Source organism: Castor canadensis, chromosome 3 (assembly GCF_047511655.1).
Source record: "Castor canadensis chromosome 3, mCasCan1.hap1v2, whole genome shotgun sequence".
Lineage (NCBI taxonomy): Eukaryota > Metazoa > Chordata > Mammalia > Rodentia > Castoridae > Castor > Castor canadensis.
Genome location: NC_133388.1, coordinates 198,298,182 through 198,367,357, shown reverse-complemented (window position 1 = coordinate 198,367,357; position 69,176 = coordinate 198,298,182). Strand labels below are relative to the sequence as shown.

General features: G+C 50.9%; 4 protein-coding genes across 5 annotated transcripts; 1 reads left to right on the top strand and 3 right to left on the bottom strand.

Annotated features, from left to right (window-relative positions):
- Window positions 1-2,346: 2,346 nt before the first annotated feature.
- On the bottom strand, window positions 2,347-5,184 carry Ly6l (lymphocyte antigen 6 family member L). The gene is made up of 3 exons (XM_020170418.2): window positions 5,121-5,184; window positions 4,931-5,047; window positions 2,347-3,021 (listed from the first exon to the last, which is right to left on the bottom strand). The coding sequence occupies exons 1-3, from the start codon at window positions 5,182-5,184 to the stop codon at window positions 2,795-2,797; spliced, it is 408 nt and encodes a 135-aa protein (XP_020026007.1). The 3' UTR covers window positions 2,347-2,794.
- A 2,753-nt stretch (window positions 5,185-7,937) lies between these two features.
- On the bottom strand, window positions 7,938-8,934 carry LOC109690828 (ubiquitin-conjugating enzyme E2 R2). The gene has a single exon (XM_020170403.2). The coding sequence runs from the start codon at window positions 8,920-8,922 to the stop codon at window positions 8,206-8,208; it is 717 nt and encodes a 238-aa protein (XP_020025992.1). The 5' UTR covers window positions 8,923-8,934; the 3' UTR covers window positions 7,938-8,205.
- Window positions 8,935-23,110: 14,176 nt separating this feature from the next.
- LOC109690843 (lymphocyte antigen 6F-like) lies at window positions 23,111-25,782 on the top strand. The gene is made up of 3 exons (XM_020170419.1): window positions 23,111-23,180; window positions 24,561-24,677; window positions 25,466-25,782. Exons 1-3 carry the CDS (start codon window positions 23,111-23,113, stop codon window positions 25,780-25,782), a joined length of 504 nt encoding a protein of 167 aa, XP_020026008.1.
- Window positions 25,783-36,293: 10,511 nt separating this feature from the next.
- On the bottom strand, window positions 36,294-39,411 carry LOC109690830 (lymphocyte antigen 6E). Of its 2 annotated transcripts, none has more exons than XM_020170406.2 (4): window positions 39,262-39,411; window positions 37,845-37,969; window positions 37,363-37,482; window positions 36,294-37,216 (listed from the first exon to the last, which is right to left on the bottom strand). In XM_020170406.2, exons 2-4 carry the CDS (start codon window positions 37,894-37,896, stop codon window positions 36,999-37,001), a joined length of 390 nt encoding a protein of 129 aa, XP_020025995.1. In that variant the 5' UTR covers window positions 37,897-37,969; window positions 39,262-39,411; the 3' UTR covers window positions 36,294-36,998. The 2 variants fall into 2 exon arrangements, with proteins under 2 accessions (XP_020025995.1, XP_020025994.1); XM_020170405.2 differs by having other exon boundaries at window positions 37,845-37,966; window positions 39,262-39,393.
- Between the last annotated feature and the right edge of the window lie 29,765 nt (window positions 39,412-69,176).

The window sequence follows — 69,176 nt, the reverse complement described above, 5'->3', positions numbered from 1 at the left end:
GGGTCTTCCTCGGGGAACTGGGCCTGAGCGTATGCTTGGCCTTTAGGGTGCCCTCAGGAGCATGATCTTCTAACCACTTTAGAGCTGCCAGTGTTACATGGCGTCGCTCTTCGGTATTAAACAGAGTCAGAAGAAGCTGCCAGCAGTCTGTCCAGGTGGGTTTGTGAGTCTGGATGATAGACTGCATCAAATCAATCAGGGCCTGGGGCTTTTCCATAAAGGAGGGGATGTGATGTTTCCAGTTGAGGAGGTCTGTGGTGATAAAGGGCTGATAGACAAATACCTGTCATCCTTGTATTTGACCATCCTGGTCATAATACATGGGGCTCTGGGCTTCCCTCAGGGGATCTGCAGGGCAGCGGGAGTCTGAGGAGAGGAGGGGTCCTCACAGAGACTGGTTAGATGTTCCCGATTGAATGGGGGGTGTGGGCAGACTCGAAATGGATATGAAGTCCGTAGCACTTGGGGTTTAGAGGAGTCGAGGTTCTCAAGGCTTCCAAGTCAGATTTTACAGGTGTGACTGTCCCTTGAGTTTCCCCATCCAATGTTGGAAGCGGGGGTGCCGAACTGGATGCTGATGGCGAAGGTGGAAAAAGTAGCACGTAGGGCGGTGGTGCTTCCTCAGGCTCCCTGGCAAGTATAGGCTCCTTTGTTTTCTCTCTACACATGGAAGTTGCAGCCACCTTAGCTACCATAATTCTACAGGCCTCTTCCAGGTAAGGCCTTAGCCATGTGAGCCAGCTGAGGACGGCATCCTGCCAGCAGTCAGTATAGGGAAATTGTTCTGGGGGTCCAGGCTTCCCTACAATTCTGTAAGCTTCATTAACCAAAGTTTTATCTAGTGACTCTTCCAGGGGCCATCCTACACCAAGAGCAGACCAGTCTACTTTACAAAGGAACTTAAGCTTGTTAGGAGTTAACTTAACTCCATAATCTCCATTAAATCCCCTTTTAAAGTTTTTAACCATACACTCCAAGGGGGTGTTCTTCCTCTGGCCTCCGCCCATCTCCTCCTGTTGCCCATCTCCTCCTGTTACCCGCCTGCCAGACACACACAGAGGGGGAGGGGTTTTGGAAAAGCAGCCACTTTGTCGTCTCCTGCCACTCCCCTCCCAGAGATTTAGGCATTTCTCTGGTGGTAGTGCATCTGTATAAACCCCAGACCCTGCCCCATTGGGGTTCACCCTTGACCCTATGAGCTCGCCACGGAAATGAGGATCAGGACTCCCTGAGTTTCACCCCCAAAAATGTGGTTACTAGCTTGTCTCATTGGAGATGATCACGCTCCCCTTCTGCCTCCTGGGGCAGGCCTGAACTCGATCCTGGGTTCTTACCGGTCTGATGAATGGTGCTCCCTTCCCCTCCGCTGGTTCCTGTGCCTCACTGGGTCCATTGTGCATCCAAGGTCCCCACCCAGACTCGCAGGGAGGATGAATCCCTTCTCCAGATCCAGCTGTCAGTTGACGCCTGGTGGAATCTCCTCCCAGAGGTCTGGGAGGATGCACCCTGGTGACAAGGGAGGTGATAACTCACCGTGTCTCCACAATCCCAGACAACGAGCCCCCAAGAAATGTTGTGGGAGGCTTTTAGCTGAGATTCGGGACACTGAGGCAGTTTAGCAGGAAGCAACATTTATTGTGCCAGCACAGACTCAGTGGACTCGTGTCCAAAGGCTGAGCCCCGAGAACAAAGGGGTCTCACCTTATATATCCTTGCAAGCAAGTATCAGAGGCAATAAAATTAAAAAACAACAAAGTTTAACCCATATATGGTTACATGCAATTCTATATGCTTCTTCACCCTAGTGATTTTTGTGCCCCCTACCCCTAAAGCTATGTGACCTTCTTCACCTTTGAATTCCTTAGATTTTATCTTTTTGCTATGCCATCCCTTCCCCCCTGCTACCTTATCAGAACTCAGGCCTGTTTGTTTTCTGATTCTCCTCCCTGCTACACCTCCTCCTCACCTGTGCCCTCACCTGGGTCCCTTCTGCTCAGGGTTCCCGGCTGTGTCATCAGGCCTCATTCCCTGCAACAAAACTGCTACCAAACACACATTCTTGGGCAGTCCCAACTCTCTCTCCCACCCTTTGTGGCACTTTTGCCCCTCCCCTTCCCTCCTCAGTGTCCAGCACCCCTCCTAGGAGCCCAGACCTGAGTGTGGCACATCCTGTTCACCCAGGGCTGTGTCCTGGGCTACCGGGACAGTCCTATATTCAGTATGGCTGCAGCCCAGCAGGATGGTCCTCTCCAGATCTTTGTCACTCCACCCAGAGCTGGGAGCTGAGGAGGGACAGGTCTGTGGGGCAGGGGCCAGTAAAGGAGCAGGAGCCAGCCAGCCCATGGGACAAGGAGAGTTTATTGTCTGTGAGGAGTGAGGGGTGTGGTCCCAGCGGGAAACTCACAGGATTCCTCCGACTGTGCCCCTTGGGATGTGAGATGGGGGAAGGTGGAGTAGGATCAGTGTCTGGTCACAGCTCCAACCTCACCAGGCCCTTCCTGCCTTTCACAGGGCCCTGGGCAGACTGTTTAGGGCAAGGACCTGTCTATAGGGAGCCATTACCCCAAACTGGAGACACCCCTTCTCCATGAGGAGCAGGCCTGCATTCCTACTCTCTGAGCAAAAGTTCTGGCCAGGGAGGCTGAGGATCTAGGGTGAAGGCAACAATGGGCTCCCTGCCACCCCAGGGAGGGAGTGTCCCTTAGGCGTCCTGGAAGGGATGGATGTAGGGAAGCGGCTGAAGGTGGAGGACAGGATATGCTAGTGGGGTTGAGGAGATGCAGGAGGAGGACTCTCACATCAGGATCCTAAGGAGACCCAGGCCCACTGGCAGCAGAAGCCCCCCTGGCAGGGCCCAGAGCCCCTCCTGTGAGGTGGGTGCCATGTTGCAGAGATTCCTGGAGCAGCACTGCCTGATGATCTTGCCCTTCATCCTGAAGACTGGTGACCACTCAAACAAACTGTTGGAGTTGGGACACCGGGTAGCACATTTCTTGCTGATTAGAACTTTGACTTTTGGTTCTGCAGAAGAGAGGAGATGGCAGGTGGCTCCACAGTCCCAGGTCAGAGGGGAGAGGAGGGAGGGGCTTTTTTGTGGGCCACAGGATCTGGTCCTGCAAGGGGCACTGGAGACCACCATCAGCTGTCCCTTCACAGGTGAGGCCCTGAAGAGCAGTGGGCATAGGGCTGCAGAAGGTCCCCATCTACCTGGGGCACAGGAAAGAGGTGGGGGAGTCTCCATGCAGCCAGATGAGCTTGGAATAATTCTGCCAGTGCAGGGTATGCTGGTGAGAGAGACTGGTCACCACAGAGAAACTACTGGGTGCCCAGCTGGGCTCAGATGTCTCAACTGTTCATCCAAAGATGCCACAGAGACTTCTGCGGAGCTCTGACTTCAAATAACCATTAAGCCATTGAAGGCGAGCCACTATCACAACCCAACTAGAAAAAAGGCCATTTGGGGTGGAATAAACCCGCGACATCATATCATGCCCTATTTGGTGTGTTGTGTTAGAATTTGTTATGTTATGTTGATCATTATCTTAATGGCATGGCAGTTAAGTTATGTTGTTTTATATTACTCTGCAACATACTGTTATATCACATTATACTGCAGTTATAAACATATTAAGATATATTGTGTTATAACACATTGCAACGTAGTAGATTATATTGTACTACATTGTGTGACAGAAGGTCATGGGCCACAGAGAACAGTGACACAGGACTCAGGTCAACCTGAGGGAAGACCCCAGCAGAGAGCACGGACCTGTGACCTCCTGGGAAGCCCTGACTTCCAGCAGCCCCTGAGTAGCCCCTGCCTCCACCCCGTGCTAGTAGCTTGGATCTCAAAGGTCAAGTGGAGAGCTTCCTTGCACAGGTGGCCCCTGAAGACAGCCCTCCAACTCCACTCTCCCTGCAGAGGGGGTCCTTGTTATGTTATCTTCCAGACCAAGAGAAATTGAACAAAAAGCTTGGGTGGAGCCAAAGCGTTTTGGGGGGAAAGGTACAAAAACCATTAAGCCAAAGTTTCAACGTTGTTACCACAGGCAAATTCCTTTACTTTATGGAGAAGAGAAGTGGGTGGGGCTGTTACTATAGGGAAAAGGGGGCTCCCCTGGGAGAATCCCACCTGACATGTGCCTTTAACCTGCTCCAATGGCAAAGGAGGAGAACAGTGATGTCCCTCATTCGTGGTTCCAGTGGCCACCTGTACCTCATAGGACACTCTCACAAAGGACAATCCTGTCAGAAGCCTGCTGCCCAGTGAGAGCAGAAGGTAGAAAGGCCTCTGCCTTATTTATTCCACAACTCCACTTTAAAGAGACACCCACAGAAGGCCCACTGGCAATGTGCTTTTCCTTGGGTTATTCCCAGGGAACCAGGAAACAGAATTCCTGAGGTTCATGAGAGGAGTCCCAGTAAATCAATTACACTGCTGCAGGGTCCCTGGGTCTTGAAGCCTCAGAGAGGAGGCAGCTCTGCTGGGTTGACCCCAGGGAGCTAGATCCACCCAGCAAGAACCAGCACCCTGTGTGCTCAGAGCAGGCGCATCCACCCGCCTTTATGAGTTTCCATGGGGCTAGGAAACCATATTTCTTAGCACTCTCTAGAGCTCCTTCTTAAAACGAGGTCTTAATTGCCTGTTAAGCCATGGTGCATCACATGAGTGGGTGGCCTTGGTGAGCGACCACTGCCTGGAACTGCAAGATGGTGCCACATCCTGTTGACCCTCCTTTTGCGATCCTGCTCTTTTGTGAATTTTTGCCACACTGTCCTGGTGGCAGTTTAAGAGTTGGTGTTAAGGGGGGTGGGGAAGGAGGGAGGGAGGGAGAGGAAGGAAGAGCGGCCACAACTGGGACCGTGCAGTCCAGCGGGCAGAGACCTGCGGGTGTCGGGACCCCTGCCAGTGGCCGGGGAGGGGACTCACTGGCGTAGAGGACCACCTCGTGGGAGATGCAGACTCGCTCGCTGGCGTGGCACGCGATGGGCAGACACTGGGTCGCGCGTTTGACCTTGAAGCAGTAGAAGCAGCTCAGGTTCCCAACTGTGGGCAGCAACGCGCGTCGGTGGGCGGCCGGCTCGCGGGCCCGGCCCGGGTCCTCCCGCCCAGCCCTTACCTGGCATCTTGGCCAGCTCCGCGGACACCAGGGACGCCCAGAGCGCAAGAATGATCCCCGCCATGGCACCGGGGTCACCAGCGCCCGGGGCCCGCCGCCCCCGCCCTGCGCCGCCCACCGCGGCCCGCGCGCACAGCTGCCCGCACCCTGGCTCCGAGCGCACGGAAGTCCGCGGGCCGGGCGGGGTCTGCCCGCCACTCCCGACGGCCGCCCGCTCACCCTCGTCCCTGGAGGCGGGGCCGCAGGGCCACCTGTCCTGCCGGTCTCCCCGGCCTGCGCCCGACACCTTTTCTTCAGGGGACAGACCCCACCGGGCAGGGCACCCGCTCCACACTGTGGGCCACACGGGCCCAGATCTGGTTCCAGGCTCAGGGCCCAGCATGGCTTAGGGGGGACCCAGCAATCCCCGAGCCCCTAAAAGGGCGGGGCAGAGAGGTCCTTTCCCTGAGGAGGCGGGGAGTGGTCAGCACCTGGGGGCAGAGGGACATTGGGGGCTTCTGGGGGAGGGGAGAAGCGGGGAGGAGAGGAAGAGGCACCGTTGGAGACATGAGAGTTTGGAGCAGTCACAGAGGAACTGGAGGGCCGGCCGAGAAGTGTGGGAAAGTTTGGGGGTTGGACGTGCTTGGAGCGACTTCCCTCTGGGAGGAGTGGTCTCGGTAGCAAAGAGAAGGAAGGAGGGGCAGAAAGGTCTCCCGCGCCAGGCCTTAAAAACGGATGGGCCCGAGGACCACAGGTCCCATAGCTCCGGTGGGAGCTGGAGCTGCTTTGGGGAGTGGGCTGTGTCGCCTCCAGGACTCTGGACTGGCTTGAGCTCTGGGCCTTATGGAAACCGAGGCCCTCGGGTCACAGCTGCTTTTCAGGGTGCTTCCCAAGGCCTCTAGCGGGCCCCTCGGGTTGGGGCCTGACCGGGTGGAAGGGGGTGTTTAAGTGTTCCGTGACTCCGCGAGGGATACCGCTCAAGTTTCTTTCCCACATCCCATTGCAGATCCTGGGTGCAGTGAAGACAGCAGTCCTTTCCATCACCTTGGGGACCTGGACCGCTTCCCCTCAAACGGTAATTCGAAATCATCTCCCATGGCCCTATGGAAATGCTGCCTCAGTTTGAACCCTTCTCTGGGGCCCCTGTCACCCAAGGTCACCCTCAGGGGTGGCTCCCATGCTCATGAGCCATGGCAGGTTCATTCTCATATTCAAATTTTCTCCCTCCTTCTTTCTCTCTCTCCCCATTTTCCCTCTACTGCACCAGTCAGCAAGACTGTCCCTGTGTTGCCTGGTACATGCCTAAGAAGGCCCCAGCCTGGCCATGCTCCTGGTCCCTTCATCCTGTACTGGTCTAGGCCTCCTTGCCATCCCGCTTCAGCCAGCGGAAGCACCTTCTTGGGGTGGGGTGTGGGTGGGGCAAGAGGGATGGGGGAGGGGCCGTTGCCCTAATTCACTTCTTACATTATTGTTTGCTCATTTGCAAATCAAGCTGCAATTGCCTTGAATGTAAATTTGTACTGAAATCCATAGGAAAAAAATCCAAAGATCACTGGCTGTGCAGACAGGAGTGATGATGGAGAGACTGGGTGGGGGCCAGAGGTCAGGAGGATATCTGCCCATCTTGCAGGCCTGTCCGGTGCCTGGCACGGATGGCAATGTCTGGGCATCCTTTCCTTCAGAATTACCCAGGTAACAGGTAGAAGGGCCAAAGTCACTTCCACCTGGTCAGGCTAAGAGCCTGGCGTCTGCCTGACCCGCTGAGCCTGGAGGGTGCCTGAAGAACTCTGCCTAGAGAGCCCCAGGGTCGCCACACCCATCTGGTGAAAATGGCACTGCCATTGTGGCAGAAAAGCAGAAAATAGCAAATATCAGAATATAGAAGTACAATTAGCATGTTTTTTAATGAAAAAGTTTGAATGTAAATGTATGTTCTGAGATATATGTGTATGTTTTAAATATGCAAGTATTTAATGGGTTATAAGTATTTTTTAATACTTTTATCTTATTTTATATTTACTGTTTATGTTTTAGATAATAATTCGTCATTTGTGTGTAAATTTTTGTGTATGTTTAAATTGTGCACACATGGATATATGTTTATACACACATATATATATTTTTTTGCAGCACTGAGGATTGAACTTGGGGTCTTGGCTTGCTAGGCAGGTACTCCACCACTTCAGCCACATCCCCCAGTCCTTTTGGCTTTAGTTTGTTTTTCAAATATGGTCTCCTGCTTTTGTCCGAGCTGGACTGGGACCATGGCCCTCCCGTCTCCGCCTCCTGGGTACTGGATTACAGATGTGCGCTGCCACACCTGCCCCTCACATGTATTTCTTTTTTTTTTTTTTTATGTAAAGTATGAATATTTATTTTAGGCTTTAGATCCCAATCGATTTCAAAAAACAAAATCTGATCTCTCCTCAGAGTAGCTGAGGCCTCCATGTTAGATGATTTCAAAGAGGCAGAAGAAGCACACTTTATCAAGCTTAGCATGAAGTCAGTCCCTGATGCCCACCGATTCCCAGCCTTAGGAAGGGAAAGAAACAAAAGTCACCACCATGGGTCTGAACAAATGCACACATACTAATGTGAATAAGCAGCTAAACCTTGGCAATTTTTTTGTGGGTTTGTGGGTTTTTTTGGTTTTTTTCCCCCCATTTCCTTTTGCTACCCAATATATGCAGCACTTGTGAACTCCCTACAGGTTCCCAGCTTTAAACACATTAAATGTCTTGACTATTTAATTCTTTAGGAATCTAAAAACAGACCAAATGTGTTTTGCTGTGAACATTCTGTAGAGATGAAGTGAGGCAGGAGTTTGGGTGATGGTGGTTTTTGAAGAAAAAAAAAAAATCAATACAGTGATGGAAGGGTAAAGAATGCAAGAATTCAGACATTCTGTGGAGGATTACTTTCTCTCCATTAAAGGTCCATAAAAAGGAGCAAACTGAGATCCATAAGGGGAGCCAGCAGGAGCTGTGTTTGTTTTCCCCACCCCCTGTGAATAAGTTTTTGCTGAGGGGCCACTGCTAGGTCCCCACTTGCTCCCCTCCCTTTGGCCTGAGACGGCAGGGCAGTACAGGGGCAGTAAAGGAGCCCGTCACGACTCCTCATTCCCAGAATCATCATCATCATAACAGTCGGCATCTTCTTCCTCCTCATCTTCATCATCAATATCGTCGTCGTACAAGTCGTCATAAAGCAAATCTGAGCTGTTGTCATTGGAAGGCACTTTAGTTTTGATGCAGTATTCCGCCAGGGTAGTGGGGACCTTTACTCCATCTTTTTCTGCTTCGGCCTTAGTGGCTGAAACCTGTTTCCTAATGATTTCAGCATATTCTTTGTCTTTTCCTTTGCTGTCCCTCCATTTCCTAAACATAACCGAAGCATCCACATTGGCTGGGGAGAAGGTGTTGGGCTCATTAAGCAGTGAGATTACACTTAACAGGATAGTCCTCACATTCTGAGTAGGGTTCCACCTTTCTGAGGGCAGTTCTCCACTCTGTGGGTCATCTACAGGTGGATGAAGAATCGAAATGCATACATCTCCATTCTCATAAATGTTGGGGTGCCACATTTTGGTCAAGAATCTGAAGGTAGGTGGTGAATATGGGTAGTCAATAGGAAATTTAATATGTGCCTTGAAGTAGCCGCCTTCGTAGAGCGTGTTGGGGGGTCCGAAGATGGCTACCTCCCAGTTGTAGAGGTCGGACTCATCCACCAGGGTGATCCGGAAGCCCTCCACCGGCTCCTCCTGCAGGGATTTCAGCTCGAGCATCAGGGCCTTCTGCGAGCTGGTCATCTGCTGCTGGGCCATCGCGACGGCGGCTGCCGTCACATGTATTTCTTGAGATTATTTTGACTGCTTATCTCCATCCCTGAAAGCTCAGATTTTTGGTGTTTAAGGAAAGTGGATGACCTTCACCCCTTCACTCTTCCTGTTGCCCTCACTCCAGGCAGCTGGGTATGGGATTCACCTATAGGTTCTGCCCCCAATCTAGCAGAGCTCTGCACAGAAGCCCTCTGTGGAGTCTTTCCAGTGAAGTGGGTCTTGGTGTGATGTCCCCAGGTCTCCTCCAAGGGTGTCCTGATGTCAGCCCACATTCTCCATCACTGAGTTCTTGCTATGGGATGCCAGGCTAATTTGTTTGTTTTGTGGTACTGGGGTTTGAACTCAGGATCTTAGCAGAGCTCAACCACGTGAGCCACTCACCAGGCTGAGCTTTTAATATTAACGATCCTTGTGATCCTGCTAAGCTTATACTTCTGCCGTTGCTTCCTTTCACCTTGGCTGCTAGGAAGCCTAGCTCCTAACAGCTTGCCCCAGGCCCTGTGTGAGGCCTGTCAGGTTCCCCATTGCCTCTTCTGGTTCTGTTCTGGTTGGATCTTATTTGCCTCCTTCCTCCCCTCCTGTTGTAGGGTCCTGTGAGTATCTGGTTCTTCCATTCTGTGGTTCTTTTTGCGCTTTAGCCATGGGTCCGTGACTCAGTTTCCTCCTCCTGTTCCTGGCTCTGACCTGTGACTTGTGCTCAACACTCTGTAGGAGTACGTCCTGCCCTTGTACTGCAGGAGTCCGGGACCTCTGACAAGGCTCCTGGAGGGAAGGGGTGCACCCAGAGAGGCACAGGGCGCGTACCAGGGCAGTGGTGCAGCACCACCGTCCTCATACCCTGAGCGGCCAATCCAGCGCTCTCATTTTTTAGGACTGGCAGGAGACACGATTGTGTTCCAGTTTTAATTTTAGGTTTAGTGACTTGGGATGGCTGGTGGTCTCCTCAGGCTATCAGCCCTCCTCCTGCACTTTGCAGTCACACAGACACACCAAGACAGACCAGCACTTTCCTTTGTTCTCACCACCATCCAGATTGCTACTGTTTTCCATCTGGTGTATTTACCACAATGATGGTGCTGTCTGACCAGGTGGGAGTTCATCACAAAAAGCACAAATGACACAGTGACACGTGAAAGCACTGAAACCCATTATTCTGATAAACCATGGCTGCAGAGTTCATGTTGGAAATTAAAGTACCAGAAATGAATTAAATGAAGATCCTAACTGTCAGACATTGGGCTGAAACAAAGGCTGCCCCTGAAAGAAGCCCATCCGTGCGCACTGGCTTTAATTAGCGCAGAGGAGAGGTGAGTGGTTTCGACTCAGTCTGAAGGTTCTTAGGTGCAGAGTGAAACTTGCTTGGTGGGTGGGGGAGAACTTTCCTTTCCACGGGAGAGTGATGCTGAAGTTATCACGGGAGGGGTGATCATGTTACCAGAAAAGGGAAGGGAAGGGAAGGGAAGGGTCAGAATAAGGGGGTCGAGTTTCCACACGGTTCCCAGGAACTTGAGATTCACGATCATGAGCATTTTGAGGGTCTCACAGGAGCATCTCACAAGATAAAAGTTTGCCAAGGATTTATTATAAAACAGGAGAAATGAGCTGGGCTTCGGTGGCTTACACTTGTAATCCTCGCTACTCAGGAGGCAGAGATCAGGAGGATCACAGTTCAAAGCCAGCCCAGGAAAATTGTTCACAAGACCCTATCTTGAAAAAACCCATCACAAAAAAGAGCTGGTGGAGTGGCTCAAGGTGTAGGCCCTGAGTTCAAGCCCCAGTACTGCAAAAACAAACAAACCAGGAGACATGGGAAAGGGAGGGAGAGACATTTCCTGTATTTCACACATAAGAAATCAGGAGTGAGGAAGACTGAATGGTGGTTCTTATCTGGTGGTTCTGAGCTGGGGGACTACACTTGGCCATGTCATCTAGCAACCCAAAATCATTAGGGACAACGGGCTTCAGGTTGGTCTGTTACCCAAAACATGGCTGAGATGGGGCTCACTATTACTCTAAAACATGAAGATAAGTAAAGTAGGCCTACCCAAAACACGGGGACACTCGGTGTGGTTTCAGGACTTCCATTTGCCAGACCTGCCCTCCAGTTTCTTGTCTCTCCATCAGCTGAAAAGAATTTTCAGCTTCTTAACATCCAAAAGAAGGCAGGTATGACAGCCCCTTTATTGCTCCCTCTTCTCACGGCTTAACATCTGAAAGGAGCAGATGGAAGACAGCTTGCTGCTTTGATCTGGTTTTACTCTCTGGTTCTGTCTTAAATGTTCAATCTAAGCATTTTGAAACAGAATAAACACAACTAGCAGGCCGCAGTGTTGTCACTTAGAGCGTCAGGGTGGGGTGACTTTGGGGACTTGGGCTGGCTTTCCTGTTGCTGCCTCAGCAGCCAGCACTCCTGAGGAACCCCGGACCCTCTGTGCCTGGGAAGCCCGGGCAGCTTTGACTTGGAACGGGGCATGAGGCAGAGCCTTCCCTTTCGGGGCACATGCAGGTGGGCCACACCGTGGGGTCTCCCTGCTGCTCCTGGGACGCTGTGCAGAGCAGATGGAGCCAGACCTCCAGCGGCTCCTGGGACAGGGTTTTCATTTGTTTATATACTTACTGATGTACTTTAGATATTTTTTAGACTAGCTTTAGATTTCCAGAAAACAGTAGATGGTCCAGGGAGTTCCTACATGTCCCCTCCTGTCAGTTTCCGCCCACCTATTAACTCTTCCCATCACTGTGGTACATCTGTTATGCTTGATGAGCCAGTGTCTTCACTCGGTTATTCACATGTAAGTCCCTGGCTTGCAGAAGGACTCTTGTTCTGTGTTGTATGATCTAAGGGCTTTGACAAATGCACAGGGTCAGGTATCCACCATTACAGCATCACAAAACATTGTCATTGCCCTAAAAGTCCCCTGGGCTTTCCAGTTCAGCCCTCCTTTCCATCCCCCAAGCCGCAGTAACTGTTGCCAGGACAACACTTGGGACCGTTGGTGCTTCTCTCAGGCTGACATGGTCACTGCCAGGTCTCCTTGCTGCAGGGTGACTTTCCTGCATCCATACTTCAGGCTCTTCCAGCCAAGTGACCCCTAAGTCTGCGTCAGACTTTTTATTCCACAATACTCAGAAAATAAGAGACCTTCCTGTCCCCACAAACTGAATCAACACAGTATCTATAGTCTTCTTGGAACTCAGCCAGTCTTGCTAGCCGATTTTGTGAACACCATATCTGTTAATTTCCAACACGATCCTTATTTAAAATGAGGTAGCCAGGCGTGGCGGTGTACACCTGTAATCCCAGTGAGAGATTATGAGTCAGGAAAAAGTTAAGGAAAGGACCCAATAACTATGTGAGAGGCACACAATAGAATAACGGCATAAAGTTAGTTACGGAATGTTTTTCATTCCTGTTTCACCATAAGCAAAAGTTCCAGAACAGGCAGCAAAACAGGAGGACCTGACGATCACCTGCGCAGAAGAGGAGGTGAGGAGGCTGGGCGGTGGAGGAGAAGCAGTTTGAGGACTATTCTTGAAATTTGAGGAGCACCCCACTCCAAACCCTGTTCACTCAGGAGCCAATAAAGCTGCGTTAGTTCAGCACGCACTTACGAATTTGGGTAACACTCTGGTAAGTGTCATTGACAACCTGCTCAGTTCCCCTCCCTTCCCAAGGGAGCTTTCATTCTTTCTCTGAAACTTTCCCGCCTCCATGCTCTCCCTTGTCTGAGAAGTCCCGGAAGACAGAACCAGGAAGGTTGAGTCGGGGTTTGTGGTTCTGCACAAATCTCTCGTTTCACCAGCACTCAGGAGGCTAAGGCAGGAGGACCACCAGGTCCAGGCCAGCCTGGGTTACGCAGTGAGACCCTACGTCGTCTCGGTGAGGTACACATCAAACAAAAGCAACCAGAAGCTCACAGCCAGTCCATTGCTGGACTTTTTAGAGGTTGGCTGTCTTCCTCAGGCCTGTGGTTTTTCTTTAGCCTTTTTCTCTTGGCTATGGAAGAAGAAACGGGAGGTCTCAAAATCTAGAGGCCTTTCTCCTGCCCCACGGAGCGCACTTGGAGCCAACTCAGCAGGGGGACCTGACCCTTTCCTCTGCCTACTGATTTGGAGGCAGAGGGAGCCCAGAAGGGTAAGGTGCCCCCTTCACTTCCAGCTCAAAAGATCTTTGTGCTACCCCTTGTGCAAGCATCTCTCCCTGGGAAACAAGAAACACAGCTCAAACTCATCATGGCAGGATCTAAAAAATCCTGGGTGGCGGCCCAAGGAGTTTAGATTCATTCCAGGTACAGTAGTTTTCTAGGAAATTATCAGTCAGGTGCCCTTTGTTGGCACAAATTAACAAAATGGCCAGTATAAAACAGATTATTACAGTTCTCCAGGGAAGTAAATGACTAGGAGCTTTCTGACTTGGGCATAGCTCGTGGGAGAGTCCCCTCTGCCCCATCTCAGATGAAAGCCACTTCAGATATGGACAGCCGGAAGGGGGAAACCCCGTGAAGGGCTGTAGGAACTGCCTGTGCTCTGAACCACGCCTCCGCGCACCTTCACGGAACCATGAGGCAGGGGACTGGCATCTGCCCCAGACTGCCACGCCAGACCCGGGAAAGAACTGCCACCAAGGTATTAGGTACTCCATTACCACACGGTGTAGACAGACAAAGCAGCGCTTTGGCAGAACCTCGCCACTTGGTGGCTATAAAGTTTCCATTTCACTGCGCATTTTAAAAGAACCAAAAAAAAGTCACTTTTCAAAATCACCTAGGAAGTCGTCTCCACACCAAAGGCCGTTGAGTTTTGTCACTGGGGTGAGGGTCTCAAGGAAGTTCCCTAAAGGAGAGGAGGGAACCTCAATTTTTGGCCCATAGGTTCTCCAAAGAAGAATTTCAGGATGAGCTGCAGGGTAAGAGACTGACGGGTTTATTCAGCAAGTGAAGCAGAAAGCATGGACACAGCTCATAGGCGAGGCACTGGCGGACAGGAAGGACGAAGACAGCTGTTTGAGCAGGGGTGTAAATGCTGGGAGCACAGGGCAGGGGGCCTGAGGATACAGGAGAAGCTGTCCTGTTGTTCTGGGCACCTGGTGCCCCCTTGTTTCTGCAGCTGTCATGCTTTGATGGTATCAATTCAGCCCAGCGACATTATGTAACCGAGTCATTGTGACATGAATTTCTGCTTCTTGTGATCACCCTCCAGATCAAGGGAGGGGGGTGACCACACAGCCTTTTTTCCAAAAGTGTGCGTGCGTACCAGGGCGCAGTAATCACGTGAAGCCAGATCAACGGTGGGGAAAGGGTCATTTTTATTTTTACTTTTTTTGCTGCTTTCTACACTCAGTGAATGAGCGTGAAGCCTAAAGAAAAGAAAGTAGTGTTTGTGTTAATGGCAATGGTGTGGTCTGTGATCAGCAGACTTCCAAATTCTTTGTGTCCCTTGGGGAAGAATCCATGGCAGGACACGTGGGTGAAATGGAGTTTATTTAAAGTTAGGAAGGGAAATACAAAGGGAGCATGGCACTGCAGGTGGAATCTGGAGGCAGTGAGAATGCGCTTCTGCTCTTCAGTGCTTTAAAAACCTGTGATGACATATGGAAAGGGAGGGACCAGGTGGTTTCCATCCAATTATCAATGAGTGGAGAGGGGCACTGGTGGTCCCCAGGCCAGGTGAGGGCGGTCCCTGAGCCAGGCGTGGTCAACCTACACACACCTGTAGCTGAATAGAAGGCTCAGAGAAGACAGGAGTGTTCATTCTGAAATGCAATGTTAAGTCATGCATTTTCTGTGAGCCCAGAACTTCCCCTAACCCTGGCCTGCCTCATCTGTGCCCTTCTCAATCAGGTTATTCACAAATACACTTTTCATCTCTGAATCCCTGGTTTCTGCTTCTCATGGTCTATCCTGCCTCAGTTTCCTTCTGTGTTATCTTCAGTTGTCTTTCTCCAGGGTTTTGCTATTTTCATTTTATATTCATGTCTGTGATCCACCTGAGTGAATTTTTTGTGGTGGGTCGAAAGTGTGTGCCTAGATCCAATTTAAAAAAAATTTATTTTTGAGTCAACCTACCTTAATAATATGAGGGGATTTAATTGTGGTATTTCACACATGCACACGGTGTATCTTGAACAAGGTCACCCCCTCCATTATGTTTTCATTCCCTCTTCCCTCCTTCAACAGTGTTTGGTGGGCTTCATTACCACGTGTCTTCAAACGTATGGATGTAATGCACTTCAATCTTCCTCTCTCCTTTCACCTTCTCTGATTTAACTGAGTATTTTATGGCTCCATTTCCCTCTGCCTCCCAGCACATCAATTGTACTTCATGATGTTTTCTTAGTGATTGCACCAGAGTTTGCAATACACGTCTGCAGTTAGTATGTGTTCTCACTCAAATGACACAACACCATCTTGCAGGAAGTGCAGGCACATTTTTTAAGTGAGCCCATGATGGCCTCTGTGTGCTGGTTCCTAGGGTGTTGATTGTCCTTCAACATAGGCTGAGATCCTTCAATGCAAAGGCCTGACAGCAGCGAACTTAATTTTTACACATTCAGTTACCTTAACAGGAGCCCAAACAGGTGCGTCATGTCCCTCCAACTCCTAGGCTTGCTCTCATTCGTGCACTCATCCGTAAGCCACAGTCCACCAGAACAGTGATGCTGTTCTTACTCTGAAGACAGAGTTACTGAGAGGACCATCAGCAGAAGAAAAAAAGGATTTATTTTACTTTCACTTAGTCCCTCTCAAAAGCTCTTCCTTTCTTTTCGTACATCCTATTTCCTGACATACAATTTTCCTTCTCCCTGAAGAACTAGTTTTAGCATTTCTTACAAGGCAGGTCTACTGGCTACAAATTCCAAGAGTTTTTGTTTGTCTGAGAAAACCCTCTTTATTTTAAAGGGTAATTTTGCCACATTAAGAATTCTAGATTGTTTTGTTTTTCTTTTCAACATTTTCAATATTTCATTCCACTTCTTGATTTCTTGACTGTGTGGTTTCTGAAGAGATCTCCAAGATGATTCTTTTTGGTGGTATGAGGGTTTGAACTCAGGGCCTTGCATTTGCTTGCTAGGCAGGTGCTGTACCACTTGACACACACCTCCAGCCTTTGTGTTTTAGTTAATTTTGGGATAGGGTCTGCCATTTTTGCCTGGGTTAGCCTGGATCTTGATCCTAATATTTATGCTTCTCATGTAGCTGTGATGACAGGCGAGTGCCATCACAACCAGCTATATCGCTTAAGAACTTTTTGCCAAGCTGGCCTCAAACTGTAAGCCTCTTGATCTCTGCTTCCCAAGTAGCTGGGGTTACAGGTGTTAGCCACCACACCTGGCCTGCAATTTTTGTTCCTCTGTAGTTAAGGGTTTTTCTTACTGTTCTTGTTGGTGGTAGTGGTTGTTTTTTTGTTTTCTTCTCTGGCCTCATTCAAGATTTTCTTGGACTTTGGTTGTATATAGTTTGGGTGTGATATGCCTAAGTGTAGTTTTTTTGGTTGTTGTTTTGCTTGGCACTCTTAGAAATTCCTAGATCTGTGGCTCATTGTCATTAATTTTGTAAAGTTTGAAGCCATTTCTCTGATCTATTTTTTCTGTTTCATCTGATATTCCCATTATGCATCTGCTACCTTTTATTATTATCCCAAGTCCTTTAATACACGCTTCCATGTTTCCCTGTTTTCCCCTTCCATTTGTTTGGGGAGCCTATTGGCATGGCTTCAAGCTCACTTTCCCTCTCTTTGTCCTTGCCTATCAGAGTCCAAAGCCATTCTTTATTTCTGCCACAGAATTTTTATTTTCTGGCATTTTCTTTCATTCCTTTCTTAGAGTTTCCACCTCTGCACACCCCCACCTGTTTATGCTGGTCTCCACCTGCACCCTCAGCCTGTTTCAAATTCTGGGTCTGGAAATTCCTGCATCTCCCTCAGGTCTGTGTCTGGCACTCGAGTTGTCTCTCTGTAACTTTGTGTTGAATTTGGGTGCATTAGGTATTCAGACCTGGGGTTGACAGGCCTTTTGCGAGCAGCTTTGTGTTTATCCGGTTGAGCGTTAGCTATGTTTCTTGTTAGCTGCAAGTGTCACAGCCCCTAGCTTCCCCCCAGTGTCCTCGGTGTTCTCTGGTTTTCCTGGAAACGACTTTCTACACAATCTGTGTCTTGTACTTATCCCATTGTGGTCACTGCCATGCCCGAGCCCTTTGAGGTGGTGGGGCACTGGGTATGCATTCTCTAAGCTTCTGATTAAATCTTTATTTTATTTTCTATGTCAGAGTGCCTGGGCTGTGACCTACAGAAGGGTTTATTAGATCTCTTTAGTCCTCTTAGGTGAGACAGAAAGATTAGAGGGGCCTCCAGTTATCTAACTGCCTCTCCGGAGGTCACAGAAGGTTCTGGGAGTTTCCCTTGAGGACAGAATTTTATTACAGAGAACAGAACACTCAGCAAACTCCCTTCCCTGGGCTTGAAGGTTTTTCTTCAGTCATCGCTATGAGAAGCTGGATCAGCCCTGGGAGTCCCAGCACCACACTCAGCTTCCTGCAGGGACAGTGACTACCTTGGCCTCTAGCCAGTTCCGGGCACCATGGACTTCTGTCCCTGCTGAGCTGTGTCTTCTGTTTCTCCGTCTGCCCAGTGCTCTGGGGGCTGTTTCCCTGTGACCTCATTTCTCTGATAAATCTAATTAAGGGCTGTTGACTTTCATGGTGTGAGGCTTTTTTATTGCTGTGAGGACCGAATTGAAGACTTCTGAGCTTTCTGCTGTAGAAGAGGATGTCTGTCTCCCTACTGATGCTTCCTGTCTGTCGAGATGTCATTCTGCTATTTTCTTTAGTTTCTCGTCTATGATTTCCCTCAGCAATTTGGGCATGCTTAAGAAGATTGTTGATTTAAAGTCATCGTCTAGGGCTGGAGGCGCATCGTCTAGGGCTGGAGGACCTACCTAGCAGCCCCAGGCCCTGAGTTCAAACTCCAGTTCTGCCTAAGTAAATAAATAAATAAAGTTATCACATAACAAGTCACCTGTACTTCCTCAGGAGCAGTTTCTTCCTCCTGTCCTCCTCCATCATCATCATCATCATCACAGTAAGGTTTATATTGAAAGGCACTTTCAGAGGTGAGAGTGGGCCATCTCCGAAAGAGGTAGAGACAATCATGGCATCCAACCTGGCCCAGGCTTTTACTGGAGTTCTGGGGGTTTGGAGCATCGCGTCCCCTCCCCAGGAGCAGCCAGCAGGAGTGACTGACGTGAAAGTTGTGAAAGAATTACCTCACCTCAGGAATCACTCTGCATTATTTTGCACGTGGTTAGTCATGACTGCCTAGGAAAGACGCCCAGGGGAATTTCAAACCACAGTGGGCCCATGACGACATGGTAATGGGTAGAATGCAACTCCGGGTCAAAGTAGCCCACCTTAACCGGATCATGGGGGCCATCGGTGACAGAGCAAGGTTAATCTGGAGGAGGATCGAGCTTCTTATCAGTTAACTCGCCTTTCTCCCTGTCACATCGGGGGTCACAGGTGTTTCACAAGCACCTGGAGCCAGAAGCCTAGGTCAGGAAAGGTTTAGCATGCAGTCAACAAGCTATCAGGCCATGAGAGAGAACAGGGCTGTCAGCACGTACACACGGAGCCAAGGACTCTCCATTTTAGGTCCCCTTTGCCCAGCGCCATTGCTCGTGTCTGACTGAGGTCTCTGCAGCCTGCGTTCCTTCAGCTCAAGGCTTAGCTAGCAATTTGAGAGATTTCTCTAAACCCCTGGTCAGTGGCCTTTCCCCACTGATTTTCTGGTTTTCTGGGAAGGGATGGAACTCCAGAGTCCTCCACTCGGCCATATTTGCCGATGTCACTCAGTGATACTGGTTTTTGGGAGTTTCCGGGGAAATAAAGACACTTTATTTCATTTATTACTGTGTATTGAGAATCACTAATTTTACCATTTTCTGAATAATACTAGGACCCGGGCCACTGACCTCTGTTTGTTCATTCCTTTTTCTGCTTCATCTTACTTTGTGTACTTAAACTCAGGTGACATTACTTTTGTTGTGACGTGGGGTTCATACTCACTCATCTGTGCAAACACCTTCGCCCTTTCCCTTCATAGTTACCCTTTGTGTTCTGCTGCGTCCTGCAAACTCCATTTTCCTTGGGGTCGCTTCTGTACTGCGTGTGGAACTCTCTGTAGGACTTCTTATGGGACAGGTCCATTGGTGGGAATCTTTCACTTCACCTTCATTTTGCAGGACATCCTCACTGGGCATCGGAGTCTCAGCTGGTGGATTCATTTTCAGTAACTCATCTGTCACTTAATGAGTCCTGAGAAACGTGTCATCGGGTGACTTCATCAGTGTGTGACACACTCAGAAGGCATCATCCACTACACACTGCTGCTCCCGGCAGTTACTGCTCAGAACACACAGGCGACTGTGACGCAGTGGTGTTTATGGGTGTACACATGTCCAGACACAGACAGTGCACGGTATTAAAGATAAAAACATTTCACTGCCACAACGAGTGGATCGGATCCAGTCCACCAACGAATGGACTGGAAGTTGCTGTGGGCATCAGTGGGGCAGGACAGAGACAGCGAGAAGACCTCGGATGTCACCGTGCACTGAACGATGTGCTCAGGCTGCGTGAACTGCTTTTTTTTTTTTGTTGATCTTTCTTCAACAATAAATTAGCTCTAGCTTACTACAACCCTTTACTTTATACATTTTAATCTGTTTGCCTTTTAAAATAATACTTACCTTAAAGCACACACATTGTGCAGCTATTCGATGCATGTTCGTGCTGTACATATACACACGTTTACACACATTTACATGTACATATATGTATGTAGGTATGTATCTAGCTCCTGACTCAGTCACCTCTTGTGTGGTGACAGTGCCCTCTGGTGGATCACCTCCTGCAGGACCTGCCTGAGGCAGCTTTAGGGTTTTTTTTTGTTTTTGCAGGGCTGAGGTTTAAACTCAGGTCCCACTCTTGCTAGGGACTTGCTCTGCAGTTATTTGTATCACTCTGAAGAGAAGGTGAGAAGAATAGCACTGTATCTGCATGAACTGGTGGCATCGCTCACCACCTCTATCGAGTGTGCACGGCAGGTGGCTGGCAGCAGGCAGGTTTGTTTACACCCGATGGCCATGATGTCACACGTGACAACATCTTTCGTGAGGTTGTTCTATTGTCTTCTGGTTTTCACATTTCTGTCCAGAAGCCAGATGTCAGCATTATGGTTGTGTCTTTGAAGGTCATGGGTATTTCTGTGCTTGTTTTTAAGTTCTTCCTCTTGTCTTTTTTCAGCAGGTTTTACTAGGACGGACTTATATGGATTTTCTTTCTACTCTTCTTTGGACTTCACTGAGTTTCTTATTTAAATCTGAGAATTGGTACCTTTATAAACTTTGTTGTAATATGCTTTTAGCATTATTTCTTCACATATGAGAAAATACACAGACTTTTCACCAGAAGAGAAATTCAGACAGCAAAAGGCACATGAAAGGACGGTCAATGCCATCGGTCACTAGGAAAACACAAAGCAAGCCACAGTGAGACACTAACCACCATCCTACTAGAACGGTTCCAATCAAAGAGGCCAGTGTCCAGTATTGGGGAGGATACAGAGGACCTGGCTCATGTCTTGTGGCTGGCAGCCACTTAAGCAAAGTTTGACCTATTAGTCCACCTCAGGGCTAAGAGAAATGAGAACTCTGTCCAAGCAGACTGAGCTACACGTGTCTACGGCAGCTGCACACATCTGTCCATGTGACGGAGTTGATTTGGGTTGGTGTGTGGCTGGGAAGGGATATGGCAGGGCAGAGTGGAGAAGGGATGTCACCCCTCCTGGTACACCTTCATACAACTGTGACTTTGGTAACCAATGAATAGAAATAAAAGAAAATTAACTTACTGCAGATGACGAGAGAGAGAGAGAGGAAACACAAAGAGAAAGAAATAAACCAAACTCTTTCTCCATGCATAACATAACAGGAGGAGAGGAAAACTAACTCCAGACTTGTCAATACACCACAGTGTTTGGACTCATCTATCCCCTCAGGCTAAAGGCAAAGAGTGTTCACAAACTTTGAATTCTACTCAGTGGGTTTCTTTTTTTTTCTGGAAGTATGGATTAGCCATATTAAAACTATCTCTGCGTGTTAGGACTGAGTTACTAAGAGAACTGAGTTGGATTTCTCTGTTGGATAAGCAAGGAGAAAAGGCAGAGGAGCGTGGTGGTGCTGGGTGGGATTTGAAGTTTGAGCCCTGGTTTTAGATGTATTGGTGAGTCTGCTTCTTCTCTCTTCTCGCTCTTAAATATATCAACTGTACTGTATTATATGTGAGTTTAATGTAGGGCAATGTCCACAAACATGGATTAGACACAAATTTCTTTCTCCTTTCTGTCTTTCTTCCTCCCACCACCATCGGGAGGACGTGCAGTGTTGGTGGTGAACTTGGCGCATTCAGCCCACAGATCGCAGGGTAAGCAAGGAGGGGTTCCTGTAGGACTAGGGGCAAGGACTGGACATTGAACAGACGTGTGGGCCCTGCAGCTGAATGTGTGAAGGTGGAAATGACCAGAAACAACTGGATTATTTCCAATAAAGGAAGAAAACTGTATTCCTGCCCTCTGGCATCCATCAGGAAGGACTTTCCTGGACTTTTGGCCTCCAGCTCCTTTCTCCTGGAGAGCTGGGTGTGTAATGCAACGTGCCTGGCTCCACTGCACCCTTGTTGCTTATTGGATTCATTGGCCCACTGAGCACACAGGCTCTCCTTGTGGTCTCAGGTCACCTCCTGCCTAACCTGTATCACCTGCAGGCACTTGGAGCAGGGCGTTAAGCTCCATGGGGTTGTGAAACCCAACTGCCTGGTTTACTGCTGAGCTCCAGGGCTCATTTGGGGCTTGGTGGGAGATGCTACTTCACAAATATGAGTTGGATTTTTAATTGATGTGAATGCTGTGTCACATCGTGGTGACACCTGTCCTTTTGTGGGACACTCCGGGCCTGGGTCTCACAGGAACATGGACAAGCAGTTTCTGAATCCTGGATTCCACCTAGCACACTACACACTTGATTGCCAAGGAGAGCAAAAGCGTCACCTCATTGCTGACACTTCTGTCAACCAGGAGTCCCCTTCCAATGGACAGCTCTCCCCACTTTGCAGGGGCACTGGGGATGCTGGGGGCCATTTGTCCTCTACAGGGTGTTGAGCAGTGTCCCTGGCTCCATCCACAAGATTCCAGGATAACCTGTGGCCCCAATTGTGACACCCCAAGAGGTCTCCCGACGATGCCAATGACCCCCGGGGTTGGATTACTTTCATCTCAGGACTCCTGCTTAGGGACTTTCTACCCCAAATGGGCTTTCTGTTGCAGTTATGAACACCAGAGCCGTGCTCCTGTGCCCTGGAACTTTGCTTGTACCAGGGATGGTGGGTGGGTTCCGATCCGCAGCAAATCACATCCCCCATCAGAAAACATTTCCCCTAGTTTCCCAGTGACAGGTGCAGGGCATCCCAGCCCCAAGAAAACCATTGCCCCTTCCCTTCCACCCATCAGAGCCTTCTCCCAGCCTCCAGGATAAGGTGGGCTCTCCCCTACCCCCTTGCAGGACTGTCTTGCCCGTGTGTGCCAGCTGTGGCCACAGCTGCTCAGCCCCTCTGTACCAAAGGAGCAGGAAGTGACTTCTTGGTCAGCCTGCTCTGGACATTGGAGCAGGAGGCAAGGGACACGGACAGCTCTTGCACAAAGGGCAAAGTGGCCTGAAGGAAGAATCTTTGAGCTGGAAGGCCACCTTGTTTGGGCAACAGCTAGGAGGGGCGGGGTGGGAGGCGGGCAAGATGCTGGTCCACATTAACCTGGGTGCATGGCCGGACTGCCCTGCAGCTTCTTGCCTGCCGTCTGGCTGTCCAGAGAGGACATGAGAAGAGGTGGGTCAGGATGGGTGCTGGGTGGCAGGCCTGGGAAGGGGACCTCAGGACGGGTGCAGTCACAGGCTCTGGGTGGGAGTTAGGGATCAGGATGGGGAGGACAAGTGGGAGTTAGTGGGAGGAGGCAGACAAGCCTCATCTGCCTTTGGGTAGCCGTTCAGAGGATGGACTTGGACATGTGCTAGTTCCAGGATGGTGGGAGTCGGCCTGCTCCAACTCCTGGGGTTTGTCTGTGCACCTCTAGAATGGACAGCTCCCACACCATGAAGACCTCTGTGCTCATCCTGCTCATGGCCCTACTGTGTGCGGAGAGAGGTGAGATGGGGAGGGGCCCTAGGAGAGGGTTCCAGGTAAACCTGCATTCCCCGTATGTGCCCTGCACCGTGGACAGCTCCACAGTGGAGGATGAATGGCCCCCAGTGTCCCGAGCGCCATCTAAGGTGGGAGCGCACTGTGGGAAGGTCCTGGTGGGATCATATGCAAGCTGGAGTGCCCTTGCCACGTGTGCCCTATGCTCCTGTCTGCTGGCACTCCGTGTGCTGGCAAGTGTGGGTTTGGCATGGGTGCATCATCAATGCTGGTTGAGTTTAAGGGTTCTGGGCCACAGTGCCGTGAGGTCCTGTAGCGTGGTGTGCTGGGCCCACGTCTGGGTGGGTTTGCTGAGCTGGTATGTGGGTACAGGTGTGCTGTGGATGGGTGTGGGCAGCACTGGCCAGGACTGTTGGCTGTGGGGCAAGGCAACCCCAGAGACTTCACGGCTTCCCTCAGCCTCCAGCCTCCCCTGCCCCCTCCACATGGCTCATAGCCTCTCCTCTGCATCTTTGCACCCACTCCAGCCCCTCTGCCATTTCTTTTCTCTGTGGGATCCACATGTACACAGGGAACTCCTTTCCCTTACAACCTGACCATGAGACAGACCTCCCTCAGGGGTCTCGGTCCAACTCAGACTCCACGCCCAGGCCTCCAGTTTCTCCCACTCAGGGCCAGTGGGATGTGGTCTCCATCCATAAGCACACGGGACTGGCAGAGACTTCTGTTCCTGCCCTGGCTGCCTAGCCCTGCAGCATGGTGACCCCCAACTCGCTGGCACACATTACACCTAACCTTGGCTTGCCCCAGCCACCTGAGGACAAAATGGGGGAAACACCCCATGCTGTGCAGTGTCCTGAACCTCAGTGACATTTGAACCACCCACTTTCAGCTCCATCTCGACGGCGGGGTGGTTACATGGCAAGGCCTGGATTTTGCAGCTGGCCCTTAGGGTCTGGGGAACCAGGCTGGAGTGGAGTCCTGCTAACAGATGAAGGCCAGACAGGGAAGGACAGAGAAAGCCTGCTGGTCTGGATCCATAGGGCCAGCTCCATAGTAGCTGCAGGGGTCACCATCCCAGTAGCCCACTCACTCCTGGTCCATCCAATCACACACCACGCTGATGGGTACACTGAGTAACCTCTCAGGAGTTCAGCCTCCGCCTCTGGGACTGGGTGGTTGAGATGGACAGGGCTGGGCACATTTGGAAAGTATGGCCCCTGCACAGCCCCTGGGTATAGGCATTTGGACAGAAGTGGCTCTGCTCTGTCCTCCTGGTCCCTGCAGGATGAGGGAATGGGGGCAGCTACAGGGGACGGGTCTGGCCACCCTGTGCCAGGAAGGGAGGGTGTCTGCCCTCGCCCCATGGCCTTCACCTCTCCCCAGCTCAGGGTCTGCGCTGCTACAAGTGCTTTGGATCTTTACGTGGGAAGTCCTGCCAGCCCACCACGTGCTCCTCCCCCAACTCAGTCTGTGTCACCCAGGTGCTGGAGACCATTGTGTGTGAGTTCCAGAGACTGGTGCCGGAGGGAGAGGAGGGAGGTCTCAGGGAGGGCCACTTGGAGGAATAGCTGCGCTGTAGCCCAAGGTCCCTCCTTCTACCCCTGAGCATTCTGGGATCAGGGGTGGGGCATCCTGGGGCAGGTTAGTGTGGGGTTCCCCAGGGGAGGAACGGGGTGTGTGCAAAGCAGTGGGAACGGGCAGGGGCTGGGCTCCAGCACTGGCTGAGGGTTGTGGGCTGGCAGGGACAGGGGCCACACTAGGTTTTAGAGCAGAGCTGCCACTGTGGCCTGCATGGCTGTGGAAATCCTTGTCCTCTCCCCAGCACCCACCAGCAGGGGGCTCTGACTCACTTACTGGTAGTGTTGCAATCTCACCCATTGCAGCCACCTCGTGCTCTTGTCCCCTTGTCCTCACTGCACGTCAAAGATCTCACGTGCTCCATGAAGAAGAGGGTGGGTCTTGAGCATTTAGTGAGTTACTGCATCTGATGATGAGAACGGGGCCTCAAGCCAAAGGAATGACTGGGGAATGGTGACGTATCAGAGGAGACCCCAGGACATACACAGCCCTGAAAATCGTTTTTCTGTGCACACCTGCCCCTCAGCTCCCTCTCCAGCCTGCCCATCTCCCACACCTGGGCAGGCTGCATAGAGAAAGAGCTGGAGCCCCGGGGGTCTGCTGCCCTGCTGCGCCACTGGGCAGCCTCCTTGTGCCTCTAGCTGTCTGGCCCTGGGTGCCAAGCTGTCTCTGCTCTGCGTCCTGAGCTCACCCACCCCCTTCCTTTGCAGTGTCTAAGAAAGTGAAACTGAGGAACAAGTTCTGCCTTCCCTTCTGCCCAGAGAAGTATACCTCCATTAAGAATATGCCCGTCATGGGCACCATCCTCAACACCCAGACCTCCTGTTGCACAGACGACCTCTGCAATGGAGACAGTGGAGGCAATGGAGACCGTGGAGGCAACGGAGACCGTGGAGGCTATGGAGACCGTGGAGGCCATGGAGACCGCGGAGGCAACGGAGACATGCTTGTGGATGGCAGCTCCCGGACCCTGGCAGGGGGTCTCCTGCTGGGTCTGGGCCTGGGAATCCTCTGGACCCTGACTTGATGACCTTTCCTGCCCCATCCCCTCGCCTCTTCTGACCCAGCCTGTAACTGCTGGGTTCTACAGAGGTTTTCAGCCCTAGGGTTGGGGAAGGGTGTGGGCCCTGTAGGTTTGGGGCTTCTTTGTCTGGACAGATAGGATCTCTACCTGGACTTGCCCTTTACTCTGGGCAGGTTTCTTAAACCCACACTCCCTGGGAGGCCAATTTCCTGGGAGTTCTGGCCTCAGTGTGTTTATGGATTTTAGGCCAAATTCCTGGGGTTCACATGTCAGGTCCTGCCACTTGCCTCCAAGTGCCATAAGGAGACAGTAATGGTGACGGAGAGAGAAAGGAGGTTTGTCACATTGCACAGTGTGTCACAGCAAGAGGGCACTGCAGCCCATCTTCAGCCATCCTCTGGAGCAGGCATTTGCTTTAGGTTTAAATGGGAGGAAGAATTGGGGGCAGGGAGAGGGTCTGCATAAAAATAGTCGTAGTCACAGGTGGCTCCCTGGTCAGAAATGGGGGCAGGTGGTCTGGCAGCTGATTGTCTCAGGAGGGGTCATTGCTGCCTAGAAGGTGGACTGTCTTACAGAAACACTGCTCTTTTTTTGGGGACGGGGTGGGTGAGGGGCAGTTTCCTTCATTTCTTGGAAAGATGTTATCAATCAGTCCTGTCCTTCCTGAATTCCAAGGTGGCTGCAGGAAAGAATGGCTCAGAACACAGACACAAAATGGAGGCAGAGATATCGAGCTTTCATCCTACTTTCAGTTAATTTGTGTGCCCAAGCAAGGAGTCAGTGCTCCTCAGCAAAAGCAGCTTTTATGGACCTGTTACAAGCTGGGGGCGTGGGGTTGCTGTTCCTTGCTGTTCTGGAGTAAGAAGCTCCATCCTATGCAACACCTCTCATCGCTCAGAACCACCACCTTCGAGCATGATTGGCCTCAGGCCTCTGGCCCTGCAGGCCTCCCACACATGCCAGGCCACCCTCCCTCTGCTGTCAATAAACCCTCTTCTCACCCAGCACCAGGACTCAGCTTTTCTTTTGCTGGTGTGAGTACCACTGACCCATCCACATGTCCTTTCGCTGTGCTCTGAGGTCTCAGCGATATTCTGGCCAGTGCCCTGGCCCGGGGCAGTGTTCCTGGGGTATCCGTGTCCATTCAGGGACTGGGACCCACCCAATCCCTGGTCCTCCACTACTTTGGCAGACTCTTGCTAAGTTGCTACAGGAGACAGTCAAGTAGGAGCACCATTGAGTCACTGGGATGCCACCAAGAGGCAGGGCTGCCATTCACCCACACCTGCCATGTGTACCCTCTTACCCCTACTGGCTGGGCTCCGGTGTCTCCAGCAGAATGAGGTGTCCCTTAGTTTTGGGAGGGAGGGCTTCCCTTGGGATAGATGTCTGGGGCAGACAAGAGCACCTAACTGTGCTGGGGAGGTGAACCAGGTGGAGCCAAGATGGGAAGGGGGTCAGCCCAGGAGGTGCACCCACAATGGTGGGCACACCCTGCCCTTCTAGCCCATAAAGTCCCAGGAGTGAGAGCCACTTACCACAGGCGCTCAGACAAGCAGCCACAGCTGTGCCCTGCTACCCTGAGTTACTGTCACGTCCTGGCTTCCCATATTGGCCAGCCTGTACCAGGCCATCATCAGGGAGGCTCACTTCCCTCTGCTTTGACACAGTGAGACAGCCGAAGTCCAGCCATTGCTGTCCTGGACTTGATATGTCAATCAGGAGATTTATCCATATAAATAACAAGCATAAACACTTAGTGTGTGTCTCAAATGTTAGAAAAAATAATTACTTGTGCTGGGTGCTGGCTGGTGGCTCATGCCTGTAATCCTAGTTACTCGTGAGGATTGAGGGTCAAAGCCAGCCTGAGCAAATAGGCCTCCAGACCTTAGCGGGAAAATACCCAACACAAAAAAGGCTGGTGGAGTGGCTCAAGTGCCTGCCTAATAATCACTTATTATCTGAGATTCAACTTTCATTGGGTATCTTGATTTTTGTATGCTAGATCTGTAAGATGGGTCAACTGCCCCTACAGACAATCCCAGACCCTGTGGTTAAGCCCACAGCAGCCCCATGGAATGTGGGATGGAGGGAGGAGCTGGCACCCTGGAAACTAGGGTGCTATGATTGTCTTGTGTCCCATGTGTCCTTGGTAGCTGGCAGCGCTCTTCACCCTCCGGGGGGTAAGAGCTCTGCTTCTTACCCATGGCTCCAAATCCCTAGGGTAGAGCCAGCCACCCCACCAGCCTCTTCCCATCTTCAGGTAGGACTCCAGCCTGAGCTTCAGGACAAGCAAGGATCCCAGAATGTGGCGTGATGTTGGGGGCGGGAGTGTAGGAGCTTGAGTCAAGAGAAGGGTTTCTGGAACCTTGTTCCCCACAGGGCCACCTTCTATAGCAGTCTCTTCTGGCTCTGGGAAACTGACATTGAGAGGCAGGAGCCCCCACCCCACATTCTGTCCCCACTGGCCTGTTCTCTGAGAGCCCCCGAGAGCTGCCACGGGGACCTTTGGGAACGTGTCATCTGCCGTTTGTGGGGTATGTCCTACTGGCTGTCCAGGGAGCAGAGCCCACAGGGGTGCTCCAGTGCTATGGGAACACCTCTCTCTGTCTCTGTCCACTTCTGGGGAGATTGTGAGGAGCTGACCATGCCCACTGATGTGACCTAAGGCCTGGGATGGACTGTTTTGCTTCTGTTGGGACTGGGGTTTGAACTCAGGTCTTCGTGCTTGCAAAGCTGGCACTCTACCACTTGAGCCATACTTCCAGTTCGTTGTGCTCTGGTTATTTTGGAGATTGTTCTTGAGAACTATTTACCCAGGCTGGCCTCAAACTGCAGTCTTGATCTCAGCTTCCAAGTAGCTAGAATGCTAGGAATACAGGCGCGAGCAAGGGGACCCAGCTCTTATTCTACTTTCTCTCTTTCCTTCCTTTTCTCTTTCTTGCTGGTACTGGGATTTGAACTCTGGTCTTTACACTTTCTAGACAGGTGCCCTCCATAACTTCCTGTGGGAAATCCTTCATTCATTCATGAGGAACCTTTTATTTTTTTAATATTTAAAAGTAAATGTGTACCATTCCTTCTACACGTGCATTAGTGTAGCCCATGAATTTTGAACTTTATTAGTATGTTTCTTATCATTGAGTCCCTCATGTTTTCTGGTTTCCATTTTGATTTCTTCCTTCCCTTCATCTGTGGCTCATGAGTTATTTATAAATACATTTCTTCATTGCTAATCACAGGAGGGGGCATGACAGACAGATAACAGATAAGGCGACTGGGAGATTTAAAAAATTATATATATATATATATCACAAATTAAGCCAGGTTCAGGAATTAAAACAGAACTAGGAATTAAGGCTGAAAATCATTTAGAGCAGCAGGACTGTCCCCACCCCTCTGTTCTTTTAGATGTTAAGTAAGTTGTAATCTCTTGAATGGGTCAGGGATGGAAAATAAAAGGGCATGTCTGATGAGTGGGTCTCAGCCAGAAAGTGGGCCCTAAATGTTCACCCACTGTCTCTATAACAGGTGCACCCTAAGCCCCATCTTCATGTCTTCTTATTACTTCGTGAGTAATACTAAGACCTGTCCAGACCCATTTCTCCATGTTCAAGTGATAGCAAAACAGAAACTTAACAAAATAATCGATGTTGCTAGGTGACTACACACCTAGAAGGACTGCCCAGCTCCAGGGTATATATATATATACACATACCTGAAACAAAGACTGCCATGTTTGAGCTACGTGACTCCCACCTGCCAGGTGTCAGGCAGGAGGTACTCCTCTTTCCCTTTTCTATTTCTCCCCACTTTATCCTGTTTTGCTAAACTGCCACTTTCTGAGTTTCCTTCTTCCTTTTTTTGGTTTTGTTGTGAAACCTCTTGAAACACTTTTCATTATGGATTTTGAATTCCTGTGATTTGTGTGGAAATTGGAAACCAGTGGAGGGTCCCCCTCATCTCTTATGGGGTGTCCTCATCCCTTTCCTTCCTCTAGGGACATATTTTGTGTTTTTGTTAAGAATTTCTATTATAACTGGACTGTGACTGGAGAAGTTGCTCTATGGTTTCAGTTATTTGAACGTTGTGGAGACTCAATGGCTGATTATGTGCTTATTTTCTGTGTGTGTGTGTCCTGCACCAGCTGGGCTCTGCTCTCTGTGTCCACTGCCTTTCTGGTGCTCCTCTCGGTCCATCTCTTCCCCCATGTTGATTTTAGCTGCTTGTTCTGGGATTTATCCACAGGACATGTTGTAAGGCCTCAGTTGAAGTGTGAAAAGTTCTCTTTTTAGTCCTGTCAATTTTATCTATTTCTGACTACTTAATGCATGGTACAAATTCAGAATTTTACACCTTGTATTTTTATTAAGTCTTTCTGTAGCTGTTGATGATGCTTCATGTCTTAAATTTTCTCATCTGCTAGAAATGTGTAAGATTTGTTTTATTTAGAGATTTTGTGGCTTCTCCTTATTTCACTTCCTCTTTTATACAGACTTGTGATTTAGGGGTGACTGTGTGAACTGCATATATTGAGTATTATAAAAGGAAGGAGGCGGAAATATTTTTAAAAGAAAGGTTTTTAGTCTTGCGGACTGTGCATTAGAGGGCTGTGAACTCAATCGAGTGGGAGACACAGCCAACAAACGATCACATAAAACAGAAGGGAAAGCATCAGAGTTTGTCACACAAGCGAGTGTGACTGTTGCTTTGTGAAACTCTTGCCTCAGATATACACAGACAGACACACCTTTCTGGTGGGCAAGTGTTTTAGTCACCACTGAATACATTTCCTAGTGAGAGTTAGAGTGAAAACATTCAGCAACATCTGCTTCAATGCCCCATCATCCAGCCCCAAAATGACAAAAGTCCATCTCAGGCAGTCAGGGAATGGCACAGGCCCTGGGGACAGCCACATGCCAATTGTGGGTCAGTCAACCCCACTATGTCTGGCTGTCACTAGCTCAGCAACAGTCAGGTCTCTGCAGGCCTGAGTCACCACTGGGCAGGGGTCAGCAGGTACCTGGCCCTGATCTCAGAGGCCAGAGCTCCAGGCTGAGCTTGGTCTGTGGCCTCTCCTACCTCCATCCACATAGTGACAGCTGGAAGTGCTCCTCCCCCCATGAAACCCTGACCCAGGCCAGGCTAGAACAGGACCTGGAGAGTCACAGCCCTAAGCCCAGGAAATGGACACTCAAGTGATTTTAAGAATCCTTTCTCCCTGGGGAGACATTTTGAAAAACTGCCTCCTAGGCACCCTTTGTACCGCAGCCCAAGGCCACAGCCCCTCCCTCTGTCCTGTAGCACGGAAAGTTGCAGAGCCTCCAGATCTGCCCCTGATGTCACAGGAGGAGGGGTTGAGGGTCTTGTTCATCTCCTTCTGTTAGCGTGGGGGCACGAAGTATCGGTTTCCACCTGTCATTTCGTGTACTACACATGAAGTGTGCTCAGCCTTGGCACTGTAAGTCATAAGGCAGGAAACTGGTTGCTGAGCACAGAAAGGCTGAAGTGCTCGCTTTACCTCTTCCCCAGTGTGCTGTGCAGTGTATTGCATCTCCGTCCTCTCCCACTACTTCTCTCCTTATTTGGGATGATTGGCTGGACCTGACGTGTGGAACCCCTGGAGTTGGACCTTTGGCCTAGAACTCCCAATTACACCGCCATGTTGCTCAGACCTCACCCTCAATGTGAGGAGGGGCCAAAGCCCTCTGTCCCACCAGTTCTCCCCTGCCTGTGAAGGGGTGGAACCCATCTTCCAGCCTCAGATCCCTGACCAGCCCCACCTCCCTACCCAGGCCTGGGCTCTGTCACAGGGAAAAAGACCTGAAACTGACCTTCTGCTGTGACCATTGCCCAAAGTAGGAGCCAGAATCTGACCAGGGGAGTGAGGGGCACCCAGGGCAGCATCCCAGGTCCCTGCAGAAAGAAAGCGCAGCTCTGAGTGGTCCTGGCTCCCTGTGAGCCTGATTTCTCCTGGTGGCCACAGTGTCCCCATCACTTCCAGGGTGCTGGGGTCAGAGGGGTGGAGAGGGGTGTGGGAATGTTGGGGATGGGTGGGTGTTCTCGGGGGATGGTCATGGTGTCAGGCATCCTCATCTTGCCCATAGGGAAGGCCAGTCCCTATGGAGGCCTGTGGTCCTCGGCACGTCCATGCTATGAGTGTCCAGGAGTCCTTCTCCCCAGAAAGTGAGGACTGACTTGAAGGCTGTCTCCCTGACCTGTGGTTACAGCTTCGGCCACAGGGGGCCTGGGGGGCCTCTGGACCCTGGAGGCAGGGCCACACCAGTCTGGCCTCCACCCTCAGCCACGTGCTAGCAGAGCCCTGTCCACCCCCGCTGGTAAATGGCAGGGAGGAGGGCGGTGGTGGCCCTCAGCCCTCCTATCTGATGCCCCACGTGGTTGCCAGGGGACAGCGGCCACACTGCATCACTCAGCGTCCCTGGCACAGCCCCATGTCCTAGAGCAGGGGGTTCCCCTCCCGCTGGTCCAGGTGCCAGTCGCTTTCTACCCAAGGACTTTGTCCAGCACCTTTCAGGTTTCTCCAGAGGGTGGACTGGAGCTGCTGCCCCAGAATGCAGAACTGGGGGTGCTAGACATGGAGGTGGAGACTGAGGCCACCAAAGGGTCCCAGCAAATTTCTTAGTGTGCACTAGAGGCCCTCCTGCCCCTGGACTGTCCTCTGGCCGTGACCTTGTCATGAGATCTAGGTGCAGCCTGGGGTGTTCTGGAGAGGAAGTCCCAGTACCCCAGGAGGGCTTGCTGTGGGGGACTGGCAGTGGGGAAAGGGAAAGAGGGGTGGGTTCTTGGCTCCTGCTGGGGAGTTCAGGAGACCTGGAAGCTGGGGCACCACCGGTCACTAGGTGTGCAGGGGCCATGAGCAGGGTCTCAGAGAGGGACCCGAGACAGCAGGCTGGGGACCCTTGAGAGGTTCACAGCAGTGGCAGGGGTGGGAGGCAAGGCAAAGAGCACCTCATCTCCAAAGCCTGAAGCCTGAGGCTGGGAGGCTAACCAGGGCTAGCCCAGTCACCAATACACATTTATCTGGAGACAGCTGTTGGCTATGGCAGGGGTGGGGGCTTCACTTGGACATCTGAGCTTCCGACCCAGTGGCTATACACATGGCATCTCACCCAAGGCCTGGGTGAGAACAGAGCCCTTCTCCCTCTCCCCAACCGTCCCTTCTCTTACCTCCCCCACACTTCAGGAAATTGAAACTTAGTCCCTGGGCTCCTCCCTCTCCTCCAGCCCTCCCCCCAGACTTCAGGAAATTGAAACTCAGTCTCAGGCCCCTCCTCTCCTTCCTCTTGCCCAGGCTCCCACTGCTGTCCCCACCTGGACTGTACCTCCCCCTGCCTGGGGGGTCTGAGCTGCCTGGAGCTCAGCCCCAAAAGGACATTGCCTTCGGCTCAGCAGAGGGAAGGCTGAGCCACCAGGGTCTCAGACCCCAGAGCAAAATGGCTTCAACTCCTAAACCTCATGATACCCGCCCCTCAGCTGTGGGGAAAATAACCACAAATCACCATGGGGCAATAGTAGGCCCTGCACCGAGGAGGGGCCTCAGCCCTGGGGTCCTCAGCCCTGGGAGAACCGCAGTGCTTGTTAGGTACTCTTGCCTAATAAGTGGTAGAACCCTGCAGAGCCCTCAGACGTGGTTCCCTGCCAGACCCCTCTCCTGGGCCTGAGTCCCGGGTCAGCAAGGAACCCAGAGTTCTGAGAGGTGCAGGTGTGTGCCCTTCCCCTCCCCTCCCCTCTTCTCCCTCCTCTCCAGGCTCCCTCCATCTTGGGATTTCAGGAAATTGAAACTCAGCTTGGGCTCCTCCCCTTCTTCAAACTTTGGGAAATTGAAAATTTGCTACCAGGTTCTTCTCTCCTTCCCTTCTTACCCTTCCCAGCACCTCCCTCAGCTGCCAAGACCCAGCCTCCATCTCCCTATGGAGGACAACTGGACCACTCACAGGTAGCCTCAGGTCTGGGCTGCCAAGATGAAGTGAGACATAATAGAGCAACAAGTCCCCCACTCCTTTTAGATGTTAATTTTCAAGAACTGGGAGACTTCAGGGGTCATTTGCACCTGCTTCTCCTTTTAGATGCTAAGTACCTGCAAACTCTGAATAGGTGGAGGCAAAGTCGGGTATCAACCATCCCAGTGTTTTGGGTTAAGCTGGTCCACTTGTCACTGTTGTAGAGTAACAAGCTGCCGGCGGCCGTGTTTTGCCTAACAGGTCCTCCCTAAGTCTATTGTCTCTGTTAGGGGTTGCTAGATGGCAAGCCCCCAGTAGGTACCTAGCTCAGCTCAGAAAATCTAAAACCCTTATCAAAACCACCATTTGGGGGGCTGGCAGAGTGGCTCAAGGGGGAGGCCCTGAGTTCAAACCCCAGTTCCACCAAAACCCAACAAAAAAACTGAGGCAGGCAAGAATTAGGGAAAGTTTGGGACTTACACGACTTAATATTGTGTTTCAGGTTGAACATTCCTCTTTCTTGGAGCCTTCTTTTCAGCTGGAAACGTGTGCAGGTTTATTCACTCCCTGGCCCAGGGGCCACCCATGCCCCTTCCCCAATTATTGACGGTTAGGAATCACCCTTCCTGTAGGCTAGCAGAGAAAGACTCTGCTTCCAGCTTCCAATATGCCTCCTCCCTAACTTTTAATAAGCCCCATTACACCCACATGTCCTGCCACGGGGAACCCAAAGCATTTGGCAATCTTTTGACCAGAGACGACGTCACTGCCATCAACACAACCACTCATCATTTTTTGAGCCTCTTCTCCCACTCTGGCATTTCAGGAAGGTGGGGCTCAGTTTCTTTTGTTTCTTAACCTCCCTACATTACCCTGTTTTATTAAACCCCGTGAAGTTCCCATCAATTGCCAGGAAACTGGGAAGCTAAGTAGAGAGATTTTTCCCCTCCTTTCTCCTCAGGAAAATCCTCCGTGGGTTTTTCCCTTCTCCAGTAACAAAAGTATGTAGCCCTTCAACCCAGAGCAGAGGAGAGGCTGGACCATGAGGACCCCAGACCCCAGAAGGGCTAGTGGCTTCAACTCTTAGCCTCATGACACCCAGTGCTCGGTTGTGGAAAGAATCACAAATTAGTGTCACTTGGAAATGAGGCAGGGGAGACGAGGAGACAGGAAAATTATATTACTTCAATAAATATTTAAAGGGCCACACTCAGGTACCACCTATCGCCCCTGAGTTTTGGGTGGACCTAGGTAATAGATCCACACTTAGGCACACTTACAGCTTGGGTACTCAGAACCACCGTTTAATGATTTAGGGTTGCTAGACTTCTGACGATGGGCACTTCCTCATCCCAGGACAGTGTAAGACCATACTGAACCACCACTGAGTATTTGCTCTCATTTCCTACGTAGGGAAATGTTCCTCCCACCCCCAAGTTTATCCTGTGATACCAAAATAAATCCTTGCAAAACGTCTACCTTGTAAGACCTCCTTGTTGTGAGGTCTTGTGTACACCTTGAAATACTTTTCATGTTTGTGGGTCTTAAGGACCTGTGATTTTGTGTGGAAATAGGGAAGCTGTAAGAGCCCCCTCATCCCTGGTCTGTGGTCTTCTGAGCTAAGCAGTGAAAGGAAGGCTTTTACACTGAGGTCAGGATACAGGGAGCACTGTCCACAGGAGGGCAGCTGCCAGAGCTCCCCATAGGAGCGACTCCCATCTTCTTTCTTTCCCTCGCTTTTGAATACTCTAGGGATAAAACATGCTCTGGCTGCCTGCAGCCTCAAAGGCGGCTCTGCTGGGTGCCCAGAGACTTCTGCTAGGTTGGCTGAGCCAGGTCAGGGACACTGCATTTGCAGTCTTCAGAGGCCCAAGCTGAGCAGCCATGGTGACCCCTCAGCTGGGCACTGTTCTCAGGACCCCAACACACACAACTCCTGGTGAGCTGCAAACAAGGGCTGACAGCAGAGTGGATCAGACTCCACCATGGTCCCACACACTCTCCCAGAGTCTTGGGACCTGTCTGAGAAACAAGGATCCTGCATGGGCCCCAGACCCAAGAGCTGCTTCAGGCCTGTCTCTACCCGTCCCTGTTCTCACCACCCATAGCAAGAACCTCACAGGGCTACGTTCCTGTGGGATCAGACCTCAGTGTAGTTTGAAAAGGGGAAGTGGGCAGGTCCAGTGAAGTCCCTGGGGCAGATGGCTTGGGCAGTGCCCCTGTGTCCATCCTGGCCTGTTCTTCCCATAGGCTCCAGAATAGGTGCCCCACACAGAGCTGCAGCCTGGGCTGTTCCTGCCCAGGTTAGGCTACAGCACCCTACCCCACCAGGCTGGCCAAGGTACCCTTGGTTCTCATACCCCCTTCCTGACCCACCTCGCCTAGGGCAGGACAAAGTGCTTGGCCCTTGGCTGGGTTCCTTTATGGATCTCTTAAGGTGCTTGCTGGCTGTGGGCTTGGGTCTGCACCAAGATCCTGTGAACCTAGAGCCCTCTTTTCTCCTGCATTATGACCCTGCTGGGAGGGGGGCAGGGCAAGGACAGCAGGCAGGAAGGGATGAAAACACCTTTTATTTGAGGCACCAAAGTAGCAACAAGGTGCCACTGTGGGCAGAGGAGGGGACAGGTAAAGGAGGGATAGCTGGGGATTCAGCTGGATGGGGGAGGGGGTCTAGACCTGGAAGCAATGGTTGTCCCCAAAAGGGTACCCCTGAAGTGAGTGCAATGTGGACGTGGATGCAGAAATGCTGGAGAAGGGACTTTGGTGGAGCTGGGGGCTCTCTGGGCTGCCACCACTGGGCCCTGGACTCTTCCTGGTCTTCCTTCCCACCATAGCACTCACGTGACCTCATACCCGCACGTGGACAGCATGCCCACCCCACACATTCATAGGCATACACTCCCCATTTTTGGCACAGCCTGCCTGGGGCTGGCAGGTTCGGGGCTTAGGTGTCCCTTTCAGTGTGTCCCATGGGACTCAGTCTGGACCCTAGGACCCTAAGACTTCAGGGGGACTCTCATCCCCTCCCTGGTCCCCCAAGGAAGGTGACATGATTGACCCAAGAAGCAAGGGCTGCTGGTCCCACTCGGGGCAGGGCAAGTGCGGGTATGGGTTGTGGCCTGGCTCTGGGGACCCCGGGCCCAGTGGCTGGGAATAGGCACACAGAGGAGCTGGAAGGTCCAATGGCCTCCTAGAATCTGGAAGGGACTGGGCTTTCTTCCTGAGCTTAGGGGATGTGGGGGTATGGGGTCTGGGAGGTCAGGGGCCCAGCCGCAGCACAGCTGACAGCAGGCTAAGCAGAAGCCCGATGCCCAGCAGTGGGGCACTGGTTTGAGGTCCCCCACCAGCCGCGCTGATATTGCACAGGAAGCTCTGGCAGCACTTGGTGCCCACAGATGCCACACCAACGTTGATGCTCGGGCCAGGACATATGGGGGAGCAGCCCTTGTTCAGGGTGTAGCCCAAGTTCATGTTCCCTGCATGAAAAACGAGGCTGTGAGGGCACAGACAGATGGGCCACAGGAGACAGGATGGTTCCTGCTGAGCCCTGGCCCAGGGCTGGGGAGATAGTGAGGTGGGGACAGCAGGGGCCGAGGCCTGGCTGCTTCTCGCTGACACTTACCGATGCCGGCAGCAGCAGACACGGTCACACAGTAGTTGTCGGAGTCAGAGCAGACGGTGGGTTTCAGGCAGTAGAAGTTGCTCTTCTGATTGGTGCAGGAGAAACACACGAGGGAGTGGGCTGTGGGAGAAGGGGCACACTGCAGGTGACACCTGTCCCACGCCATGGGACGCCTTCCAGGCCGGGTCCCCGACACCCAGTCCTCGGCAGACGTTTATGGAGCAACTACTATGTGCGAGGTGGTGGGCTTGTGACCAAAACAAGACAATGACAAATGACCTCCCAATGTGTGAGTGGGCTAGCCTTGAGGCTTCTATTATGAGCAGGGAAAGGAGCAGCCAGTCACTTCACTGGGGGAAGAAAGACCCAGAAGGTTGCATGGGAGCTGGCCTAGAAGGACCCCTGGGCATCTGTCAGGGTCCAGGGGAGGAGTCCAGGAAGGAATGGCCCCCACAAAGGTCTGGGGCCCCAGAACATCACACCTTGCTCCACACCCAGAAGGGCAGCCAGCAGCACTGACAAGACGACTCTCATGCTGGAAGCGACAGGATAAGATGTTGCTCTGTTGGTCCAGTTGATGGGCTCACAAAACCAGATGCTTGTCCTGCTGTGACAAACTCAGTGTATTAGAGGGCTAGGCTGCCCACCTCTCACTCAGGGTCCTGAGTTGGGTCCAGGCTGCTGAGCCCTTGGGCTGGGGTCTGTGGCTTTGGGTGGAGAAAGCTGGAGACAGGACCAGCTGGGTTTCCTTTCCATCTTGCCAGCTGCGAGATGTAGGAGGAGGAGTCTGGTGCCTTCTGCCAGGAAGGCCCTGGGCGGGGGAGGGGCATTTTAGGGGCTGAGGAGGAATTTCAGGGAGCACAGCTCTAGGAAGTACTGTTGGAGACCCTGAAGGAGCTAGCAGCAGGTCACACCCTGAGAATGGGCCCTAGGCCTCTCCTGTCCAGCCCTGCACCTCTGCTGATATATTGTGGTGGGATGCACAAATCCCCAGTGAAGACCAGTAAGGAGCCCAGCTGGGCCTGTCCCTGCCTCCAGGCAGCCCAGGAACATAGGATTCTCCAATTTGCCCTAGGAGGCTCTGGCATGCACAAACAGGTCCAGCCAGCACCCAGCGGGCCTTACTTGACTGAGTTAAGTCACCCTCCACAGCAAGCCTGACGCTCCTGGTTGGGTAAAGGAGGCCAAAGAGAGCCAGCAGGCTGTGGGGCAGGGCCACCTGGGAGCCGGGTAGAGTCACTACTCCTCAGCCTCACAGAGCTGACTCCTGGGAAAGCCAGGCATCTCGTGGCTGCTGGGCCAGCAGGAGAGTAGGAGCCTGTGCTGCTCTCCAGGGATGGCAAGGGACTGGACCAGGTGGCTCCCTCATTGTCGCGCACAGTCTAGTCCAAAACAAGGAACTCTCGCCCACTTCCCGAGGGCATGTTTCAGACCCCCAGGACAGTCAGTCCATCGGGACAGTTAATTCTCCCCTTCCTGCCCATGACTCCCCAAGACTCTGCGCCCCCTCCTCTAGTCTCGGAAGATGTACCTCGCCAGACCCCACGTTAGGGAGCACCGAGGGATGGGTGATGGGCCCCAGTGGCCGCGCAGTCCCCAGTCACCCGGGGAAGGCGCCTGACATGGGTCTTCGCCAGCTCCTGCCCCAGATCTTCAGATATATTCGGAGACGGCCGGAGGATGGGAGTAGCGAGCGGCTCACCCACTGGCGATCCCCGCCCGACTCCCAGCCTCCCCAAACCCTCTCCTGCGCCTCCTCCGTGCGCCCACCGTGCGTCCACCTCGCTCCCTTCCCTCCCCTCCCCCGGCCCCGGGCCTGCGGCCCCCGCGCTCGGGGCGCATGGCGGCCGCGGCCAGGTCCCCGCTCCTTGCATGGGCGCCCCGGGCCCACGGACTCACCGCTCGACGGTCGCGGCCTGGAAGAGCTCCCCGAAGCTGGCGCACCGGAGACCGCGGGAACCCGGAGACTCGCACGCAGGCCCAGCGCGGCTGCCGGAGCTGGAGCGCGAACGCGAGCGGGCGGGGCCGGGGCTGGGGCTGGGGGCTGGAGGTTGGGGCTGGGGGCGGGGCCAGGGGCGGTTCCTAGGGCCGGGGGCGGGGCCCGGGCGGCTGATCCCAGCGGAGGAGGACAACCTTGGCTGTCGGCTTCCGGGAATCCTGGCTCTGGAGCGTTTGTGCCGCTACTCTTGGACTCTAACGTGAGCCCGAGGCCACCTGGCGGCCATCCCCAGGTCCCACTCAGAAGAGGGGCTGAGACCTCCCTAAGCCCCTCAGCAAGGTGGTGCCTGAGCCCAGCTGGGTCTCTTTCCACTCAGCAAGACCCTGCACCCAGGCGGTCCTTCTTGTTCTTCCGCAGGACAGACCTGTCAGGTTGGTCAGGAGGCCAGATCAGTATGACAGTCACTGACACCAGGACCTGTGGGTGGGTCCTACTCCAGGGCCGGCCCTGGGCCCCAGGCTCGAATCCGGCAGGCCCGTGGGAGGAGGGTTGTGTGTGTGTAGAGGCAGAGGATGTCCCATTAAAGTGCCCTGCCCAGGTTCCTGAGGACATCTGGTCCCTGCTGCTGCCTCCAGGTTGAGCTGTTTTGTGGGCCACAGGGTTGGAGAATTGGGGTGGGGATTCTGGTTTCTGTGGCCAGCAATGGCACTAGTTTGACATTAGAAGAGCATAGGAGGCACCCCCTCCTCCCTCTGGACACAGGGCTGCCTCCTATGCTCCTGGGACATGGGCCAGGACCCCCAGCCCAAGATGGACAACAGACTCCTGTGTGTTCCCTCCTGCAGTCACCCTTGATAAGAACTGCCCCTTCTGCAGCCTAAGCCACAGCTGGTGTCACCCCTTGCAGAACAAAGCCCACTGTTCCTTATCTCCCACCCCCTCCCTTTGCCCGCCCCTAGACCTTGCTCCTGCAGCTGGTCTCATCCTTGGCAGATCAAAGACCATCCCTTGCCCTTGCTTTCTCCCAAAATGCTACTTAAGATCAAACTGGCGGAAAGAAGTTGCTGTGCCATTTTCTCTAGGCCAGCCAGTCTGCTTATTAAACTTTTGGACATGAGATAACTCTTATGAGCCTCCTTTGTGTGCGGTGTGCGGCGTTTTCCTAACAACCCTAACCTGTTCCTCTCTTACCAAAACCTGTGTCACCCCAGGGAGGAGACCTCTGCCTGGTCCTTGGGTACCAAGTTTGAGATGTTGTGGCAAAAAAGAAATTTTAGGACACATGGAAGTACAGCCCAAGAAGTTTATTAATAAAGCAAAGCAAAGGAAAGCTAGGAAGCTAGTACACAGCCCAGACAGGGGTGCGGGCACATCTGGGAACAGGTGCCACGAGTGCCCTAACGTCAGGGGTACTTATGGTGAAAAAGTGAGTTGGGGGTTTGGCTCAAATTTGCCTTAGGAAAAAGTGTTCCTCTTTGTTTTGACACCTGCTATAATTAGCGGCTTTTGCTGTTACATTGTCTTGTCAGTTGGACCCAAAGACATAGGCGTTTGGACATCCCTTTAAACAAAGAATGGACCCTGCCAGAGGCTCCCTTCAGGACAGCATAAGTATTTTTCTTTGTAGACACTTTTTGTGCCCAGAAGAGTCACTTCTCCCAAGTTCTGTCCCAGGATACGTGTCTTTCTTTAAGCTATTTTTGCTCGATTCTCAAAAGTACACAATTATTTTTGGGCACGTGGGCAAGGTCAAAGGGAAAAAGCTGCTCTTTTTCCTTTTTCTTTTCTTTTTAGTAAATGTTACAGTTTATTGAAGGAGTGTAAAACAAAGAAAGTAGTATCTATGTGTTTAATCAAGCATTGATTAGTACAATGCTAATTTGTAAATTCCCGGCTGCTGTTTCCCATGCCTCAGTTTTCCCAGATCCAACACAGGAACTGAGGCCCTATTAGAATTAATCCTCACCCCTTCACCTGCCCTCTCACAAGTGTCTTTCATGCATTCTGTCTTCAAGTGCCCATGCCTGATGTGTGGGGGCCCTGCAACCCCACCCTGCCTCCTGCTTCTGGATGACAAGTAGAGCTGGGGAGGTTACTGTACCAGGCCCGAGGCAGACGGGCCCTTCTGCCTGGTAGGGCTGTTTGCCTCTCCCCTTTGACCTCTCCTTCCTGAAGAGCCCTCCCCAGGGCATTGGGAGAGGCTGAGTCTCTTGCCACCTGCTTTTCTGACAGTCACACTTCACTCTGATGCACATTTCCACGGAGCAGTGCAACTGATCTTTTTCTTAGCACTTCTGGGTCCCAGGCTAAGGTGACAGCAAGAGAGGGCCCCAGAGAAGGGGCTTCTTAGCTCCACATCCAAGGGAGGGCAGGAGGAAACACAGGTGGGCCATGAGGCAGAGATACTCTCTAACAGGAGGCCAGCTGTGGGGGCAAGCTTAGGGGCACATTCAGTTGTGTGTGTGAGTGGTGTGTGTATGGTGTATGGTTGTGTGTCTTCAGAGTTTGGGGATGAGTCAGCTCCTTGCTTGGTTTCCAGGGGATACTCTCTCATAGGGTCCTAGGATAAATCAACTTGGTAGGGTTTCTGGGGCTCATTTCTTAGGGACTAAAGATGGAGATCTGTGTGTTACACGATGTCTAGGCTGCAATGTGTTGACACCTGTGGGTCAGAGTTGCACAGCTTTGGGATGGTGCCCCAGCTGTCCCCAGGACAGGAGACATCCAGTAAGCAGTGGCCAGGCTGTCACTGTGCACCTGGGTCTTGACTATGTGCCCATTCCCTGGTCCCACTTGGGGGTAATATAGGCAGGAGTGGGCGATGCTGGCTCATGTGTTCTATCCTTAGAGAGTCTTTTCTTGTATTTAATTTTAACTTTGGATTGTTGCAGTGTTCTGGAAGCCCTCCCTGGCCCATCTACCCAGGAGAGAATGTGATGAATTTTCCCATGAGGGGTACCCACATTCCATCTTGACATTTCCTTCAAATTTCTGTTTTTGCTACTTGCTTAGTGTGTCTCCACTTGAGTGGCAGCTCTCCAGGGCTTGAGAGCAGGGGACCTCACTGTGTGTCCGGCACCTGGAATCATGCCTGGCCCATGACAGGTGCCCAATAAGTATTTGTGGGAGGAGATCATGGTTCCCCACTCAGGGCAGGATCCTCTGAGTTGGAAAACAAGCCACATTAGGAGGGGCCCTCGTGATTCTGGATGTCCAGCTCAGAAAGTATCCCTAGGCCACTGCCCTGTACCAGCCATGAGGCTCAGGCTATAATAGATACCTAGAAACTGCTTTTGCTGAAAAGCACCGAGTCCTTATGTGAACCCAGGAATTAACTAAAAACAGGAGGCAAGCTTGGCACCTCTACCTCCATTCTGTATGTCTTTGCTCTGAGACATTCACTTTGCGACCGCCTTGGATCCTGTCCTCAAGGAAGCGAATGGCAGCACCTCCTCAGGACTGACCACCTGCGGGGCAGCAGTGACTTACTTGTCCTGACCAGATCGCTCCTTTCAAGGGATGATAGCAGTATCATTGATATCGATCAGTCAGGCCATAATTTGTCCAGGACTGTCTAATAAGTATGTGTGCCTTTTGCCCTCTGCCTCAACTCTTCCCCTATTTAAACCGAAAGCCCACATGTGTACGGTGAAGATGGGTGAGTGCTTGCTTTGCCTCTTTCCAAGGTGTGCCCATGCTGTGTAATAAATCTCCTTTCTGTGCCCTTTACCACTGCTTACCTCTCTGCTTGGTGTGCTGGGGTGAGTGGCTACACCTGATGTGTAGAAACCATGGAGTTTGGGCCTTGGACCTAAAACTCTGGTTTCAAGACTTCTTTGAAATACGGTGTCTAGAGGATCCTGGCGTACGCAGCCTGCTCGAGGTGTGGCAGTGCTCAGTGTCAGGGTGTGTGTGACGGGATCTGGCTCCCTTGATGGCATGCATAGTTGGTGAGTGTTGGAGCAGTGAGTGAGCAGGATAGATTAGCCTGCTGGACTTACAGGAGGGGTGCCTGACATTGGGGTCCATGTTTTACAAAAGAAGGACTCTAAGGACTTGACATATCCAGGGGTTACCAGCCAGAGTGAGAGTCTGGAGTGATACTGAGGGAGTTTTGGTAATGGGCCATCCCAGCCGCACAGGACCCACTTGTGTTCCGTCCTTTAACCCGTGACTCCAGAAGTCCACCTCTTACCCACTGTGTGAATGGTCAGGTCAGTCTGTCCTTTCACAAGTTGGTAGCTGTCCCTTTCTGCTGGTGGCACTTTCCTTCTCATGTAACCACCCCAGGGCTGTCCAAGGCTATGTGTGAGGTCTTGCCCATCCAAACCTGGGATCTGACCTGTGTGGCCAGTGGCCTCTTCTGTGTACTTTATCCATGTGTCCTCAGCACCCAGGCTGATCTTGGGATTGGAAGATTCAGTCTCCTGCGTGGCTTGGGACAGCTGTTCAAGGCCTGCCCTCTGCACAGCCCCCGCACCCCCAACCTCTAACCAGTGCTGTTTTCCATTCTCAGGGTGGGAGACTCCATGGAGAGTCCCATAACGACACTTCAGATATTGGGGTGAAGCAGCCCTGAACCCACCAGCAGGGGCATCTGGACGCCTGGGCCTGGTATGTCCACCCTTATAGCGTGAACATGACAGAAAATCAAAGTGTCTTCATTTCTTTGGCTGACAATGGCCATCTGTGATATGACTTGGACTGGAGTCCTGTGGCCACTGTGAGCCTATCTCATCCCATGGGATTCTAGACACATGCACTTTGATGGTGGGGTCTGCCAGAACCTTCTGTTCTCTCACTGGTACAGAAACACCCACCTCAGTGGGCCCCTGGCACCTGAATTCTTCCCTGGGGAGGACAGGATGACCCATCCTGGGATGCTCGTCTCAGGACAGAGGGCAGAGATTTCTCCTGTCTTGAGCTCTGGGCTACCCAGTGTAATCAGTTTTTTTCTATCTGGACAGCTCCTGTCTGAGGATGTAACTCTAGCACTTCTTGTGTTTCAGAGTCCTGTGACTTTCTGCAGATAGAATGCGATCTCCTGAGGACTTCTGGAAGGCAGCCATAACTTCTGATTTCTAGATCTAGCATTCCTAGGTCCTAACTATCAGGAATTTCGTGACTCACAGTTCTGCCTTCAGCCCTGCATCTGCTGTTCTGGTTTCCCTTGGCTGCTTTCAGGTGCAGACACCCAGGGCAAGACTGGGCGGGGTCGGGAGGAGCAGAGGTTCCTTCATCAGTCATAAAGCAGGATAGATAGGTGAGGTGAGGTGAGGCGACAGGGAAGTTAAAAAATAATAAATATTAGGGCTGGAGATGTGGCTCAAGTGGTAGAGCACCTGCCTAGCAAGCACAAAGACCTGAGTTCAAGCCACGGCACCACCAAAAAAGAGAAACAAAACAAAACAATAATAAATGTTAAAAGGGACAGACTCAAAAATTAAAAGAGGACCAGGAAGTAAAAGCTGAAAAACCAGAGGAAGTGAGCTCCCCTCCTTTTAGATGGTAAGTTACAAGGACAGGGAGACATCAGGGGGCTGTGTGCATCAGTCTTTGCTTTTAAGATGCTAAGAAGCTGTATGCTGCTTGAATAGACAGAGACAGAACGTTAAAGGACATGTCTGGTAAATGGGAGTCTGAAACTCACACCCAATGTCCCTGTGTTTTGGGTAAACTGAGGGCACTTTGAATAGTAAGAGTCTATGTTTTGGGTGATAGACCCAGTCTAACACTGTCTGTAGAATTAGGGGTTAGACACCACTACCACTTGTAGTCCCCCAGCTCAGTAAATTAAAAACCCATGACAAACCTCCATTTTTTTAAGCTTCTCTGCTCCACCCTTGCATTTCAAGTGGGAGGTACCACCCCATCCTCCTCCCCGCCCCCTCTTTTTTTTTTTTTTTTTCTACTTCTCACTATGTCCTGTTTGGGTAAAATAAATCCTTACTAAACTTTCTCCTTTTTGTGAGAGCCCTGGACATCCATTGTTTTGCAGTGAACCTCAAGTACCTACAAATTGCACAGAAACTGGAAAGCCGAGGGGCCCTGCCCCCCCATCTCTTTGGTAACAGAGTAGTGTTGAATGAGACCACCCTGGGTGGAGGCAAGTGGGACCCTCCTCTTCAGCCTGCTGAGTTTTACCTTTGGGCTTTAAAAGTTAACCAGAGATTTTCCTGGGCAGGGCTGCTTTGTTCCTGTTGCTGTTGCACAATGCTGTTCCTGGCAGGCTTGTCCTGAGGAAGTTGGAGTGAGCTAGGCAGCACACCTTTTCAGCAGGCCCTGGCCTCCAGGCTACTCCCCCTCCCGAGGAGGAGGCTGTGGTGGGCCACGCAGCAGGTCTGGCAGCCCTGAAATGAACCCTTCTGCCTCTCAATCCTTGCCTTGAGCAGCCCTTTCTCTTCACCTCCCCTTGGCAGTTATCAAAGGTATCTGGCACTCAGCCTAGGGACAAGTCCTGTGTGGAGCTGCTCAGCTGTGTCTTCATAGGCTTGGGTCTTTGCTGGACCTCAGCTGCCCAGTGTGACCCAGGAATAAATGAGCGAATGAACGAAAGGAGACACTCTACACTTAGATGCCAGCATGGGGAGGAACAGGTGACCCATTCACCCAGGGCTCAGCCCTTGGGATGTCACCAGACCTGAGTCAGGAGGTTTCTAGTACTCAGGCCTATTGAAATGTGGGAGCCTTTGAACACAACTGGGGGAGCTTTTTATCCTAGGCAGGTGCCTGGGAATGATGACACTCCCCAAAGTATGGGGGAGCCTGGTAGAGAGAGGGAGAGGGAGGTCTAGCAGGTCAGAAGGCCCAACGTGGGGGAATTCTAGGGAGCGTAGAGTGTGTTGTGGGAGGTTGCTAGCTGAGATACAGGACATTGAGGCAGCTTAGCAGGAGCAATGTTTATTGTGCCAGCACAGAGCCAGTGGATTCAGTGGACTCGTGTCCAAGTCTGAGCCCCGAGAACAAAGGGGTCTCACCTTAGATAACCTTGCAGGCAGGTTACAGAGGCAATAAAATAAAAAACAGGGTTTAACCCATGTATTTTTATATGCAGTTCTATATGATACTTCACCGTAGTGCTAAGTGCCCTTCCTCACGTTTGGATTCTTTAGGTTTTCTCTCTCTGCTGTGCCACCCCTTCCCTTCCCTCCTGCTACTTTATCAGGCCTCGTTTGTTTTCTTCTGATCCTCCTCCCTGCTACAGGTGTAGACTTCCTGCTGCCCTTTCCTCTCACATTCAGAGTAGTCTACAGGTTGAGGCAGGGCACTTGGAGTTTGGGCATCTCCCAGTCTTTTCCTGGGACTGGATGTGCTCCAGTGGGTCCTGGCCAGGTGAGGAGAGAGCCATATTGCTGCCCTCTCTGGGCTGGGCCTGTTAGCAGAGTCTGACCTCAGTTCTTGTGTCCAGCATGAGATGAATTCAAACAAGACAAGCAGAGCGACAACAAACCAGAGTTTATTAAGAAAAGAATACGCTTTCAATAGACTGAAAACAGGTTGCCTTTAGGGTGAGAACAATTATTTTCACCCTGGCACAGGCTTTTATTGAAGAGTGAGGCCCTTGGAGCCTTAATTTCTTCCCCGGGGCCAGTCTACAGGGAGAGGTCATAGTCAAGGTCACAAGCTAGGGCAGGTTTACAGGATTACAATGTATAAATGATTATCCAGGTCAATGTGACCCCCAGGGTATGGTTTTACAGTTTGGGTCTTTGTTTTATTAAGGTAAAGATTTATTGCTTCAGGCACAATTTGTTGTCAACCTACCTTGGGCTTGAATAAAGCCTTTCATTAATTTCAGGTGGGTTCACATCCCATGACCTTGGTGGGCGATTTTGGTCTTAACAGAGGCTGTTCACCTATGACTTGAAAAGTTTGATTACCATGTTTTTCTCTAGAGACCTTGTAAAGTCATCATTTATGCTTGCCTGGTACCTAACACTTTTCCTTCCTCAAGGACTGGAGGCCTTGAAGAATCCTCCATTTTAGTTTCCTTTCGCATATCCCCATCTCTCAGGGCTAACTGATACCCTGGCCCATTGTGGGTATTGTCAGGGCACATGAGCCACGGGGAAGCACTCAGCGTGTCCAGATGTTACCAGTGGGTTGTTGTCTTGAACAGGACTTCGTCCTTCTTGCCGCAAGGGAGAAGTCAGCGATGTCCTGAACCTGGGCGAGTGTCCCCACGGTGGGATTGGGATACAGCCCAAGGCAGACTGAGGGTAAAGGCAAGGAATCCATGGCAATGTCCCTCAAAGACCACTCAGGCACTTGCGTCAGTGCAACGTTTATTCACACTTCCAATGCACACTTACAAGGTCCACGAGGAGTCACAGCACTCAGTCGGTCGCCGCACAGGGCACCACAGCAGGCAAGGCTAGTGCTGTGCCAGGGAGCCCCACCAAGCAGTTTGTCCAGGTTAAGAGTGCCGGGAGCTCGATCCGCTTGGGAGGGAGAGCTACTACATGGCAAGACTTGGGAGCGAGAGCGATCCTCTGGCAAGGAGAGGCGTATGCAGGAGAGAGTCCCTTGATGCTAGTGTATGTTGCTTATGAGCGTCAGAGGACATTGGAGAGTGCACTCTGCTGGGTCCTCAGCAGGTGCCCTTCTTATTTGTCTTTTTCCTCCAGGGTGTTCCCCTCTTATGTCGTTTGGTCCTCTGCTGACTGGTTATACCCTTGGGTGTAACCTAGGTGGAGGTCCTTGGCAGGCTGCTCTAGACGTCATCACGTCTTAGCATGAGTGTAGCCATATTGGACGCCATATTGGGCTGTCCATATGAGCAGTGTCCTGGTGGTGGCAGCAGCTATTTATCTATAGTCCAGAGGTCTGCTAGCTCACTGATTCTAAAGTGCACTATGCCCAAAGTTCAGACAAACTTTGCAGTTTGTTATGTAAGACTATGTTCTCTACAGTGGTCTCAGAAGACCTTGGTCCAGAAGATCTCAAGTCCTTCCCGCTCATGAGCAAAGACTTGGACAGAGACACAGATTGCAAAGCAGAAGCAAAGTTTTATTGAAAGAGAAAGGAAAGTGTAGGTAGCAGGACACATGGGTGTCACTGGAAAAATAGCATTGATAAACACCTCAGTTACTTCTGGAAGCAGAATAATTCAAGCAAGACACATGCTTATAGTAGAAGTAACAACAAAGTTTATTAGGAAAGGATTACATTGTCAACAGAATGAAAGTTGGTCACCTCGAGGGAGAGAATGGCGGGTCGGGTCTTAAAGTTGGGTGTTCATTGAAGAAGTTTTAGCTTCAGGTTCATTTGGCCCCTGAGATGAATTCCTGGGTTTGTGTCATTGCTTTAAGTTACCTGTGTAAACTACTGTTGTCATTGTGATCAGAAGACTTTCAAATTCTTTGTCCCCAGTGGAAGAATCCATGGCAGGACATGTGGGTGGGTTATCGGCAAATGGTGTTTCCAGAAGGTCTTCGTCCTTGCATTCTGGCATGGAAGAATCCAAGCAGATGCGTGGATGGGGTGAGGGAGAATAGCTTTATTAAAGGAAGGGGAGTCACCGGTTCTGCCAGGTGAGGGAAGAGAAGAAGAGGGGCTGGGGTCTTTTCGTAGGTCATTTTAAATATCATCTTGAACTTGGAGGCGGGGAGAGAATACATCATCACCTGGTGGGCGAGGAGCTCTTGAGTCAAGGGGGGAGCAGCCCCAGCTATCCCTAACCTAACCTGCCTCAGGTGTAAATGGAGTTTATTAAAAGTTAGGGAAGGGAAATACAAAGGGGAGCATGGTGGGTACAGGTGGAATCTGGAGGTCAAGAGAGCGAGCTTCTAAAGCCTGTGCTAAACCCATGGACAGGGCAGACCAGGTGATTCCCATCCAATAATCAGTGAGGGGTTCCCTGCCAGGTGAGGGTGGTCCCTGAGCCAGAGCGTGGTCAATCTGAAATGCAATATTAAGTCTCTGTGAGTCTGGGACTTTCCCTAATTTCAGCCTGCCTCACCACCAGGTCCTGTTCTAATTGATAGTTTCTGTTTGAAATTTCTAACCTTTGCTCTATCCAGCACCTAGGTTTGTGTCTTTGTTTTGTTAAATTTACCTTTATAAACTCCCAGCGCCAGGCCTAGCTGGTGTTTAAGAGGTGGATTACTCTTAATCCAGGTGCCAGTGGCTCACACCTGTAATCCTAGCTACTCAGGAGGCAGAGATCAAGAGGATTGTGGTTCTTTGAAACCAGCCCAGGCATAAAGTTCACCAGACCCTATCTCGAAAATCACAACACAAAAAAAGGGCTGGTGGAGTGGCTCAAAGTATATACCCTGAGTTCAAACTCCAGTACCACACACACAAACACAAAAACTGTGTTACCCTTGAGTAAAGAGTGGATTAAGCTTTAAGTGAGGATCTTGAATACAATGATTTTTTTTTTTTCCTTTCTTCCTCTTGGGCCACCATTTATGTCTAGCTGCTACCTATCACACCCATCTGGGCTCTGGCCAGATGGCTCCGGAACCCTGGTCTTTATTTAATGAGACATTTATAAATCATAAGGGCAAATGGTGGGAACAATCTGGGTGGTTTTGCAGGAGGAGATAGGGTGATTGACAAGGCCCTGTTATATGACATGGGGCATTCCTTGCATGCATGTGTGCCAGTTCCCAGGGTTTTAATTATATGTATGAGATGTGACCAATATTCATAAGGTCTTAAGTAGAGGCCTTGACTGGGGAGGTCAGATTGAGGACAGATTCCCCTTTACCGAGCATGCTCCATCTTCCAGTCTGACCATTAAATGGCCACAGAGGAAATGTCCATGGGCAGCACTGGGTGGGGACAAGGAGGAGTCCAGCATGGAGGTGACCTTTTGTTGAGGAGGGTTGAGTCCCATGGTGGTTTTTCGTTTGTTTTTTCCCCCTGTTACTAGCCTGCCTCACTGAGGCCAGCAGATAAAGTAGCCCATGGTCTGGTGTTCTCAGTCTCTACAGTGTCCCCTTGTCCACAGCTTGATTGAGTGCCCAGCTACAATTGCTAAGGGTCAATAAACTAGGCTAAAAATGGGAACTGAAACAACTTTATATAGTTATATAGAGGAAGTATAGAAAGTGAGATTGTTGAGGGAATATCCTAATAATAGCTGTGGTTCCCAAATAAGAGAGGCAGAGCCCAGAGCTACGAAGACAGGTCGTTGCAAAGAGGTCTTGGTAAGCAGTGGGAATGCGGCGGACTGTGTGTGATCAAGTCAGTGAAAGTTATTTAGAGGCTCCTAGAGGGGGAGCAGATGTTGGAGGTGCTCTGGTACAAAGTGGCAGCTTGACCCCGTGTTTGGGTGATAGTTTTCCTGGAGCACTCATCTACTCTTCATCAGAAATTGTGAGTTTTCCTTCACTTTTTAGTTTTACTGTTTTGTAATAATTGTGGGATCAGGCTGTGCCCTGTGCTAAGTTCCTTCGCATTGTATGGAGACAGTGGCTTTCAGGCTCTGCCTTGCCCTGAGTGACTCCATTTTATAAAACAGCAGTTGGCTCCTTTGAGTGCAAATGCTGATGCACGATGACTCTGCTCGTTTGTGCAAGCGTAAGAGGTGCTTAAACTGCTTTTGTTGAAAAAGCACCAACTCCTCACTTGGGTCCACAAACTAACTTAAAAAGGAGAAGCTTGACATCCCTGCGTCTATTTTGTATCTGTCTTTGCTCTAAGCCATTCTCTTTGCAGTCACTTTGCCATCACCTTCGACGCCAGAAAGGACAGAACTGATCTTTATGAAAGGGACGAAAACTTCCCGTAAGGAACAGTGGAGACTTGCAGGACAGATCGCCCCTCCAAATGAGGACAATGACCTATAATGATGAGGCTGCACCCTGGAACAGGAGTAATCATCTCATGGAAACCAGATTGCTCCCCTCAAGTGATGACAGAGATAACATCTTCTCCGGACCCCCTCTGGGAACACTTGGACTGAGATAATGGTCAATCGGAACACACCAGTGACTAGGACTGTTTAACTACGTTTAACTATGTTCCCTGCCCCCAGTTCTTTGTCTGTTTAAACCTGTAACTCATGTCTGTACCCTGAAGATGGCTGAAGAGCTGAGTGCTTACTCTGCCTCTTCCTATGGCATGTCCCGAGCTGTGTAATAAACCTCCTTTTCTGCCTTCATCTTGCCTCTTTATTTGGCATTTAGGGGCAAGTGGCTGGACCTGGCATATGGAATCTCAGGAGTTTGGGCATTGGGTCCAAAACTCCAGTTTCACAAGCAAACAACCACCATCTGTCCAACACAACCCATGAGGCAAACTGATAAATAATTTACATATCCAAATAAAAGATTGCCACCTATGGACTATCAAAGTAAATCAGGGACACATGGGACCAGAAAAACCAGGTCTATGAATTTTTCAAACACACCGGATCAGGGAATGAGGCAACCCCCTCTGCTGGGTCACATAAAAGGAAGGACACCTAACACTGACCTGTCATTAGACCATCCCATGCGTCAACAGGGAATGAACTCTGACTCTGACCCTGGGGCTTCAGTGTGCTTGATCCCCCTGCTCCATCTGACCTGTTAGAATTACCACTGGAATTGCCACCTGTTGGGACCCAGGAAGCCTGGAATAAACCCTATGCCTGGACAGTAGTGTGCTTTGAACCTGCTCTGTGCCTTGATGCCATCAGGCCTCACAGCTCTGTGACGGGTTCTTTCTCATGTTGTTAGGAGCTAGCTTGATCTCAGGCAGTCAGGGCTGGGGGCTGCAAAGGGGCGATTAAAGTCAGCAAGAAAATAGAGATGACACAAAACGACTCTGAGAATGAAAAGGTAGGCTCAGAATAGGGAGGGGACAAAGGCCCACCTGAAAGCTCACTTATCAGAAAGCTGTCACCCAGGGTCTTGTGAAGTCAGCCCCCAAAGTGCACCAAAAAACTAGATAAAAACTCCTAGACAACACCGTTGCCACGGTCCAGTCTTTCTGAGTCCCACCCGCGTGGTGTTCTGCTTTCTTTACTTCAGTAAACGTCTTTCTCACTTGTCACTCACCTGTTGTTCTGGCTTATCATTCTTTAACTGACGTGAATAAACAAGAACACTATGAACTCATAACGGTATCAGTCTAACCCCTGCAGTGGCTCCTTTTGTGCAAGTCACCTCTCTGCTCCTGCCTTCAGCCAGGCCTCTTTTAAACCCTACAGTCTCTTTAGCCCTCTCTTAGCAATTCTGTAATCTCTATGCTGTCGTGAAGGGTGACGTGTGATCTGAGAATTAATATTAGTGATTAAGATTGGAATGAAAGAATCTGTGTTGCTAACAGCCTAGGCTGTCAAGCAAAATTTGTGGCACTTGGCAAATTAATACCAACGAAATTGATGTAGCTTGTGAATTCATTATTATTCAATAAATTCTGACATTGTAGAAAGACAATCTATGTTTCTGATATAGGCTGCTCACAACAATGATCCTATTTGACTAAGTGTTTTAAGCCTTTGCTATCTTTTTTTTTTTTTTTGGCAGTACTGGAGCTTAAACTTAGGGTCTACACCTTGAGCCACTCCACCAGCCCTTTTTTGTGATGGGTGTTTTGGAGATAGGGTCTTGTGAACTATTTCCCCGGGCTGACTTTGAACCTCGATCCTCCTGATCTCTGCCTCCTGAGTAGGCCTGGGATGTTTCTCCAGGCCTATCTGAGGCAGGCTGAATTTAGGGAAAGTTTGGGACTCAGAAAAATACTGCAATTCAAATTGATCATGGTTTGGCTCAGGGACTGTACTCACCTGGCCTGGGAACCACCCATGCCCCACCCCACTCATTGATTATTGGATGGGAATCACCTGACTCCTCCCTTCCCACAGGTTAGCATAGGTTTTAAAAGCACCTGGGGAAGAGACACACTCTCTGCTTGCAGATTCCACCTGTGTCCACCGTGCTACCTTTTGTAATTCCCTAACTTTTAATAAACTTCATTTGCACCCATGTGTCCTGGCATGAATTCTTCCCACAGGAGACAATTTGGAGGTCTTCCGATCACAACATAGCCACTGCAGCTTTCACCAACCCTGAAGCTAAGAATGAGGTAACAGCTGAAGCCTATGGAAGAGACCCCCACCCTGTGGCTGCCCGCCTACCTGGTACCCTACCTACACACTTGACAAATGCTTTGAGTTTTGTCTCATGCTACCTCTCCCGAGGTGGAGCATGTCATTCTGGGTGACTTGAATCTATGTCCCAGGTCACGGTACCTGTGTGTGTGAGACGGCCAGACACACCTCACCACCCACCAGGACAGATCTGAGCAAGATACCACCTCCACTTGGCAAAAGTCCCTCTTTCCTGCCAGGCTCTTCCCACCTTGTGCCCTCTAGCCTTCCTCACCTGGCTTCCTCCATACCTTGGGTGTTGGTTGTAACTGGGCAGCTGTGAGCCATTCTCTCATGACCAGCTGGAGGTGGGGCTGGGCCTCCTGTTCCTGGTATTACCCCAGAGCTGGGCTTACAGTGGCTGCAAAGCATGGGTCAGGATGGCCTGGCTTCGAGGCCTTCTGCTCCCATAGGCTTTCCTAGCCAGCTTTGCCCTCCATTCCTTCCTGCCCCAGAGGGTGGGGCCACCCTTGGGAATGGCAGGGCAGGTCAGCCATTCCTAGCTGAGGCGGGCAAGGAGATCAAAGCCAGCATCCTTTATATAACTGGGACCACAAAAGGGAAAAACTTTTGCTGTAGCCAACTTGCACACTGGCCAATTTTGCTGTAGCCAACTTGCACACTGGCCAATTAACTCTGCTTGTTAATCAAACTGACACTTCTTCCCCCTTTGTCTACAAGCTGCAGAGCCCAAGGTTAACTCCCTTACTCTTTAACTAAACCAGGCGGTCTTCTACCCCTTATCTCTCTCCGACCACCAGAGACGTCAACCCGTCAGTCAAGATTTACAGCTTGGTGCCATGTCATTGGGAGAACCAAGGCTGACTGGCCCTTATTGTGGGATGTGCACTTTGTCACGTGTTCAAGCTGAGCCCATGAACTCCCTTTTAAAAAGCAGACTTTTTTTTTTGAGGGTTTTTTTTTCATTTTTTATTATTCATATGTGCATACAAGGCTTGGGTCATTTCTCCCCCCTGCCACCACCCCCTCCCTTACCACCCACTCCGCCCCTTCCCTCTCCCCCCCACCCCCTAAATACCCAGCAGAAACTATTTTGCCCTTATCTCTAATTTTGTTGAAGAGAGAGTATAAGCAATAATAGGAAGGAACAAGGGGTTTTGCTGGTTGAGATAAGGATAGCTATACAGGGCATTGACTCACATTGATTTCCTGTGCGTGGGTGTTACCTTCTAGGTTAATTCTTTTTGATTTAACCTTTTCTCTAGTTCCTGGTCCCCCTTTCCTATTGGCCTCAGTTGCTTTTAAGGTATCTGCTTTAGTTTCTCTGCGTTAAGGGCAACAAATGCTAGCTAGTTTTTTAGGTGTCTTACCTATCCACACACCTCCCTTGTGTGCTCTTGCTTTTGTCATGTGCTCAAAGTCCAATCCCATTCTTGTGTTTGCCCTTGATCTAATGTCCACATATGAGGGAGAACATACGATTTTTGGTCTTTTGGGCCAGGCTAACCTCACTCAGAATGATGTTCTCCAATTCCATCCATTTACCAGCAAATGATAACATTTCGTTCTTCTTCATGGCTGCATAAAATTCCATTGTGTATAGATACCACATTTTCTTAATCCATTCATCAGTGGTGGGGCATCTTGGCTGTTTCCATAACTTGGCTATCGTGAATAGTGCTGCAATAAACATGGGTGTGCAGGTGCCTCTGGAGTAACCTGTGTCACAGTCTTTTGTGTATATCCCCAAGAGTGGTATAAGCAGACATTTTCTCTCAGAAGTGGGATAACTGTTTTGAAAGAGTGACTCCCTGTCCTGATGAATAATAAGCCTTATTTCCTTTTCCTCAAAACCCTGCTCACGCTATTTGTGAATTGGTATTGAAGTCAGAGGACTGGCTTTGCAGTAACACTTCTGGCCTTAGCTCTGGATCCTTCTCCTAGGCCTATGTGTGCAATTCCTTTAAAATCCAGTATTAGCAAAATCCCTGCTAAGTGAGTTTAGCAAGAACCCCCAACCTTAATTTCTGATCCTCCTCTAGATCTGACTAGACCTAGGGGATTCCTCCTCCCCCATCCCGGAGATGTCTCAGTGCCTTGCTGTTGTCTTCAGGAGAAGTCAGAATAGTTTAGTCGGAATCCCTTTCACCCCATGTTTCCACTTAGTGGGTTCCACCCACCAACCCCCTGCTCCTTGGCCATGAGTCCTCACTCACTCACCTGGGCTGTGCTTGGAGCTGAGCCTCATTCCACCCCCACCGCCCTCAAGACCAGCCCACCTGTTGCAGGGACCTGTCACCTGTCCTGCATACAGCCATCCTGCTTTGTCCTGGGGTAGATGCCTGGAACCTTGGGTAGTACAGAACCCCTATATGGACTGTATTTTTCTTACACAGACACACCTGTGAAAAAGTTGAATTCATAAATCAGCACAGAAGAGATTAAGAAACAACAGTAACTGACCAGACGCTAGCATTTGATTTCTTTCTTCTTTCCTGTTGTGTGGAGAACCTGCAACTCTTTGAAACTCTTTTGACTTCTCTTTGGCACATCTGAATTGCCAGCATCACTGTCCTGTGCTATGGAGCCGTTTCTTGTATGCAAGCAGTCACACCGTGACAGGCCATTTTCTAGCCAATCTAGGGGACTAACTGTGGATACGCTGGGAAAAGGAATGATTCATGTCCTGAGGACAGAATGGAGTGGCAAGGGACTTCATCACAGCGCTCAGAATGGCTTGTGCTATTGAGGTGGCTAGAGTTAGGGCAAGTTTGGGACTCCAAAAATATGTGACCTAATATTGCATTTCAGGCTGACCATGCCCTGGCTCAGGGACCACCCTCACCTGCCCTGGGAACCACCCATGCCTCTCCCCACTCACTGATTATGGGATGGGAATCACCCAGCTCCTCCCTTCCCAAGGTTAGCATAGGTTTTGAAAGCACCTGGGGAAGAAAAGCACACTTTCTCTGTCTCCAGATTCCACCTGTGCTCCACCATGCTCTCTTGTGTTTCCCTCCCTAACTTTTAATAAACTCCATTTCACCCACGTGTCCTGCCATGGATTCTTCCACGTGGGACACAAAGAATTTGGAAGTCTGCTGATCACAGACTCCACCATTGCTGTGAACACTATGATCTGGGTAAGTGTCCCCTAAAGGCCTGCACAGGAAAGGCTTGGTCCCCAGCCTGTGGCACTATTGGGAGGTAGTGGAACCTTTTGGAGGGAGGAAGTTAGGTTATTGGGGGTAGGGGTGGGCCCTTGCAGGGGATATTTGGGACCCCATCACTTTTCTCTTTCTCTCTGCTTCCCAGCTGCCATGAGGGGAGGAGATCTGCTTTCATACACACTCCTGCCATGATGTACTGTGTCTGCCACAGGCCCAAAGCAACAGGGACAAGGGACTCTGGACAGAAATCTCTGAAACCGTGAGCCAAAACAAACCCTTTCTCCTTTAAGCCAATTATCTCGATTATCTCGGGTATTTTGTCAGTGACAGAAAGCTGACACAGTGTGAAATTTCAAATGTATGAATCGCTTCTGGAAATTTCCACATACTATTTTCCGACTGTGGTTGACTGCAAAGTTCTCACCGTGCTTCAACGAGTGCCATGAACGTTTTGTCATCAACATGCCCAGTGGAGAGGACCAGACTCCAGCTCCATCCTGGAGAGGTGGGGATGGCCATGGATGGTTCCTCTTTCTGCATTGTAGGTCACTACTGGTCACTGAGTCCTGTCTTGCTTTGTGTCACCCACTGTGGTAGAAGCTTCTCCCACACAGGGATAGCTGCCAAAGCCTGTTCAGATGGGGAAACCGAGGCTCAGAGTGAGAAGGACTGCCTAACAGGCACTTCCATTCCCTCTCACAGGCAGGTCTGTCTGTCCCACCGACACCTCCCACTAGAACCAGCATGGGCACGGGTAGGAGAGTCCCAGGGAAGGGGTCTGCTAGAAACCAGGGGTCAGGACCTCTCTATGCCTGGGGAGTGAGTGTGACCCCCAGGGCCTCCAGAGCCTGGTCACCCTAATAAGGCCTTTATGACGTCAGAAATGGGGTCTCTGAACTCGCTGGGTGGGGAGGGAATAAGGACACCGACAGTGGGTGATGTCTGATCTCTCTCTGTGGCCACTCTTTCCACTAGATGACTCCTGGGAGCCTCTGGACCTCCTCCTGATTGGTTCCCAGGTTCCCATCTTCTGAACACCCTCTTCTGTCCTCTTCCTCCTGGTCCTCTCTTCCCCATCCCCTTCCCAGAACCCTTCCCTGCACCTCTTCCCCTGAGCTCCCCTCTCCCTTCCTTCCTCCTGTACCCAACTCCCCCATCCTGTCTTCCCTTTTCCTATCTCCTTTCCTCTGAGCCCTCTTCCCTCACTAGTCCCCATCCCCACTCATATGTACGATCCCTCCCCTGGCCCTGCCCCAGCCTCAGTGCATCCACTGGTGCCCAATAATGTGTACTGCTGCCTAGCTTGTGTCAGGGAGGCCATGTTGAATTTGCCCCTTCCAGAGACTGTGGTCAGTGGCCACAGTGAATTGGACACTGAGTGGGTCACTCACTCATATAGTCCAGGGAGCACGGCCAGGGTGTGAGATTGGCATTGTCCCTTCCCTGCTGTCTGCTTTCCTGGGGTCTCTGCAGCAGCCCCAGGCTGACTCAGCAGGTGACCCCAACGAGAGTCTGAAGGTTCCTTCCTTCTTTCAGGAGAACCTTCCTCGATGTGTCCTAGGGAGGGGATAGAAGAACCCTCTGGGTACAGGTGCTGGTGCCTGGGTCCTGGGGAGCTATCTCTGCACTCTGCCTGTGGTGAGCTGTGAGGACCCAGCCAGAAGAGGTTCCTCAGAAGACAGCCAGCAGGGCCCGGAGATGGACCCTGAGCAGCCCACCAAGTACAGAAGCGAGTCATTGGGCCGCTGGGAGCCTGAGAGGTGATTACTAGGTCTGTGTCTTAAGAGATGCCGGGTGTTAACCAGCCTGGCTGCAGAGTGTGACTCCAGATACCCAGGTTCTGTCAATGAGGCTCCTGGGGTGGGGGGGGCATGAGGGGAGAGCGAGCGTTTGCACCGAGGCTCAGGACTGGGCTGAGATGCTGCACTATGCAGAAGGAGCCTGGCCTTGACACTGGGAATCACTGGGACTGGTCTCAGCAGCAGCACTGGGCAGCTGAGCCTGGACAAGGAATGGATCTCTCTGAGCTATTGATTTAAACCAACTATTCATGGACTGCTGAGAGCTGGAATTTAGCCCTCTCTATATGTGCTCTGGCCAGGGGCTTGGGGTTAGCATAGAACAGGCACACACCTCCTGCTCTGTGTCCCCCTCCAGGAGCAGGACACAAACAATCACCAGGGTCTTTGGAGTGCAGTGGTCAGAGGTCCCAGGAAGCAGAGGATTGCTCCTGCTGGAGGCAGGACTTCCTGTGCTCTGGACTCTAACCAGTAAGTCCTGAGTTTGAGCTTGGTGTGGCCAGGTCTCTTTACACTCATTCTAACTGCTTACCAACCCCCATGTTCTCATTTCCCCTCGCAGGGCAGACCCACCTAGTGACGCCCAGCTGTCCTTGTAGGAACCGCGCCCCGGAGATCCTCCATGTTCCTGAGCTACCATACAGGCAAAGGTGTTCCTTCCAGTAGGACACTTGCTAGGGTGCCCACCCGAGACACGCCTGTGACTACGATGCATTTTCCCAATTCCATGCTAGTGACAGGTGGACCAGACTCAAGCCCCATTCACTGCCTGTTTTCTGGACCACCCTGCTCTGTGCTCTGGAGTTGGGCTCCTGGAGGTGATCACGCTGGCCGGGTGTGTGCTGAAGTGTGGGGAAGACTCAGGGAGTACGCTGCCTAGCAAGAGCTTCCAGCACAAAACCCACCTGGGCCAGGCCAGTGGGCTGTCCTCTGGCAGGAGCTGCCCACAAGAGGACAGCTGGGCAGAAGTGGCCGCTCAACACCTCCTCAGGAGCAGCCAGAGGAAAGAGCAAATGCAAAGACCAGGTGTGAAGCCAGCAGGTGCAATCGTCTCTAGTTGGGCATTCTGCCCACTGGGCTTGGCCAGCAAGGGCAGCTGGAGCTGCAAAAGATGCGCTTTGCTGTGCTGTCTCTTGCTTGGTGTCACCAGACCTTTTGCAAACTGGCTTATTCGTTAAGTTTCTCAGACAACTCCCCCCTCAGCATCCCAAACAAAAGGAGAACGTCAGCCAGCATTCTTCTGCCCAGCTCCAGTGGAGCCTCCCATCTGCTTTCTGCCCCAGAAAGGTAGGGGAAGCATGGCTTTCCAGGTCATTCAAGGGTGAGACCTTACCAGCAGAGGGCAGAGAAACCAAGGCAATTGTGGACTTTATCTTGAGTCCTAGAGTTTATTTTATGTCACCTTGATTTTAAGAGATCTTTGTTTTGGTCAAATTTCTCAGCAGTAAGTCATGACAGACTGCTGAGAGAAGTGGGATTTTTTTGAATCATACTGAGTTTATCATAAAATAAAGGGACATCGCCTGGGTGTGCCCTGGTGGTGCTGCCAAAGCAAAAAGGGATTGAGTCTGCAACAAGTTGCTGCAGTGCCCACTCACGGTCTCAGAGACGAGCTCTGGCAAGAGATGGGAAGCTGCAGTCAGGGAAGGGCTGCTCCGGCCCAGGTGCTGGCGACAGAAACCTCTTCACCTGCCACATTCAGGGCACAGCCTGCGCTGGGGGCTCTGCATAGGAAGGGAGCAGTCCCTGAGATGCAAGCACAAACCTGAACTTCTGGGGATTTGGGGTTTGCATTTCTACTCCCTGTATGGTTTCACAAGCGCCAAGCCAGCACTTAAACCAAAAAGTGCCTGGCACCAGTGATGTGCAGGTACCAGGAGAAGCAGAAGGTGAGGAGCAGACAGGGAGAGACAGAATTCTCCCAAGTAAGTGCCACACAGACTGCCCCATGATGGGGAACCGCAGAGTCCTCAGGAAACAAGCCTCTGAGAGCAGGAGACAGCAGCGGGCATGAAACAGCAGAGCTGGCTCCCCAGGACCTGAATCACCAGCAATGGAGACAGGTGGCATTTGCACAGCTTTGGGAAGTGCAGACGCTGGAAATAAGCCGACAACAACAAGAGTCAGGGCATAATAACAAGATTTGAACGAAGCAAGCAGACCCCCAGAAACACTCTATCAAAAGCTAATTTTTCAATTTCCTGTGGCATGAAGGAAGTAGGAGCTGAGTGCATCCTGGACATTCAGGACTTTCCCTACTTATCAGAAAAGCATCTTGTACAAGAGGTCAGGAGTACAAGGAGCCCGAAGTCCCCGGTGGGAGGAAGTAGTCACTCCCAGCCCTTTGTGACACACCCTCCCTGTCTTCACTGCTCTGGCCCCTAACCAGATCTGGCTAACTCTGTCTCCTGGCCCCATTCCAACCTCTCAGCTTCATTCCACAATCACAGACCTCCGACCACAAATGTGCATGGACCACGTCCCAGAGCTCGGCCTCAGTAACTGAAGAGCAGCTGGAAGCACTGGTTTTCAACACCCTCATGGGAACGGGACCCCATGTTTCACACTTACCAGTCATGGTAGCGTTTGTGATATGTGTGTGTACAGCCATCCCCATGTTATACAACTCAAACCACGTCAGCCAAAAAAGCAAGAGCATGTGTGGAGGACGCTGTTGGGGTAAAATCGAAAAGCAAAACAGTATAGCTGGTGTGTGCAACGAGCACGCTCAGCAAAGGCATAAACAGGCTTGCAGGGGATGAGTGACCCCATGTTTGGGGATGTGACTCCTTCTGGAGAGAAAGGAGGGATGAAGTTAGAGAGCCTGACATGGGTTACAGGTGTGTGTTAGAGTGAGTGTGTGCATGTGTGACTGTTGAGTGTGTGAGTGTGTACATGAGTACGGGCCTGTGTGAGTGCATGGGTGTGAGTGTGTACGAGCACACGATTGTTGAGTGTATGCACACGTGTGTGTGTGAGTGTGCACTTGTGTGCTTGTGTGTATGCGTGTGTGGCTGTTGAGTGTGTGGCTGTTTGTGTGTGTGTGTGTGTGAAGTATTTCTGTAAAAGAACATCTGATAAACTGCTCAGTGCACAAGGCCCTGTGTTTGACCCCCAGCACCACAGAGGGGAAAAAAGGTATTTCTGTAAAAGAATTATGAGTTTACAAGTGTTCTGTTCATTATTTTATATCTGTGTGTGTGTGTGTGCATAATATCTTTATCTGTGTGCATAATCAAACACACACTTAACAGATTGCAGAGCAGCACAAAGAGCTGCCATGTGTGCCTGTGGGGGTTCTGGGAGAAACAGCTAGGACACCGGCTCCTCCTCACACTGCCAGAGTTCACTCCTCACCTGTTGCTGATGACAACCCTGGCCTTGGTCCTGTGGGCTTTGGCCAGGGTTCTCCACATTCAGGTCACTGTTTTGACTTTGTAAGCGGTCAGATCTTTAGTTACAGGGATGTCTTTAGAGGTTACACCTATGTCCCACGCTTCCTCAAACCTGCACCCATGGCCTGGGCATCCCTGATGCCTCCAGTTGAGTTCTCTCTCTAGGATAGCCATGTCCTGGCGAGGCTGACTCCTCGCCTGCATCACTCCTATGAAGAAAAGCAAGCTCCTTCATTTCCCTTGTTTGTTCATGTCTTCCTGTGTCACCTATGCTATTCAAAAGATTACAATCCAGTGATAACCATTACTTGGTTTTGATGCTAAAATGGTTCCTGACTTAGCCATTGGAACCTCTGTGACTTCTTGACGTGTCTATGTCATTCATTGAACAAGCCTGTACTTTATGGCAATAAGAGATGTTCTGGACTCCCCTGGCTGTTTCTCTTCCCAGCCTTTGAAGCTCTGCTTGGTGCCGGACGGGATTTAGATACCAGACTCGGGCAGGGGTGTGTGCACTGCTGTACAGGTGCCAGAGCCCCAGGCCCTCTGTGGACAGAGCTGGGAAACTTGTGTGTCTACACATATGCACGTGTCTACACCTGTGTATGGCTCTGTGTCTACCTGTGTGCATGGAATACCCATTTTCAGTTCCAGTCCCACATCTCAGGGTTCTTTCTGTCCTCAAAGATTCCATTTGCACCACTCCAGCCACCTGTGTTTACCTATCTGTTCGATGTAGCTACTCTCCCTCTTGTGCTGATGACCTTGGCCCATGCCCTCTCTCCTCTTTCCTTGGCTACAAGCCTACTGCCCTCTCCCATGACCTTGGCAAGGTCTCTGGTTCACACCTTCATGCCTTTGCTTCAGTGTGGCTTCCCAGTCTCCATAACTTCCCCTTCTGGACCCCTGGCTGACTCCTCCATGCCAGGAAGGGAAGGGAAGGAAGGTGTGTTAGATCATTTTGGCTGCTGTAACGGAACTGAACCCACTGCACTGAGTAGATTATTTTTTTAAATTTATTTTTCTTCTTGGTGATAGTGGGGTTTTTACTCAGGACCCCTCACTTGTTAGGCAGGTGCTCTACCACTTGAGACAGACTCCCAGCCCTTTTGCTTTAGTTATTTTTCAGATAGGATCTGTGTTTTTGCTGGGGGTCGGCCTCAGACAGCAATCCTATATCTATGCCTCCCACATAGCTGGGATTACAGATTCACACTGCCAAGTCCATCTTGTTTTATTGAGATGGGGTCTTGTTAACTTTTTCCTCACACTGGCCTCAAACCGAGATCCTCCTGGTCTCCACCTTCCATGTAGCTGGGATTACAGGCACGTATCATCTCACCCAGCTGTTACACTGGGTGGCTTATAAACAACATGCTCTGCCTGTGTCCCCCAAAGGTCCACTGCGATGGAAGGCTTGGCCTGCAGAGCAGTGTTGTTGGGAGGTACCTGGTGGGAGGTCCCAGGTCACTGAAGGGCATGCTCTTGGAGGTCGATGTTTTGGGGTTTCTGGGTAGTTCTCAAGAGAGCCTGAGTTTTGCGCTCCCTTTCTGTCTTTGGTGCTATTGCTGTCACCATTTGCCATGAGATCCTCACCAGAACTAAGCTATAGGCTCCGTGCGCTTGACCCTCTAGAGCTGTGAGTTAAATCAGTCTTTTCTCTTTATAAAGTTAGCTGCCTCAGGCATTTCATTGCAAAAATGCAAAGCTGACTAATGCACAACAGAAGTGCAAATCTCACACTGCTGAAGCTGGATTTGGTGGCTGGAGAGGGCCACCTTCTCCAGTTCACGGACACCTCACTGTGTTCTCATGTGGCACAAAGGGTGATGTGCTCTCTTGGGTCCTCCTTTATGAAAACACTGATCCCATTCATAAGGGCTCTGCCTCATGACCCAAGCCCCTCAACATGTACAGAGGGGACTCCAAACATTCAGGCCACAGCATTTCCTCCAAAATTCACACCCTTCTCACACGCAAAGTACACTCATCCCATCCCAAGAGCCTCCGGAGTCTTTTCCTTGGTAGCAGTGGGGTTTGAACTCAGGGCTTTGCACTTGCTGGGCAGGCGCTCTACCGCTTGAGCCACACCTCCAACTCTAAAGTCTTAGTTCATGACAGCACTAACGTTAAATTAAAGTCTAGTTCAAAGTCTCCTTTAATTAATCAGAGCTGGTGAGATTCAAGGTGTGATTCAGCCTGAGCCTAATTGCTCTCGCTGTGTACCTGGGAAATCCAGCAAGTTCTGTGTTTCCTAAACACCCCAATGGGACAGGCATGGGATGGATACTGTCATTCCAGAGGGAGAAATGGGAAAGCAGAACGGACAACAGGTCCTGAACAAGTTCAAAACCCAACAGGCAGCAACTTTGAAGCTGAAGCCTCAAGAATCATCGCTTTGGGCATGGCGTTCTGCCCGTCAGGCCCTCGGGTGTAGACTCACCTTTCAGATTCAGCAGGTGGCAGAGACGGCATTCCTGCCTCCATGGCTCTGTGCCTGGCCCTTCCCTGTTCCTGTTCTCTGAGGGCCTCACCTCTGAAGTGGCTCTGAGACTGAATCTTGCTTGAGCTGTCCCCCAATCCAGGCTGGAATCGTGCCAGTGGCTTTACTGGCCTGGGGTCTCAGAGGCAGCCCTACCACCCCAGTTATGGGACACTGCCACAGAGGGGATCCTTGTGGGAGGCTATCCCCACAGTGCCCATCTGTCTGGGGCTCACAGCTCTCTGCATATACTCTAATGTCCAGGTGGAAGCAGACATGCTCCCACAGCTTTGCTGGGCCACATGGCATGGCCTGCTGAGACCCACCTGGGTGCCTTCCTTCCTTCCTTCCTTCCTCCCTCCCTCCTTTCCTCCCTCTCTTCAACCCTCCTTTCTTCCCTCCCTCCCTTCCTTTTCTTTCTTTCTTTTCCTTTCTCTCTTCTTGACTAGGTCTCTCTGTATAGTCCAGGCTGGCCTCAAACTTGAGGTCTTCCTGCCTCAGCCTCCTGGGTGCTGGGATTGCAGGTGTGCTCCACTATGCCTTGTTTAGCTTTTCTTTAACAACAATCTCCAGAACGAAACTCAAAACTATTCTAGGCTCTACCCATCATCCAGTTCGAAAGCTGCTTCCACATTGTAGGGATTTGCTACTGTACCCTCCCATTCCAGCTACCGACTTTCTAAGTCTATTCAGGCTTTCTTGACAAAATACCCTATGACTGGACAGCTTATAAACAACAGAATTTTATGTCTCTGGGGGCTAGACATTTAAGATCAAGACCCAGGCAGATTTAGGGGGCTGGTAAGAGTTGTCTTCTCCTTGTACCTCACATGGTGGAAGAGGCAGGGAGCTCTCAGGGTCCCTGTCTAATTACTTATTGAAGACCCCACTCTCTTGATGCTGTCACTTTGGGGTGAGGAGTTGACACATGAATTTCAGGGTGGGACAAGCATTCAGACTATAGAGGAAGGAAAGGGGTGCCAGTAGGGGTGCTCTGGGAAGCAGACCCAAAAGGAGAATGAGAAGGCAAGAGATCTGCTGGCAGGGATGCCTGTGAAGGATGGGGGCTGGAGGATGTGGAAGAGTCCTCAGGTCAACGCAGCTCCAACACTGGGAAAGGAGAGAACCGGGGAGGAACTCGGATACAGAACAGACGAGGGGCTTCAGCTGGTGGTGGGTGATTTGTTAGGAACAGATTTATTCTCTAACAGTTCTGGAGTCTGGAGGCTCAAGGTGACACTGCCACTTTGTTCTTGGGGAGGAGGAGCCCTGCATCTGGAGGTAACAGAAGGGCAGAAGTTCGAACTCAGGGCCTACACCTTGAGCCATTCCACCAGCCCTCTTTTTAGGTGATGGGTTTATTCAAGATAGGGTCTCACAAACTATTTTGCCCAGGCTGGCTTTGACTCACGATCCTCCTGGTCTTTGCCTCCTGAGTAACTAGGATTACAGGCGTGAGCCACCGGCAACCAGCACCAAACGCCCTTTTTTATTGTGATTTTCGTTCTCATGAAAGTGTTTACCTCCCAACACTGTTGCACTGGGGACTAAGTTTCCGACTCATGAACTCGAGTGACTCATCCAGGTCATGGCCTCTGAGGCCCTCCTCTCACCTCTGGGGCTAGCAGAGACCCTTGCCAGGGAGGGGCTGGGCTCCAGGACTGACAGGTGTTGGTGAAGAACACGTGGCCATGATGGTAAGAGGCAAAGACTCCCTGGGCTTGGGCCCCACTTGTGGCTGCTCAGGGATGAGGGTCATCTGCAAATGACTTTGTAACGCTGATACAAATCAAAAGTAAAGAAAGAGTCTCCCTGGCTCAGGAAAGGAAAGAGACTCCCTTCCCTTCTGCGGATTTCTCTGTTGATTCTTTGAGATGTATGTAAATCTTTGCTCTTTTTCCCCCCTCTTCTCTTTCTTCCTCTCTCTCTCTCTCTCTTTCTGGTGGTACTGGTGCTTGGCCTTATGGAACTGGGAGATTCTGTCTTCCTCCTCCAACAGACTGCTGACGACACACTTCTCTCCCAGTTTTCAGTTGCTTTAGTATCTTTCTTTTTTCGTTTTTTTGAGATAGGGTCTCACTATGTAGCCCGGCTGACCTCGAATCCATGATTCTCCAGCCTCCAGCCTCCAGCCTCCCGAGTGTTTGAGCTGCGGCCGCTGCTTTCATTCTCTTCTTTTGTGGAGAGTTTTTCTGGGTTGGCAGGCGGTTCGTTTTTAACTACATTTCCCAACATGGTCTGTTTGTTGCCAGCCATGAGTGAGGCTAGAGGAATCTGGACCACCACCCTTGCCATGAGTAAGGCACTCATTCCAGGCACACCCACTTCCCACAGCCTGACCTGCTTCCTGCTTCCTGCTCCCTGTTCTGGCTGGGCATGGAGACCCTCCCCCAACTAGATGAGGGGTCCTGGGGTTACAATGGACTCAGGAAGGGAGGGGCTGGCAGAACTTGGTATTGTTGTCCAGGAACTGGCTATTCCTGAAGAAATGTGCACTGCTTCTGCCTTCTCTTGTCTAGAAACTTCTCCATATTGTAAACCTCCCTGGGAGGGGCTGTTCTTGTAAATACAGGTGGGGGACGGGGGTCCTGCTCAGACCCTCTGATTCTGGTGGGGCTGAATAACCCTGCCTTGCCCTAGCTGCCCTGGAGTCATGTAGAGAGGCCAGAGGTCAGCAGCCTGGCCCATCCTGGTCTTCTGCACAGTGCTGGCAGGAGCTTTACTTCTGCCTCAGGCCCAGGAGCGGTGGGGAGCTGGGGTGGAGGCACAAAGGCACAATTCTGGGGAAAAGGAAAGTGGAGGGCTGCCAGTGTTGCCGGCAGGGTGGAGTCTGTGATCAGAAGACTTCCAAATTCTTTGTGTCCTGCTTGAAAGAATTCATGGCAGGACTAGTGGGTGAAAGGGAGTTTATTAAAAGTTAGGGAGGGAATCACAAAGGGAGCACGATGGGCACAGGCGGAATCTGGAGGCAGAGCGAGTTGCCTCTCTTCCCCAGGTGCTTTTAAAATTTACCCTGACCTATGGGAAGGGAGGAGCCAGGTGATTCCCATCCAATAATCAGTGAGTGGGGCCAGGCATGAGGGGTTCCCAGGCCAGGTAAGGGCGGTCCTGGAGCCCGGGCACGGTCAGTCTGAAATGCAATTTTTCTATGAGTCCCAAACTTTCCCTAATTTTAACCTGCCTCAAATTCCCCTTGAGAGACAAGATCTGAAAAAAATCTAATCATTGAGTTTGCTGAGGGGCTGGAGTTCTCTTTTGCTTATGAATCTGCTTCGAGTGGACAAGGGGCTGCAGACCCTACCTACAAGGGGAAATTGTCTCCCCTATTTCTTTCCCTTGGGGCTCATTTGGATACAAGGTGTCTGAATAATTGTCCTGCACAATTAAGATTCCTCATAGAGATCTGAGTTGCTTATGGAGATCTCCTTCATCTGCAGAGATCGATTGCTCTGTTGTCTCATGATTTGGGTCCTAAAGGCGTTTATCCTGGAAGAGAGAAACCTGATTTAGAAGGCATGACTTGGACTTTAACAATGATAGGAGCAATAGAAGGGGCCCTGTCAGGCGTGGCAGGAAGGGTAAAGAATCTAGTGACAGAGAGTCTCAAGGTTACCTTGTCCATAGGTGTTTACACCTGTAGCTATTTTTGACCCTAGGATGGCCCTGTTTGGACTGCCAGTGTAGTGGGCAGTTAAGGATTGGTTGTTTGGGGTAATGCCTATATTAGGGGCCAGGTGTACCTGGGGGCAGGTGTCAGTCCAATGACAGGGTAAATGTCAAGGAGTCAGTTCTATACAGAAGAAAGACTCACCAGTGTCCCCAGGCAGAAGTTAGAAACCATTGAAAGTTGTTTCGTCTTTGCTTAAACAGAAGGCCTTGGCCCAAGTTATGGAAACAGCCAAGATGCCCCAGCACTGACGAATGGATTAAGAAAATGTGGTATCTATACACAATGGAATTTTATGCAGCCATGAAGAAGAATGAAATGTTATCATTCGCTGGTAAATGGATGGAATTGGAGAACATCATTCTGAGTGAGGTTAGCCTGGCCCAAAAGACCAAAAATCGTATGTTCTCCCTCATATGTGGACATTAGATCAAGGGCAAACACAACAAGGGGATTGGACTTTGAGCACATGATAAAAGCAAGAGCACACAAGGGAGGTGTGTGGATAGGTAAGACACCTAAAAAATTAGCTAGCATTTGTTGCCCTTAACGCAGAGAAACTAAAGCAGATACCTTAAAAGCAACTGAGGCCAATAGGAGAAGGGGACCAGGAACTAGAGAAAAGGTGAGATCAAAAAGAATTAACCTAGAAGGTAACACCCACGCACAGGAAATCAATGTGAGTCAATGCCCTGTATAGCTATCCTTATCTCAACCAGCAAAACCCCTTGTTCCTTCCTATTATTGCTTATACTCTCTCTACAACGAAATTAGAGATAAGGGCAAAGTAGTTTCTGCCGCATAGTGAGGGGTAAGGGGGGGTAAGGGGGGTAAGGAAGGGGGCGGGGGGGAAGGAAGGAGAAAGGAGAAATGACCCAAACATTGTATGCACATATGAATAAAATAAAAATTAAAAAAAAAAGACTCAGGAAGAAAAGTAAATTAAACTATTTTTAAAATATTAGCAATCTACATGAACACATGGGTCAATAAACCTAATTACAGAAGTGTTAAATGTAAATTACCCAGGAGAGGAAGAAACAGATTATTGTCTATAAATCTTTAGATCTAAGACAGAGGCTAGTTAGGCTTGGTTGGGATTAGAACTGTAGTTCTAACTTTTTAAACAACAGTTTTACCCATTAACTGTTTAAAAATCATCCTAAAGACATCTAAACATACAGATGTTTTAACCTGGGCATGCCAAAAAAATGTCCAATATAAGCACCCATGTATGAACTCAAAAAAGTAAAAATATGGTGGTGGTGGGCAAATTGGCAGGAGACAAAGACATACACAGTAAACACACACA

Bases quoted from the DNA above. Each gene is read 5' to 3' on its own strand.
- LOC109690828 (XM_020170403.2), bottom strand. From the start codon at position 8,922: ATGGCCCAGCAGCAGATGACCAGCTCGCAGAAGGCCCTGATGCTCGAG.
- Ly6l (XM_020170418.2), bottom strand. From the start codon at position 5,184: ATGGCGGGGATCATTCTTGCGCTCTGGGCGTCCCTGGTGTCCGCGGAG. The intron at 5,048-5,120 runs GTAAGGGCTGGG...TGCTGCCCACAG, and splicing joins GGAGCTGGCCAAGATGCCAG to TTGGGAACCTGAGCTGCTTC. The intron at 3,022-4,930 runs GTGAGTCCCCTC...TCTCTTCTGCAG, and splicing joins CGAGGTGGTCCTCTACGCCA to AACCAAAAGTCAAAGTTCTA.
- LOC109690843 (XM_020170419.1), top strand. From the start codon at position 23,111: ATGGACAGCTCCCACACCATGAAGACCTCTGTGCTCATCCTGCTCATG. The intron at 23,181-24,560 runs GTGAGATGGGGA...ACCTCTCCCCAG, and splicing joins CCTACTGTGTGCGGAGAGAG to CTCAGGGTCTGCGCTGCTAC. The intron at 24,678-25,465 runs GTGAGTTCCAGA...CTTCCTTTGCAG, and splicing joins GGTGCTGGAGACCATTGTGT to TGTCTAAGAAAGTGAAACTG.
- LOC109690830 (XM_020170406.2), bottom strand. From the start codon at position 37,896: ATGAGAGTCGTCTTGTCAGTGCTGCTGGCTGCCCTTCTGGGTGTGGAG. The intron at 37,483-37,844 runs GTGTGATGTTCT...CTTCTCCCACAG, and splicing joins CCTTCTGGGTGTGGAGCAAG to CCCACTCCCTCGTGTGTTTC. The intron at 37,217-37,362 runs GTAAGTGTCAGC...TTTTTCATGCAG, and splicing joins GTCTGCTGCTGCCGGCATCG to GGAACATGAACTTGGGCTAC.